General features: G+C 37.3%; 4 protein-coding genes and 1 pseudogene across 9 annotated transcripts; 3 read left to right on the top strand and 2 right to left on the bottom strand.

Annotated features, from left to right (window-relative positions):
• The first annotated feature begins 20285 nt into the window (after positions 1 to 20285).
• On the top strand, positions 20286 to 26051 carry LOC126794343 (uncharacterized). Of its 6 annotated transcripts, none has more exons than XM_050521033.1 (5): positions 20286 to 20514; positions 21003 to 21036; positions 21727 to 22748; positions 23536 to 24421; positions 25639 to 26051. In XM_050521033.1, exons 3-5 carry the CDS (start codon positions 21780 to 21782, stop codon positions 25650 to 25652), a joined length of 1869 nt encoding a protein of 622 aa, XP_050376990.1. In that variant the 5' UTR covers positions 20286 to 20514; positions 21003 to 21036; positions 21727 to 21779; the 3' UTR covers positions 25653 to 26051. The 6 variants fall into 6 exon arrangements, with proteins under 6 accessions (XP_050376990.1, XP_050376985.1, XP_050376988.1 ...); XM_050521028.1 differs by having other exon boundaries at positions 25613 to 26051; XM_050521031.1 differs by lacking the exon at positions 20286 to 20514 and having other exon boundaries at positions 21003 to 21041; positions 25613 to 26051.
• Positions 26052 to 31927: 5876 nt separating this feature from the next.
• On the top strand, positions 31928 to 52137 carry LOC126795648 (mitotic spindle checkpoint protein MAD1). The gene is given in 16 exon segments (XM_050522445.1): positions 31928 to 32044; positions 33958 to 34041; positions 34439 to 34561; positions 34563 to 34637; positions 34728 to 34820; positions 40027 to 40143; positions 42877 to 43100; positions 43824 to 43986; positions 44840 to 44950; positions 45037 to 45240; positions 46361 to 46523; positions 46910 to 47001; positions 47371 to 47438; positions 51370 to 51498; positions 51632 to 51670; positions 52002 to 52137. Coding segments are annotated over 12 exon segments (1560 nt in total). The 3' UTR covers positions 46996 to 47001; positions 47371 to 47438; positions 51370 to 51498; positions 51632 to 51670; positions 52002 to 52137.
• A 4838-nt stretch (positions 52138 to 56975) lies between these two features.
• On the top strand, positions 56976 to 58326 carry LOC126795647 (amino acid permease 3-like; annotated as a pseudogene).
• Positions 58327 to 62987: 4661 nt separating this feature from the next.
• Positions 62988 to 64664, bottom strand: LOC126794352 (reticulon-like protein B12). The gene is made up of 4 exons (XM_050521046.1): positions 64245 to 64664; positions 63820 to 64000; positions 63280 to 63491; positions 62988 to 63186 (listed from the first exon to the last, which is right to left on the bottom strand). The coding sequence occupies exons 1-4, from the start codon at positions 64417 to 64419 to the stop codon at positions 63017 to 63019; spliced, it is 738 nt and encodes a 245-aa protein (XP_050377003.1). The 5' UTR covers positions 64420 to 64664; the 3' UTR covers positions 62988 to 63016.
• A 158-nt stretch (positions 64665 to 64822) lies between these two features.
• On the bottom strand, positions 64823 to 69820 carry LOC126794348 (26S proteasome non-ATPase regulatory subunit 12 homolog A-like). Its single transcript, XM_050521041.1, has 11 exons — positions 69696 to 69820; positions 69408 to 69602; positions 68774 to 68881; positions 68567 to 68671; positions 68399 to 68455; positions 68078 to 68274; positions 66515 to 66614; positions 66317 to 66429; positions 66072 to 66225; positions 65894 to 65971; positions 64823 to 65339 (listed from the first exon to the last, which is right to left on the bottom strand). Exons 1-11 carry the CDS (start codon positions 69696 to 69698, stop codon positions 65121 to 65123), a joined length of 1329 nt encoding a protein of 442 aa, XP_050376998.1. The 5' UTR covers positions 69699 to 69820; the 3' UTR covers positions 64823 to 65120.
• Between the last annotated feature and the right edge of the window lie 2269 nt (positions 69821 to 72089).

The raw sequence follows: 72089 nt of genomic DNA, 5'->3' as shown, positions 1-72089 counted from the left end.
AAAATAGACGTGTAAAGTTAGTAGGAGAAAGGGTGTGAGGGATGTGTATAGGGCTTACCATGTTGTGGAGAAGAGAAACATATTTATAGAGTCAAATAGTGTGTAACCAGTAAGATTATCAAACTATCTGTATGGGCTAATAATAGGTTTTTGGGCCAATTGGACCCTAAAGTGGTGAGCAATCATGATGTTTATCCCTTTATAGAGCGTGGTGTTAACAAGTCCCCAAATTCCCGATCAATAGACTCTTGGGTGGGGATTTTATCAGATAAAACATCAAAAATGAGAGTTTGAACGAGTGTTGGAGCACCAGTGGCAACACTACCAGTCCACATGCAAGAGAGGGACGGACCATACATAAAGAAATGTGCACAATGATGTGAGGTCCCGGGAGAGATCGTATGATGTGAGCCATGTCTGTGGGATATGTGATTGCGATGCACGATGAGCATGCAATGCATGACATGTATGCACGTGGTACAACATGAGTATGCATGTAGTGCACGATAAATATGCACGTGATGTATGATGAGCAAGGATGTGATGCCGGGTGATTATATGCGGCGGGTATGATGTATAAGTCACTTGGTCTCCATCTGATAAGGACGAACCGGGTGTAAAAGATGTCAGGTCTCAGAGAGACCGGGTGAGGAGATAAGTATGGTGTCGGGAGAACTGAAATCAAGACGGGCGAATGTTACAATCTAGAAGAGCATGTGGTGGTGTATACGATGCACCGACATGATCCGGGGGATCATATGCCGATAATGTGAGACGAGATCCGAGTGATCATATGGTGATACATGTGACATGCGGTCATGATACGGGGGATCACATGGCTATATGTGCGACAAGATCCGGGGGATCATATAGTGATACCTGTGACATGCGGTTGTGATCCGGGGGATCACATGGCAATGTGTTCGACATATGGTCGTGTTCCGGGGGATCATATGGCAATATGTGGGACATATGTGTGACCTGAGGGATCATATGACAATGCGTGTGAGAGATGGTTACTTCTAGGTGAGTGCTAGAGTGCCAACGTACCCATGCATAGGATCAAACCAAACGTAGTTCCTTTGGAGCCAAGTCGGGCCATGCTGTGCAGGGGAGTGCTAGGGACTCGCCTCGGTTGGTGTGATGGATAAGATGGTTAAGTTCCCCGGTATTTGGGTCATGGCAGGGCGGATGTCGGATGCACAAATCCCCCGGTTTCCGGAGATGTAGAAGCCGGGCCGAGGACTGTCTAAATGCGCGCTCGGATCAGGTATGGGAGCACACGTAATCGCCCGTAGGAGAGAAGCGGAGCCGAGACGGGGAGTGTACCTACTCGCCCATGGGTATGGCAAGTGACCTAGGATCTCGGGGCTAGGCACGTGGGTTAACTAATCTCTAGAACATCCATGGATCTAATGAGTGGTCGAGGATCTGATATGAGCACTTTGTGCGACGTTCTTGACATGTTTTTACCTCCATTTGTATTTTGCTTAGCCCTTATTGTTGTAATTTCGAGTCATTGAGTCGTAGTAGGAGTCTTCGGTGGCATTGATGGCATTTTTGTGCTTAAACGAGTTGAAAGCGCAGAAATGGTCTAGAATCCTAGTTGGATTAGGCGTCTTCATCTTTCGACGTTTCTGTTGCATTGGTGATATATTGAGAATCCTACTTGCATTAGGAATCCTTTTTAGACTAGAAAACGTACCATTTAGGAAACATACTTTCTTATTCTAGTAACTTACTTGATCGAGAAAGTTCCCTGTTGTGAAATGGAAACTTTCCTAATCTAATTGAGATTATCTATCGCATATGTTTTTTTAAGACAATATTTGTCTAGATTAGGACAAGTTTATATGAATTATCATGACTTTATTCTTGTCTTTTATTATTTTCATATTTTAAAGATGAAATTGTATAGTTAGAATGAATGGAAAAATATAGGAAAAGTCACATAAGGAGGCAACCAAATTAAAGGAGAAAAAGAATGAATTGATCAAAGGAGATTGCACCCACCAATGACAAAAATAAATGAAAGAAAAAAAGAGAAAAAATAAGAAGAGATAAATGAGGGATTAAGTAAACAAAAAGAGATAATGTAAGAGAGAAAGAATGAGACAACCAAATTAAAGGAGAAAATGAAGTAATTGATCAAAGGAGATTACACCCACCAATGACAAAAATAAGTGAAAAAAAATGATAAAAAAAAAGAAAAATGAAGAGATAAATGAGAGATTAAGTAAATAAAAAGTGATAATGCAAGAGAGCACGAATGAGACAACCCATAAATTGAAGAGAAAAAGTCCAAGTTATAATAATTAAGGAACCAAAACTCTTCTATAAATAGCACATCATTCACAATTCTTTATCATCACTTCTCCTTAGCATTCAAGAGTTAAAACTCTACCAAAACACCACCATAAAATTTCTCTAAAAAATCAGGCAAGCCGTTCACCCCAAAACCATCATCATCTCCACCGAGTTTCACATATTGCAGTCGTACCTCTAAAGTTCCTACAACGTGTGATTCTCGCAACTCATCTCCATGGCTTCATTTATTTGTGTTAATTTATAATTCTTTGTCTATGTGATTCTCGCAATTCCTATTTAAGTATCTTTTCAATCCCGTTTGAGTATCTTTCTGTGATGCTCTCTTATGCGAGTTTCTTTTTAATTCTGAGAGTGTTTCCAGTGTAGGGGTGTATTATTTCAATGTGAGTATGTTTCTATCCTGAGTATCTTTCCAATTCCTATTTGAGTATCTTTTCAATCCCGTTTTAGTATCTTTCTCTGATGCGAGTTTGTTTTGAATTCTGAGAGTGTTTCTAGTGTGGGGGTGTGTTATTTCAAATGGAGTATTTTCTATCGTGAGTATCATTCCATTTCCTATTTGAGTATCTTTTCAATCCCGTTTGAGTATCTTTTTGTGATGCTCTCTGATGTGAGTTTCTTTCGAACTCTGATAGTGTTTCAAGTGTGGGGGTGTGTTATTTCAAAATGAGTATGTTTCTATCGTGAGTATCATTCCAATTCCTATTTGAGTATCTTTTCAATCCCGTTTGAGTATCTTTCTGTGATGCTCTCTGATGCGAGTTTCTTTTGAATTATGAGAGTGTTTCCTATGTGGGGGGGTGTTATTTCAAACGGAATATCTTTCTATCGTGAGTATCATTCCAATTCCTATTTGAGTATCTTTTCAATCCCGTTTGAGTATCTTTCTGTGATGCTCTCTGATGCGAGTTTGTTTTGAATTCTGAAAGTGTTTGCAGTGTGGGGGTGTGTTATTTCAAACGGGGTATTTTCTATCGTGAGTATCATTCCAATTCATATTTGAGTATCTTTTTAATCCCGTTTGAGTATCTTTCCGTGATGCTCTCTGATGTGAGATTCTTTCGAATTCTGAGAGTGTTTCCAGTGTGGGGTGTGTTATTCCAATGTGAGTATGTTTCTATCGAGAGTATCATTCCAATTTCTATTTGAGTATCTTTTTAATTTCGTTTGAGTATCTTTCCATGATACTCTCTGATGCGAGTTTTTTTTTAATTCTGAGAGTGTTTCCTGTGTGGGGGTGTGTTATTTCAAACAGAGTATCTTTCTATCGTGAGTATCATTCCAGTTCCTATTTGAGTATCTTTTCAATCCCGTTTGAGTATCTTTCTGTGATGCTCTCTGATGCGAGTTTCTTTCGAACTCTCAGAGTGTTTCCAAGGTAGGGGTGTGTTATTTCAAACGGAGTATTTTCTATCGTGAGTATCATTCCAATTCCTATTTGAGTTTTTTTTTTCAATTCCGTTTGAGTATCTTTATGTGATGCTTTCTGATGCGAGTTTCTTTCGAATTCTGATAGTGTTTCTAGTGTGGGGGTGTGTTATTTCAAAGTGAGTATGTTTCTATCGTGAGTATCATTTCAATTCCTATTTGAGTATCTTTTCAATCCCGTTTGAGTATCTTTCTGTGATGCTCTCTGATGCGAGTTTCTTTTGAATTATGAGAGTGTTTCCTATGTGGGGGGGGGTGTTATTTCAAACGGAATATCTTTCTATCGTGAGTATCATTCCAATTCCTATTTGAGTTTTTTTTCAATCCCGTTTGAGTATCTTTCCGTGATGCTCTCTGATGCGAGTTTGTTTTGAATTCTGAGAGTGTTTCGAGTGTGGGGGTGTCTTATTTCAAACGGAGTATTTTCTATCGTGAGTATCATTCCAATTCTTATTCGAGTATGAATATTATTCCCGACGTTGCATATTTGGCATAACGACATGCGTACCAAATGAAACACATAATTAAATATGCAAAAATTATCAAAACTCTCATTATTACTATAAAGATCAAGAGGATGTGCATACATCAGGGGGAATCTAGCACATATATATTATTCTCAAATATAAAAGGTGTGTTGTGGTTTTCCCCTTCGACCAGAGTTTTATTTTCTCCCACTGTGTTCTTGTTACTTGGTAAACTTTAATGAGCCAACACGCTATGCATCATTTTATCTTTAACTCGGTACAAAGGGGAGTGTTGAAGGAAAAACAACATTAGTGTGTCCTCGTTAAAGTAAATGATGAAACGAGTTAATGACGTTTTCGGTCAACGGGTGTAACGGGTCAATCAACAATTATGTAGCCTTAATTATCAGTGTAATTACCATTTACTTTTATTGTAATCATGACCCCTGTATAAAGTGGATTATTAATAAAATGAGTATACCAATTCATGTTGAAGGAAAAACACCATTAGTGTGTCTTCGTTAAAGTAAATGACGGAACAAGTTAATGACATTTACGGTCAACAAGCGTAACGGGTCAATCAGCAATTATGTAGCCTTAATTATCATTGTAATTACCATTTACTTTTATTGTAATCATGACCCTTATATAAAGGAGGTTATCAATGAAATGAGGAGATCAATTATATTTTTCCTACAACACGTTATCAACACTTTTACTTTAGATCTGAGCTCATAAGCTAAAGAACAAAGAAACCCTAGAATTTCTTACTGCCGCTCGCTCCTTTACTCCAACAAAAGAAGTCAAAGAACATGTGGTTATCTACTTTGGGCACCAAAACCAGCCGACGTTTTTGAGTGCTGATAGAAGCATTTTATGCTATATTTATATTGTCTAATTCTTATATTTTATGTGTTATTCTCTTAAGTATCATCATTATAACTTACTTTTATTATTTTAGGTGTTTTTGGAAGCAAATGAGATGATCATGAAGAAAAGATGCATTTAAAGCCAAATCAGGATTCTGTCTTTGCCGAACAGTCAACTTCGACGGACCATAGGGGGAAAGCTACACGGTGGAAAATTATGAATCATATATCAATGAAAAGCTCTTTTGAGTATTTATAAAACCGTTGGGATCACATCAATACCATTTTTCTACAGGAAGTTATACTTAATTTAGTGAGCAAATGTTTTTCTGTTCGAGAATTACGTTGTGGTTTGAAAGTTATATTTCAAGGCCCGGACCACTCCAAGCAGCCCATGGACGAGTTTTGCAGTATCATTCTTATTTATTGGAGGTTATGGAGTCAATTTATGAGACAAGTAAGAGAAATCCTATAAGGAAATAAAGAAGGCAATCCTAATTTGAGAATGAAGTTTGTAACTTTATAAAAATGAGACTTCTTCTTGTGGCACTCTCTCTCTCTCTCTCTCTCTCTCTCTCTCTCTCTCTCTCTCTCTCTCTCTCTCTCTCTCTCTCTCTCTCTCTCTCTCTCTTCTTCTTCTTCTTCTTCTTCTTCTTCTTCTTCTTCTTCTTCTTCTTCTTCTTCTTCTTCTTCTTTTCTTCTCCTCTTTGCCCTATGGGACAATAACCTCTATGTTTTTGTGTAACTAAATTCTTCTAGTTAGGGGCTGCCCTTGTAGCCCCATTTATGTAAAACTCTTGATTATGTTTGCTTAGTTTGATATCTTATTGTTATGTGATTGGTATGCCTTGATTTGTGCTATTAATAACTTTTGCTTGTTTGTTTTCTTTGGTACGCAACTTAGATTATATGTATGTGATCACATTTAGAGTTTAAAGATTGTTTCACATAATAGTTATGATTCTTTCTCTCACCATGTAGTGACTACCTCACTCACGGAGGTAAATCAATGTATGCTTATTGATTTGGGTAGAGCGAGAGTGCATTTCACGCTACCTAGACTTTAATCAACAAACAAACTTTCATAGATTTTAATGATTTCTGGTTGAGTTACTATACTATTGTGTTTCAGAGTTAGTAAACCTGTTAGAGAATGTTTTTAATGAATGACCACTATCGACACAGGGTTTAACAAGAAACTCATACGTTGGCATACTTCAATTTAAAAACCCTATCAATGTACAATTATCCACACAATTACAATTTACAAAACTCAAGGGGATTTAGAGTTGTGAACTAACAAAACTACTCTTAACTAACAAACATATACATATTTACAACTGATCGGATCAAAGACATTAGAACAAGGGTGGATGGATGGGAATGTAGAGACAATAGAGTTATGATCAATCATGAACACAAGAGGGCAGAGCAAAATAACCAACTCCCTAGCACATTAAATTAGAAGAGAACGACATAAGAACTAAGAAAGAACCTTTCATGATTTTTAGCCTTATTTCTACCTTCCTCAACTTGATTGACAATCCTATTAGAACATGCAATACTACGAGGTGCTTAATCTCCTAGCAATCATAAACTAATGCAGTAAGATCAATGACAATCTGTCATTCTAAGCTACAACATGCAACTCATTGATAATCTACTCATGCACTAGGAATGAGTCTACCAATACATAAGTTTTCTACCTTCAAATTATAAATACCAAGCAAGTAATTCAATCTAGATGCAGTCATATATAAATCCTAAATGTTTCAAACCACCTAAAATGCATACATGAAAGATGCTAACTCATCCGTGAATGAGCTATGGTGAATGCAAAGTTATCAACTCGAAATCTAATCACATACTAAGATTGAATTATCAAACTACTCTTCATTATGCTTCATAATCATAAACTACTATCAAAACATAAACGTAAATGATTGTACAACAGGAATTAGATAAATAACCATTGCAACACAAAGAAGATAATCATTATATGACGGATCGCAGAATCAAACAATCTAAGTGTCATACAATCAAGAAAACCGAAATACATAGATGGAGGGTGAAACAATTACAGTATTGAAGGGTTGTCAAGTCTTCAATAAGGAATGATGAACTTTCGATGGAGGTGACGAAGGGTGAGTATCCTGATTGTGAACTTCAAGATTGCGCAAAGGCTATAATCATACTACAAGAAATTGAGGTGGAGACAGAATAGTTGTGGCCTTGTCTAAGGGTCTAAATCGATGTGAGTTGTCCTGAGGAGTCTGTCGAAGTTGGATGACGTGCACAGACATATTTCTTTTTTCTTCTAGGATTTGACTTTCCTTGCATATCTTCTTCCTCTTTTCCTTCCCCTTCTAGGATTCGGCCTTTGATGAGGTTTCCTAGTCCAAATAGGACTCTTCTTCTCCTTTGATGATTTGAAACCTTCATGGTTTTCCTGGTCACAACATGAATCCTAGCTAGTCTTTTCAGCATTTGCATTCCTTTTTTCCTTATGTGGTTCCATTTATGCATTTTAAGCTACTTTTTATTCTTCTTGCATATTTTGACCATTAATAGTAAATGAGTTATAATCAATATTATTAAGAAATTAGCAAAACAAAATATAGGGAATAATACACCAAAAACATGTACATTTATACTCTCATGACATACAATCAAGCTCCTATTATGAATTTTCAATATAAGCTTATATATAATAAAACTCATGTCCCCTGTATATTTTTTTTTTGTTGATTGGAACTGTTCCTCAATATTCGAAAGGACTCCTCAACATATGGGTTTCTTTTACAATCTTACATCTACGATAAATAATATAATTTATTTTTTCAAAAAAAAAATAAAGAGAAAATATCTAGTGTTGAAATGGAAAATAATATAATTAATTAATTATAGAGTTAACCATGGCTAGAATTATTGAGTTAGAAAGACACATGACATTGTTATAGGTGGGTGCGGATGAAAGTGAGAAATTAAGGGTGGGGAGCAATTTTACTTTCGGAGTTGGATGGGGGAAATCATGATATGGAATGTGAATTTATTTCATTTTTTTCTTCAAATTGTCGTGTTTCGTTATGTCATAAACATAAAAAGGAAATTAAATTAAATGAGTTGATCGGAATCCAATTTCGTAAAAGAGGTGGAATAGAAATATTATCTAGCTAGGGATGGCATTTCATTTCCTTCATTTGATGGAATTGAAAAATTACTAATATTGTCCCTCATCTAGTCAATTTATGGTAGTTTTGAATGACACATATTATTTTCTAATTTTTGTATTTAATATGATTGGGTATTATTCTAAAGTCCTAATTTGTTGATTTAACTCAAATAATTTCCTAATCTCATGTCTTAAATTCTTCCAAAGACCACAAGTGGAAATGCTAAATACATTTCATTATATCATTGAAAGGGAAATGTGTACAATTCACTTTCTCATCACTATGTGTATGTACATGGTGTGACTTATTGTTGGTAGTTTTGCAAATGTACTATGTACGAGGGGAATCCTTAAAAACCACACGGTTAAATATATCAAAAATTCTGATATCGACATGGACCTATATTTTTCGGCTAAATACGCCGAACTTAGATGCCAACACCAGTCAAGTTCATTTCATCTCATTTATGCGAGCCTCCTTGTTGATAGCTTGTAGTATGCGATTATGACTTAAATTTAGTTTTTAGTTAATTTTGACAGTGACAATGTGTAACTGTGCAAGTATGTACCCTTTTCTTAAAGTCCTCATTTTCCTGATCACAACCATGCAACCTTGAAGCCCAATTCGAAGTGAGTTCAAACTCTTCCCTTGATCACAACTTTACCAGAGGCAATTTAGATGTATTGAATGATGTTTCTCTTGCTTGTGACTTTGTCTCGATTAGAGTTGATAGTACCAATTAAAAAGTTTTTTAGCAATATATGGAAGAAGACGTGCCCTTTAGAGCTGGAATTATGAGCTAGTGGTGCAAAAAGTTGCACTGAGTTGCAAAAGCATAATGGTCCCACAACAATGTCACATGCTGGGACTCCACATGATCAAGCCCTTAATTAGATTTTTGCAAGGCTAATGAACCCCACAAGTGTACCAGCATGCCATGCTAGGTAGGTATTAGTGAATATGAGCTTGAGAAATAGTGGAAAGAGGATTGTCCAGGGGAGTGGGAAGACATCGAACAAAGAGTGATCCTCTAATGAGAGTAGCAAGATAAAGAAGTGATGTTGGAGATTTATCTTTTAGTGTTTCTTTTTTATTTTGTTTGCAATAGTGGTAGTGTTGTTCATATCACAAACATATTATATTTGCACCGTTAAGTTGTTGACTTCTGTGGTGGATAAGAATAGACACTTAGAATGAGATTTAACAGAATGACCTAATTATTTAAATTTGAATAGTATAAAGAGTTATCAGTTAAAACTTATCTCGAGCACTAACATGTCGAGTAAGTGAATGGTTGAAAGTGACCAATATTTCGTTCTAATTTTAGTATATGTGATTTTCTTAGGAGTCCAAGTTTCTTTATGTTCGGTGAATTTGGTAGTGTTTATTGTCATTCATGGTGCATTTTCATGTATCTTGTCACATGTTTAATTCGGTATTTTGGTGAATAATGTAGGGGTAGGTGTAGATGTAGATGATGGTCCACATCAGCAATCAAAACAAACAACCTGGTGTGGATGTAGATGATGATCGGCTCACTAGGCCAAAATGTTAAATAGACAATACTTGATAGACAATGCACGGCCAAAAAAACCATTGTCTGATTTTTCAGACAATGCTTTCAAAATAACCATTGTCTAAAGTTTTGAGCTGGACAATGGTTTTATAAGTACCATTGTCAGATCTCATGTAAGATAATATTTAATATCTTGCGACAAATTACATTGTCCTTATTTCCGCTAGAGACAATGGTATTGTAACCGTATATTGTCCATACTCATATTGAGGACAATGGTTTTTCTTCTTTTCCGAAGCATTGTCTGAATTGCCTCAAACAATATTTGTTTCACAATGGTTGATTGAGAGGTTTAGATGCATTGTCTCAAGGAATGATTAACAATGGTTTTTGAAAATAATTAAATTGTCTTAGAAACCCAAACTATTTCCTTCATTTAAGATTTTAATATAATTATTTTTTCACACTTCAAATATTTTTTCTAAATCTCTCATCATGAACTTTTCTTTCTATCTCCATCCTCTGATCCTCTTATAGTGGTGTCAAAAACACCAACTCCGGCCACCATCTCAGCTCGCCACCACAATTGGTTAACTCATATTTTCTTTGCGACCAAAATCAATGTGTCACTATATGTCTAACTACCTTATTAAAGAATGTTAACAATTTAGATATAGATATTATCGATAAAGTTTGATGAACACATTTAATCGTAATGAAAATTGGAACTTATGATTATACTAAAAGTGTGAAGGATTATTTCCCGACCATGAAGGATTCATCGAAGTGAGTTTGTCGATTTGAAGTTGTCGAATAGAAGAAAATCGTTGAAATAATAAGTTTGGACCCATTTGCCTATAATCAACAAAAATTAGAAAGTTATTCTAAAATTGGTCGCAAGGGTAATTTCGTCTTTGCATTTTAGTGGTATAAATAGTAAAGAAATGAAACCCTTCAACCTTCATTTTTTCTTCTCTCCCTCTCGACCACACTTCTCCCTTTTCTTCCCAGAGCTCTCTTTCTTCCTCTCTCTACCAACGTTGATTGCGCTGTCTCCGGCCACCGATCGAGCTTGCCATCACTACCTATCTACTTAGCTTATATTTCCGATGATCAAAATACCTAGAGTTGAAGACAAATGCCATCGTTTCTTCCTTTGTCAATTACCACATGTAGCTACCGCATTCCATTGGCCTCATTTTGATCTCCAATCCCTCGGCTCATTATCTGCTCCGTTTGGTTTAAACCAAGCTAGGGGAAAGAACCATTTTCAGAATCTGGCATCAAGAGCACCGGTGACGGAGCTGCAATCTTTGTGTTCTTTGACCTCCATCTTCTAGCAATATCTGGCCACACAACCACCAGAATTAGAGTCAGTGTCTCTCGGGTACCAAAACTCCTATCACAACCTCAGTTTCAGAGCAGCACCGCCATAGCTTCACCACCCACAACGGCTAGGGTTTACTGAACTTGTTTATGTCAGGTAATTTCTTGTTCACTCTTTAATTTGGAGCTTCTGATTCTTATGGAAATGAATAATGATACTATCATATTCTTATGGAGAATTTGAGTAAAATTTAGAGATTTTAGGAGTATAGGATTCATGTTACAAAGCAGAAGGATTGCTGAATTACTTTCCATTAAATATGGAAGAGAGGTAAAATATGTACAAACCCCTCAGACCTATATTATAATTGGTGTTTGTGTTTCTGTGGAAGTTAGTGAAACTTTGTTGTTGATATATTTTTTTTAAATTAGGGGCTGGGTTTGTGATCTTGTTCATAAGTGTGGTACAAGTCTTCTTATAAGATGTGTTCTTAGTTTCACCTTGATGCCTTGTTTTATTTGCATATGGTTTATACTAAAGAGTTGGGTGCTCTAGTCTTCCTTCATAGTCAAAGTTCTAGTGTTGTACTTGCTTTCCTTGAAGTCTATTATATGTGCAACTTAGTTTTATTATATAATATAATTCACATCATTAGCTTCCATGTTTGGTTCATCACGTCTACCAATAGAATTAATTACTCAATATATGTTTGAACTGATGTGATCACATGCATTCATCTGATCCAATTTATGTATATAACTAATAATGTTTCTTCCCTTAAGGTTTAGGCTCATAGTAAATATTACTATAAGTTTCGTGTTCACTGATCTAATATAAAGGTGTCAAGGTTCTTGTGTTTTATCAGTCTTGCAGATGCATATTGCTTTAGTTCCTTAACATTGTAAATGTAACTATTTATTTGTGTGAGATTCCATTTAGATGTTATTTCAGTTTTCATGTTATTTTAAATATCTATTTGAGCTTGTAGTAATATTTTTGCTTTAGAATTAGCTTTTTACCTACCTTATATGATTGCTTATTGCCTTACAATTTGAACTTGCAATAATATATTTGCTCTAGCTTTAGTTTTTTTTCACATCTTATATGATTGTTTCTGAATATGTGCCATTTTTTGCTGGTCATGGCTAAGTTATTAGAAAAGATGATTGATAGAGCAGTTAGAGCTAGATCTGCAGCAGTGCCAGAGGGACCCCTTATGGTCTTGTTTAACAAGAATGAAACCCCTTATGGCAAGGCATCAGAGGAAATGCAGTCGTATATTGGAGTGCTTGCACGAAAAGGCGTCAATTTGGAAACCCACCTAGAAGCAAGTTCCAATAGAGCAAAAAAACAAAATTTGGAATTGTGTTAAGGTAAATCTCTTAGAGTTTTGATTTTTTATTCATCAAGTGTGAAGTGTATTCATAAAGCGTGAAGTCTTTGGACTAAGTATTGAACTACAAAATTTTTAGCTGGCTTTTGTGGTGCCTCATACTGCAAAGAAGTTGGTTCTAGCTTCAACTTGCCAAAAATGAAAGGAGTTTAAGAGCAAGCTGACCCAAAAGGTAAAGTTTATTTTTTTGGTTAATTAATGTTTTGGAGCATGCATGTATCATATAAAACATTGTAACCATTTACTTGGTTTTTTTTTCCAGTTGAGATACAAGAACACCCCAGCCCAGGAGTACACCCAGAAGCAGATTGATAAAGTGAGGACAAAGTGGTCTAGGTACCTCATGACGTATCATATTAGTTAGTTGTTGGGCAGTAGAATAGGGTTTGAAGCTTTGTTGGTAGTTTGCTGATTTTGTACCCTGCATGTGTCAAAGAACAAACTATAATATCTTTTGGTCAAGTATGTAGGCTAACTATGGTCAAGTATATTATTGCAAAACATCTAGCTAGTTAGGAATGATGGATGTAATGTTATGATTATATATGTTATGGTGAATTATTAGATCTCATGCGTTTTAATTTTTGTGATTGAATGTGTGTTTATGTTTATGTTTGATCGGTTGAATTGACGTGATTGAAGAATTCAAAACTGGATGAAACCCAGAAACACAATGTTTCTCACCAAATATATGGCTAAAACCCATTGTCTAGAAGAGTTTTAGTCAATAGGCTCTGGAAAGAAAGCATTGTCTTATTTTATAATAACAATGTCAAACTAGACTAACACCATTGTCTTTGTGACCTTAATCAATATGCGTTGTAAATGAAAACATTGTCTCACTCTAAAATAACAATGTTAAACTAGAAACCCAACATTGTCTTTGTAAATCTTATTCAATGTACATTTAAGAAAAAACATCGTCTTCACAGGCATTCAGACAATTAGGGGTGGGCATAAAAAATGGAAATCCTGATCCCGTCCCGTTTCATAATAGTGAGATGGGAAGTGGGACGAATAATTTCTATCCCGCTTCGTTCCGTCTCGTCCCACCTTTAATGAAAGCTTAAAAATTCTTATATATTTGTATCAAAATGAAACTAATTTATGTTCTTAATAACTCTAAAATTATATCAACTCAAATAAGAATGGTAAATTATAATTTTTTGAATATAATATGCATTTTTTATATTAAAATTTCATTACTGAATGTTATTTTGTTAATGAAAAAGTAAAAATATAAGTTTTTATTTAACTTCATAGGAATGTGGGATTTGTCCCTCCCGTCCCAACCGGGATTAATCCCGAATGGGATGCATTCTTAAAACCCCTCGTCCCGTCCCGATCTCATCCCGATTCAAAAGAGTGGGATGAGACATGGGATGAGCCTCATCCCGTCCCGTGCCCACCCCTACAGACAATGGTAGTTTAAACCCAATCAGTTGTCTGAACTTATTATAGACAATGCTTTTCGTGCATTGTCTAAACTCTATATCAGACAATTGTTTAATAGACAATGATACAACCCTATATCAGACAATGGGCAAAAACCATTATCAACCTTGATTTTTGGCCAAGTGGTTATCTATTATAAACTTCTTTGTGCAAACAATATTGTACATAAAAGAAATGAATTCAAAAGAGTCATTTTAGGGCTAGTTTGACACAGCTTTTGTATCTGCTTTTGGGACTGCTTTAGCTTTTAGGAGTAATTTTCGATGTTTTGTAAACTTCTCTAGAGTTTTTTTTACTCAAATTGATTTTGGCCACAGCTGAAATTGAAAATCTAGGTGTTGGTAGCTTTTGAAAGTGGCTTTTGACAAAAACACTTTTAATGAAATTTTATAGGCAACTCATTTTGTTATGAGTCTTTCCTAAATATTACATGCCCATAAAACCATACCTCAATATTTACAAGCGTCACACTTTTTTTCTTCTTAATTCCAACTCGTTGTTCTCCACATATCACCAGATCCAATTCATCTATTCCTTCTCTGTTTAACATTCCCAGAGACAAGAACCAGTTCGAAGCTTCTTATTCTCCAAGAAGTTTTCGCGCAAGTAGTGTATAATTCATATAATTAATACATAAATTAAAGGTGAATAAATTATTTTGTCCATTTTAATAACACTTTAAACATTTATTAACATTTTGGTAATTATACATTCCAAAAGCCTTTTTTGTTTACAACTTACCAAACACAAATAATAGCTTTTTGCTCTCACAACACTTTCTAAACACAGTTTACCAAACACTTTAACAATTTTCTCTCACAGTAGCTTCAAAAGTCATTTTGCTCACAACAACTTTAAAAGTCATTTTGCTCACAACAACTTTAAAAGTCATTTTGCTCACAACAACTTTAAAAGTCATTTTGCTCACATCACAACTGTACCAAACTGAGCCTTAGTTTCATTACTATTGCATGTTATTGTGAAGTAAAAACTATATATTTAGTGATAGAACGTGTCGATGGCAAGAGGCAAACACGCATGGCATATTAAACTTCTCAATATATAAACACTATCAATTGTAGTAAGAATAAGTAAGGTATCATTCTGAACTAGAGATTGGAGAATCAATCATGTAAGTGACTAATTAATAAAAGAATAGAAAGGAAATTTGGATTTAGGTTTCTACACTAACACTTATAATGACTCACCATAACTCATAATCAATAGTAAAGATGAATGAAGAATGTAGAGGTATAATTAACTATACACTAACACTATACCAATTGAAAGCTAGCTAAGATATATTTCAATCTTTAGTAGTTCATCATCAATTTAAGCCATTGTTATGAGCTTGCCACTTGTATATTAAAACCAGACCACATGAATCTTAGACCTAGCAATGTTTACACACAAACACATAGATAAGCGTGCACTTCTAATCACGTACCAATACTTGACATGTATAAACTAGAGTCTCTTAATGCTCATGGATTTGTGATATGATAAACACACAAATCCTTATTTATTAAACGTACTTCATGATATATGGAAAATCAATCATCTAATATGCTTTTATTTAATAAGTAATTAAAAGATCCAAATATTAGAGATGAAAATCAAAATATTCATATCGCAAATATTATAGAATAGAAAACCAAATGTGCAAGTCCACTGTTACACTTTTATCTCAAAATGATGGATGATAAAAAAAAGGTGGAGATGGAAGAGGGTTTGCCTTAGACTTCTTCTTAGCTTGAAGGTATTCGTGCTTTTAGAGAGTAATGGGCGTGTACGTGTATATCATGGATTCAGAGGTGGTTTGACACGTCACACGGCTTTCTATATAGTGGCACGACTAGAGTTTTAGAGTAGTTTCCAAGGAATTCTCAATTAATCAAAAGAGAGGAAGATAAACTACATAAAAGACAATTTATGATTCCTTTGCTGTTTTGATTTTGTATGAACACTCAATGTGGTCTTAATTCACTTCTTGTACAATAAGAACTTATATTCCAATAGATATACACATTAATTAAATTCCTTATGTTGATTATATCATCATAATCTCTCAAAAATATCTTTAAAGTTTTATCTTTTCATTGCTTAAAAATTAATAAAACTGACTTTTTTGCATTGATACATATCACAATTCCTATAAAATAGTTCTTGATGTGATTATAATTGAATTATAAACTAGACTCACGCTCACATAACACTACCAAAAAATAGCATTTAGATGACAACAACAAAAATCCGTCGGCACCTAAGCAATTATAAGACGACGAAAACAAAGCCGTCATTTCAGTGAACACTTTCGTCACCTAGGTGCCACTTAAATGAAAAAATATAGTGTTGTCATCTTAGTTGGGTATTTTAGACGACGAAATGTAATCTTGTCGCCTAAGATGGTGACCTAGTTAGCAAGCCGCTCCATTGTCATCTCAGCATAAAACTTAGATGACACATTTATATTTTGTCGTCTAAGAATTTGTAAGGTGATGAACAAATCTACTTAGATGACAAAAATGTTTGTCGTCTAAGTTAAAGCTTGACTTTATAATGTAGATATATTTCCAAATCAACAGAAACGAAGGAAAAACAAAAAACTATGGTCTTTCTATATATTCCTTATTTTGACGATACATCGAGATTTCAGCCATAAAACCCAAAACTATGGTGTCATGGTGCACAAGAATGAATTTCCTTACTATGGAGTGCTACTCGCTGTTGTTGAACTAATCTACGGGGATGGTATATCAATTGTTCTATTCAAGTGCAAATGGTTCAATACTGACCCTAGTGTGCGGAGGAGTACAAAGATGGATTATAGCTTGTTATCAGTAAATACATACACAAGTTGGTATGACAATGAGCCTTTTGTTCTTGCTATACATGCAAAACAGGTGTTCTATCTTGATGATCCAAAGGCTGGTGGAGGTTGGAAAGTGGTTAACATAATGTCACATAGAAATATATGCAGTGCAACTACTGTTGAAGGGGTGAAGATGATGATGATGAAGATGACGTGGTTGTTGAACCATATCAAGAGCCTTCAACTTCTCAAATTCCTGATACTGGGGCTATTCGCATAAACAATGCTTTCAACCCTACCACACTAGATCAGTACAACAATATTGAATATGAGGATTCTGCCGAGGAGTCAGAAGAGGCAAATGATACAGAGGATGAAGATTATGTAATGATGCATGATTGAGTGACTTATGTTGTTTAAATTAATTTGACGAAATTAGTTGTGGTGTATTAAATATTTATTATTATTACTAATGATTAATGTAGTGGAACTAATCCATTAGAATCAACTACCGACACATGATTAGGATTTCTCTAGGGCGCTAACAAAAGTCTAATCAAGTGCGCTCATGGGTTAAAATAAAATAAAATCCAAAACAAACAAAATCTGAAATAATTTTAGAAAACACTAAAACCTATTTTTGAGGGCCTAAACGATCTCGGATGCTCGTCATTTAAGTATTAAAATTTCGTCATCTTAGTAATAACGTGACAGGCGTAGTTTTGTCATCTTACCTGTGAGCTTAGGCGATGAAATACCTAATATCGTCATCTAAGTACTTGGGTGACAACGTTTACTTGACGAAAATAAGATCTTATGCGACGAAATGTCGTTGTCATCTAAGTAATTAATTCTGGTAGTGTAACTTTCCATCCATAATCATTATGAGCTGACATGTGGAGTTAGTAGAAATTAGGTGACGTGCCTTGACAAATTTATTGTTTTGTAATGAAAGAATTTTTTTTGCATATACCATATACTCCGATTAATTTTCCATCATAATTCCAAGATTTGAATGAGTTTCGTAATCCATAGAATAGAACTCTTGTTATTCATTAATGCTCCAAGAATATATATTTAGTTTTCTAATAGAGTGTTTCTAAATGTACTCAGCAAATGTCTATATTGACCCAGCACTAAAACAATTATCATATAATTCCAATTTTACCCCTAATTTCTATTCGTTGGACTACGCTTGGATTTTCCAACAGCCATTTTCTTACATTTTTCTATCAATATTGGCTTATAGTAGATGAAGATTACCGCTCATGAGTACAATCAAATGGAGATTGGTGCATCTATTGATCAATAGTCACCTACTTGGGTTAGTACTTGAAATGAAGATGTTTCGACTTCTCGGAGCTCTTCATTATTGTTGCAATTACTTGATTTGGATTGATTGGCCGATAATTGTATTTTTCTTCTTAACATGGAGTTCTCATCTCTAATAGCTCTTGATTTGCTACCACCAAAGTAACAGAAAAGTTGCATCTCACTACAACATGTTTAATCGCAAGAAACAGAGTCTCAATTGTCTCAATTAATCTCAACAACTCTAAGCTTTTGAAACATGAGTTTTTTAGAAGAAGAAAAGAAAAACTTAGTCGCAAATTTTTCTACAAATGGACTAGAGCAGAGTGGCAAGATTTGCTACACAACCCAATCTGAGTGTGGAGACGATGCCATAGGAAGATGACGCTGGTGTTGTTGGAGGCAGTTGACAAACTTAAGATTAAAAGGGAAATGTATGGCAAATAATTGTGTTGCTGCGTCTATTTAGATATTTATTAGGTATATTTAGCAACACCCTTTCTGCTAGAGAAGTTTTAAATACACACCTATAAACTCTTGATACACACCCCTATCATTCAATAATTCAAATAACATTTTGCATGTATGTTGAATGACCAAAATAGGTACATGTAATAATTTAGAAAATTAAAAACAAATTAAATTATCAAAACTAAGAATTTATTTTTAGAAACAATCAAAATAAGAAAATTTACAAGGAGATTTAAATTAATATATATATATATATATTGATAGAAAATTAAGTGCGAGATTCAAACAATCAATTCATTTCTTAATTTTCACCGAAAAATATTATTTCTATTTTTAGAGTCCTAAACAAGGTAATTCATGAAAAAAATTATGATTTTTCATCCTTCATTAAATTTCATCTTCATACATTCTTAACAAATAAATGTTCATCTTCTTCAAACAATCAATTCATCTATTTTTCTTATATATGTATATATATATTCTTCATGTTGTTTATCTTTTTTATGGTTAAAGAATTTAAAAAATAATTGTAATCTATAATGATTCGTAAGAACAAACAAGAATCGATATGAACATGTATACGATGTTAATATATATATATATATATTAATATAATAATCACTGTAAAAAGTAACTTTGTATATCCATAATGACATATTTTGTGATTTTTTTAATTCAAGGGTATTTTAGGTTTTTTATGTGGTGTATTTAGTAAAAATATTGGAATGAGAATTGAAATAGGTGGTGTATTAAGTATGGGTGTGTATTTAAAATCTCTTTTTCTACTATTGTAAGAAAATGTCCTTATTCAACTAAAAAGCTTCAATTTCATTCATTTAAAACGTCCTAATTCAACTAAAAAATCTTCAATTTCAATTCATTTACATGTAATTTTTTCAAGTGCTCCCATCTCATGACACCTATAACATGAAACTAAAAATAAGATAATCCAGAGAATAACATAGTTAACATAGGATATGATAGCCTATGTTTGCACATACATTTTTATGCTGATCGGTCATTTGCACATTAGCAAACCCTAAACTCTCCGAGAGAGTGGGCTTCTTGATCCAATTTTTATTCCACTCTTAAACCCTACTTGCCAAATTCATCAATCTCTCATTATCTTGGTTCTTACCAAGAATTTCTCGCAAGCTTTGCCTGAAATATCTCTGCCTGAAATATAACTTATGTAATTATGGTACAAAATTCTAGCAAAACTAGGAAGACGGTAATTAACAACAAAAAAAATCAACAAACCAAGTTTGTCACATAAAAAAATTAACAAAATCGACAAAAAGAAATTCTGGGATTCAAAAACAAAAGGGACAAGGACGGATTCGTCTATAGTGCAGCGCTGCATACTATATATACCGAATCAGACGGTGGATAGAGGGTATCTTGAAATACACGTGAAGTATGTGGGGTGTATGAACGGTAGATTAGAAACGCTGCACGCATACATACAGCACTGCACCATAGAATTTTCCGTCCAAGACAAAAGAGACCGTTGAACCGCAACCACAATTGCGATTGCCAGCCTTTGCCTCTGGGGCGCAAATCTACTCGATTATAGTTCAGTCTGTACACCACGCGCTCTTTTCTACCGTTTCCTCTCTCTAACAACCGGGCCCATTTCAGTATTTTCACCGAAAGAGCGCGTGGAGAAGACTAGATAGATAATAAAATTCGATTTAGGAATTAAAACTATTGGGTGTAAATTGGGTCATTGAATTTAGTTTGAAACCAGTATGCCAATTCTTCATCTGGTCTTCCCTGTCAGTATCACAAACCCTTGAAAAGTGAAAACACACTCTTCCTGTCTACTTCTTTTGTTGTTGGGAAGCAGGAACATAGCTAAAGGAAGCAGCTTTTGGGGAACCCAGAAAGCACTTTTGTCATTTTGGGTTCAATATTCTCTCTCACAACTGCAGTGAATTCTCATCTCCTGTTTCTGCTTTCAGGTTCGTGTTTTGGTTCTCTGAGCCTTTTTTTTGTTTTTTTTGTTTGGGTTCTAAATGTTGCTTTTGCGCAAGTGATTGGGTTGGATCTCACTTGATTAGTTGGAAATGGTTTTAGTTCTTCTTTGGTTTGGATCTAATTGTTTGGAGTAAATGTTGTAGCTTTGGTGATTCTGAACTTGGGTGTTGATAAACATCCAAACTTTTAGTGAAGTAGAAAGTATTGGACTTCTGCAAATAAAGCTTTTACAGTTATGTTTACAATTACAGTTATGTTTTTAGGACTTATCACTGAGTATACCAAAATTCTGGGTTCCTCTCTCTCTCTCTCTCTCTCAAGATTTTACAGTTGGTGTATCCTGTTATTTGTTTTGGTTAAGTGCCTTCTGTTCTGTTTCTTTTATTTCTATAGGTTTGTTCTTTTTCTCTAGGTATCTGGTATTGTTTGGATGATTTGGTCTTTCATTTGTTTTGCATTTGCTTGGATGCAGGTGAATTTTGGAACGGTACTGTGGTTGCTTCAAGGTAAGGTCTTAATTTCTAATCCTCCTTTTATTATTAAGCTAAATTTGTTATCTTTTTTCTGATGCTTTGGTAATTTTCTTTACTTATGTATAGTGAAGTCTCCATGCAGACCTGTACTATACCTGTAATGAAGTCCACCTATTAATCATTAATTATATATGTTTATATATGTTTATCTGGTATTGTTTGGATGATTTGGTCTTTCATTTGTTTTGCATTTGCTTGGATGCAGGTGAATTTTGGAACGGTACTGTGGTTGCTTCAAGGTAAGGTCTTAATTTCTAATCCTCCTTTTATTATTAAGCTAAATTTGTTATCTTTTTTCTGATGCTTTGGTAATTTTCTTTACTTATGTATAGTGAAGTCTCCATGCAGACCTGTACTATACCTGTAATGAAGTCCACCTATTAATCATTAATTATATATGTTTATATGATGAATTGCCTACTATCTTCTGATCCTGACTAAAAAAGAAAGAATCGCATTGCCAATGTCACACCTAGAGCACTGCTTTTTACCTTATCTTTGTCAAGGACTACATCATTTGATCAAAATTCAGGATTGCAAGTTTTGCTTATAAGAAGTTAAATGAAATCCTTGTATTCCTTGCCTTATGATGAGCCTTTATTAATTCTGTGATTTCCGATAGATCCTAAGCTGCCATGTTAATGATATGGTGTGGTGATGCAGTGTTATTTGATGAATAGTTGAACTGCCCTGAGATTAAGTTGCAGCATCTGGACATGGATAAAGCATCTTCGGAATGTCCCTACCCAGGATGCTTTTTTTGTGTGATGAAGGAAGGGAATCCAAGTAAACGAAGAGCGAGTATCCTGAACTTTTTTAGAGACCTTCCTACACAGGATGATGATGGTCAGGTTCTTCCTATTAGCGGCCTTTGGAATACGGCCATGGCACATCCAAATGATCCTGAGTTCATTCAGCTTGGTATCTTTGACTGTATGGCTTCACTCATATGCAAGGGTCTCAAGAATCGTCGGTGGCTTTCTCATGACCAAAATATATACATTCCTTACTATGCGGCTCACATCATTGGCTCATACACAATGAACATGGAAGAATTTGCAGAAACCGCTGTTCATGCTGGTGTAATTCCGCCCTTAGTTGAACTTTTGAGAGGAAGGTTGACCTGGGTTGAACAGAGAGTCGCTGTCCGAGCTTTAGGCCACCTGGCTACCTATGCCACCACTTTTCCTGCCGTAGCAAGTCATGGTGAAATTCTTGAGCTCTCTATTCAACTGGCAATCAGCTCACTTGAGATTGTTTATTCACATTTCTACCAGTATGTAGACAGAAGGTTAAGCTATCACTGTGATCTCCTCACTCGTGGCATGGGAGGTGTTGAAATGGAGTCCAGAAAGGCTGAAGAATGGGCAAGTCAGTTGCAATGCTGGTCTCTCCAGCTTATCAACTGTTTTGCCTTCAAACCTGAGTTTCTTCCAACCATATGCAAGTCTGAATTCTTAACAAAACTACCTGGCATGTGGGGTGGCCTTGTCAATGAAAACTCTCCGGCTGGTATTGGTTTACTAAGAACAATTTGTCATCATAAGCTAGGTAGAGGACCTGTAGCTAGCTGTCCTGGTATTATTGAAGCATTGTGTAATATTGCTCGCTCATCAGATGATTGGCAGTATATGGCTATTGATTGTCTTCTCTGGTTACTTCAAGACCCTAGTACATGTCATAAGGTATCTGTCACTTTATTGTTTCTGCATTTGTTTGTGCATACTACATATTACTGTTTCTTTTAGTTTTCCAACCATATGTTCCATGATCCCTGGTATGAGCCCTTAATGTTCCTTTCTTACAAGCTTGAATTTTATGGTTCCCATTCCTTCCACTATGTAAGATTCAATTTATTTTCTTTGTTTCATATGGGTTTTGCTTTCCTTGATGATACATCATATGTGTTATGACCAAGGTTCTAAAACTCGCTAGGCGCTAGGGCAGAGGGAAGGCTTGGAGCGCCTAGATGGCTAGGTGTGCTTTTAGGGGCCTTGTAGGCATATTTTTATCTCAAAATAGTCCTAACAAATAAAAATATGGTTAAAATGTTTAGCACACAATAATACTAGATTAATACTTCTGTTTCAGCCTAAAAATAATAATAATAATTATTATTGTTATTATTAAAACACCTAGACTGCCTAGGTGCACTAGGGCGGACGACAGCCTTGAGTGCCTAGGCAGAGCAAACGTGTTGGAGCATTATATTTTATTATCTTAAAAAACCTTTTCAAAGGGAAGATATGTCATAAGTATTCTCAAATCTCAACGATACCTTAAGGGGATTGTAAACACTGTCCCAAGTGAAAAGCTATCAAAAGTCTGAATATAATTAATACTTGATTGTATTTTAAATGCCAAGTTTTAGTTTGCACATCATAACTTCATTAACTCCTTTTTATCATCAAGTATGTGTGCATCATAATATATAATACATTAATACCTAATTTTCCTGAAACCATCATCCAGATTATTGATAAGGCTGTACCTGCACTTGTTGACCTTGCGGAGATTACAACTCTGTGTGATAACAAGAAATTCGGCGATTCCATTGTCAATGTTCTTCAGGAATGTATTCAGTCACAAGGGACTGGACGTAACTCTTTTAGTAGCAGAACGAAAGAAATGATTGAGGAACTGTTGAATTCCAGACAGAGATTGAAATGGGAAAAGAATATGCCAAAAGAGGATCTCCATATTAAACAGGCAGCAGCACTTGTGGTCAAGCTTGAAGGAAATTCCCTGTTCTCATCAGGAAATATATCTGGAGCTGCATCAAAATACTCGGAAGCATTGGCGTTGTGTCCGATGAGATCCAAAAAGGAAAGAGTTGTTCTTTACAGTAATCGGGCTCAGTGTTATCTTCTGTTGCAACAGCCCTTGGCTGCCATTAGTGATGCTACACGTGCACTTTGTCTTCACAGCCCACTAAATCGTCATGCCAAAAGTCTCTGGAGAAGAGCTCAGGCTTACGACATGCTTGGATTTGCAAAAGAGAGTTTGTTAGATGCCATTCTGTTCATAAATGAGTGCTCTCAGTCAAATGATCCTGATCTTTCATTGCGGCAAAATAAGGTACCTGATTATGCTGAACGATTGGTTAAAAAGCAGATGCGTGCAGCTTGGTTATTCAGAGAGGCAGCTATCAAACATGGGGGTGTGCATTGTGAGGGTGATGCTGGTGACATATATGGCCGAGAGAGTGATGATTCTGAATGGGAGACAGCAAGTGAGAGTGATATAGGAAATGATGGAAGGGATGCAATGGGCAATGATGACGATGACGATGATGATGATAGCGAGTGGAAGAATGAGGATGAGAGGAAAGACAAATATGATAAATCTTCAGTTAAAGGTAACGCTAAAGTATGCAATACTGTTTAGATTTGGAAAATAAACTATTTTGAGATAGAACTTAAAGATAACTCCTGTGTATATTTTTGGTTGACTTACTGTTGCTTTCAATATTGAGTCATGTTATTAGAACTGGAAAATGCATAATAAATTGTCTAGGTAAGTTTTGTAATTTCATTATAGTTCTCTCAGTTAATATACGTGTGTATTAAGAGGATATATAATTTTGAATATCAATACTAAACGGCATAAAAACAAAGAAAAGAAGTTAATATCTAGATCTATGTGTACTAGTACAAAGATTAGTTGCATACTCTTTCAATTCCTATATTTTTAATGTACATTAGTGCTTTCTGAGAAGATGGAGGGCGAGTTCCTTGTGTATCTCTCGGTGTACATAGTGTAAGGGCCCTTGCCAAGAAACTTAGTTCTGTATTATTTCTTTATAGATCATTAAACATCTTATTTCTAATTAGCTGAACTTCATAATTCTAGGTTGTGGTATTCTCTGTAATGTGGTTTCATTTTTTTTCTCTGATGGCACTTGCCTGGAATGTAAGTATGTAACTGGTTCAAGGGAAACATAATTCATTCTGTGTCTTGAATGTGGTAAAGATCCTTCAAATGAAAGGGCATTGCTTTCAGAATTTTAATTATCTTGTTACTCCCATAATCAAAAACTTTATTTTAAAACTTTTTATCTGCCTATAAATCTCTTTTCAACATGAAAAAAAAAAAAACCTTGCCATACCATGCGTATACCAATGTTATGCTAAATTCAACATGCATGTAGAGTAGTAGGTGGCCCTTTGGTGACACTTTTATCTGTAATTTAAGTAGGAAGCTTCGGTATCTGTCTATTACACAATTTAGCACGGGAAGATTTATGATGTTGGGTTTTCATCCTTATTAATAAAACCATTATGCAATCATATAGATTCATAAGTTAATGATTAGTGAGTTATGTGTTCTCAAGCGTCTTTGCCACCTGACGCTTGCTGCCCGATCATGTCTATCATCTATTATCTGTTGTCAACTTTTTCTTTTCCTTTTTTTCTTTTTGCGTCTGAAGTTCAGTAGTTAAACATGTGCAAATGATCTGATCTAAACCGATCCTTGTCCTTTATTGGGAGCATATTAGATCATCATTGAACATCTAGACATTTTACGTTGGAACCTTGATTTGTGACAGACCTAAAGCATGGATACAATGTGCAGCTTGCGGAAGATGAACCATGAATTTGGATGCAGAGGGACCCTATCAAATTATGAGCATTCAATAAAGAATCAACAATGGATGAAGCTTTTGAATCCAGTCAAATCAATGGAGATTCAACAGCAATGTCTTTGCCTCCCCAATATGCAAATCGAGAAAGGGAACTATTTGAGTCAATTGTGTGAAATATTCAATTATATTGGTTTGCGTGTGAATTCTTACAATTGTGTAGAAGGGAACTTTTTCTCTCCTTTTCATTTACTTTTGTTTTATTGTGTAAAAGTTAAACCGCGTAGAGCGCGATTATTAAGTGTAGAGAATACAATTGAGTTTAGATAGTGTGAAGCTTGAGTTACGAGTGATTTGAGAGGGGTGTGTTGCGACCTGTGAATATAAACCTATCCGGTTTTGTGGATTTTGGACTTACTATTCGTCAAAAATTCAATGGTGATTGCAGTTTTCTTCGTCTACTCTCTGCTTCAGAAACATTGCTGGCTTTGGCTAGAATGTTTTAACAAAGCTAGTCGTTCTGGTTCACTTTAGTCCCGTGATTCCTGTAAGAGAGATGACAGTATTGGAAGGAATACTAGAATTCGTATTATTTCAACTCAAGGAACTTGTATGTCTCGGACAGCCTTTTGTTCTCAATGACTGTACGTTGTGTTCCACTTCAAATACATTATCTGTGTATCCGCTCCACAATAACAGCCCTATTTCTAAGCAAGTCCTCATCTTGTAATTCAGTTAAATGCAAGACTTAGTGAGAGGTACTAATTTTGTTTGTTCATAGCTCAGTATTTAGTATTATTTCGTATATAGACTCGCACTAGATAATGGCGCAGTCCACATTCAGAAAACAAGAGTGTACGTGCTCCTATTCTTTCATTAACTGGTATTGAAGACAATCGAAATTCCCAGAACCAAGTAATTTAGTCCAGGAATATAACGGAAATAAAGGTTTACGTAAAATTAGTTACACACGTACGTACTGTGATCAGTGATGTGATGATCGAAACAAAAAAGAATAGATCGACCCATCCAAACTAGGGGTGGACAAACTGACCCGAAAACCGAAAAAAACTGGACCCGAACCCAAACCGAATCCGAAAAAACCGAAATCCGAATCAAACCAAACCGAAAATAAAAAAACCGAACCGAATCGATTCTATTTGGGTTGGGTTTTGGGTTCAGTCCTTTAGAAACCGAACCGACCCGAACAACCCGAAGTCAATGGTCAACGTTACAAAACGACATCATTTTGTCATATTTAGAATTTTACATTATTATTATTTTTTAATAAAAAAAATAGTGTAGTCGGCCTCACAGCCGCACCTAATTTTTAACCTAATTGACCTAATGTATAAGAGACGCATTATTTAGCCATCTTGCTTCTTTCATAATGCGATAGTTTTATTTTAAACCTAATATAAAGGTTATGATACATTAGTTGACACTTAGGTGATCGTCAACTCTAATTCGAAATATGGTCGATCGACACCAGCAGATGTGATTGGTATATTTATTTAGGGACCCCGTAAAAATTTCGTCCATTTTGGACATGGTTTGACCGTTCGTACCTACGGTTAACAAAAAAAGAGGCGTTTTGACATATTGAAACCCCATTGACCGAGGCTTTGCCAAATAGATTTCTTTAGTGCGACCGCACATGATAGGTAACAAGAATTAAGTGATTTCAGATATGCAAACGGCTTTTGGCGTTCGCATATTTGTAATATGCCCTCCCTTATAGCATAATAGTGGTGTTTTCGATGTACCGAAAATTCCGACGGTCAAATGAGGTCAGAATTGGATGAAATTTTTATAGGGTTACTAAATATATATACCGATCACATCGGCTAGTGTTGATCGATCCCTATAAGTTTTCTTCATATAGTCGCTTCATAATGCGATAGTTTTATTTTAAACCTAATATAAAGGTTATGATACATTAGTTGACACTTAGGTGATCGTCAACTCTAATTCGAAATATGGTCGATCAACACCAGCAGATGTGATTGGTATATTTATTTAGGGACCCCGTAAAAATTTCGTCCATTTTGGACATGGTTTGACCGTTCGTACCTACGGTCAACAAAAAAAGAGGCGTTTTGACATATTGAAACCCCATTGACCGGGGCTTTGCCAAATAGATTTCTTTAGTGCGACCGCGCATGATAGGTAACAAAAATTAGGTGATTTCAGATATGCAAACGGCTTTCGGCGTTCACATATTTGTAATAGGTCCTCCCTTATAGCATAATAGTGCTGTTTTCGATGTACCGAAAATTCCGACGGTCAAATGAGGTCCGAATTGGATGAAATTTTTATAGGGTTACTAAATATATATACCGATCACATCGGATGGTGTCGATCGATCCCTATAAGTTTCCTTCATATAGTCGCTTCATAATGCGATAGTTTTATTTTAAACCTAATATAAATGTATGATACATTAGTGGACACTTCGGCAATCGATAACTTCAGTTTGAAATATGGTCGATCGACACCAGCAGATGTGATCAGTATATATATTTTGGGAACCCGTAAAAATTTCGTCCGATTTGGATATTGATTGACCGTCCATACTTATGGTAAAAAAAAAGCGTTTTGTCATATTAAAATCCTCATTGACCGGGGCTTTGCCAAATGAGTTTTTTTTGTGCGACTGCACACAATCGGTGACAAAAATTAGGTGATTTCATATACGCAAACGGCTTTTAGTGTTCGCATTTTGGTAATGGGTATTCCCTTATGACATATTAGTGTTGTTTTCGGGTAAAAGCCCATCGGGCTTGCGGGCCTCGGCGAGCTTTTCAGATCCACGAGCTAAATGATGAGGCATAAGTCAATTAGGTATGAAATAATCATTAGAATATTAGTTTTTCATCTTTATGTTAAATTTTGTACTTTTAAAATTAATATATAATATTACGTATTTTACATACGGGTAAAACCGAAAAAGAACCCGAACTGAACCGAACCGTACGAGTTGGGTTAGGTTGTGGGTCACAGTCTCTAAAATAGAAAAACTGAACCGAACCAAACCGAATTTAAAATTTGGGTTGGGTTATGGGTTTTGTCCAAAACCGAACCGGATGGACCCGTATCCACCCCTAATCCAAACGGGCTCTTTTCACTTTATCTTAGAGAACAACTTTCATTCGGGTTGTGCGGCGCCGATCTTCATCCATGGCCGCTTCAGTTGCATCAATGGCTGCTAGACTCGCATCCAAGCTCTCTCTCACCAACCATGATGAGCCAGTGGACTTGGGTAATCTCAAGTGTCTGTCATAGGGTTTTGTTGCTCCTAGGCTTACCTAGTTGGAAAATTGAACACAGTTCGACCGGTTCAATTTGATTCTTTTCTCAGCGCTGTTCATTTGATGTGGAGCCTTCATGCTCCAGTTGAGATCAGTGCACGGGGGTGATAGGTTTCTCTTCACCTTCACCAATGAGCGCAACGTCGCTCGTGTTAAGAATGGAGGTCCATGGGGCTTCCAACGTGCCATAATTTTGCTAAATGATTATGATGGTTTCTCCGATATCATGGCGGTGCCTTTGGACTTTGTCTAGATCTCGGTTGAAATTAAACACCTCCCAGCGGCACTGATGACGCCGGCGACGGCAAGGCTGGTTGGGGAGACGATCGGACTGGTTCTGAAAGTGGATTTCCACAGTTTTCCTTATGGGATTGCTAGGGTTCATATCATCCCCCCTCTCAATGATCCAGTGAGGATAGATCGTAGGCTTCGTATCTCTCTGGAGGATATGGTTCATGTAGAGTACAAGTATGAGGGTTTATTGGGAGATGCTGGATCTGCATGATGATTAATCATGGGGGTATGGTTTTCCCTAAAGAAGCTGAAGACGAGGAAGAGGTCGAGGAGGTGGCGCCTCAGCCGGTCCTGGCGATCAGTGGCGGATCCAGGATTTGAACATGAGGTGGGCTTTAAGTTTGGCCGAATGAAATTTTTTTTTACCGCTACAACCATGTAAACTGTAAATGTTAATGAGTTTTTAAATTAAAAATGGATGTGAATGCAAATAGAAGAATATTATGAAAATCAAAGACATTAGAAAACACACTAATTTTTTCTTTTCAAATTGATTAGATTGAACCTCAATAACTCGTACTTACAATTTCAAACTCAATAGATAGATTGAAGATAATTAAAAGAGTTTTTACTTAAGAAATTTTGATTCTTTAAGAAGAAAAAAAATATTTTACAATATATATATATATATATATATATATATCAATCAGAAACTAGAAGACATAATAGAACCAAAACAACGCTGGGAATATCACTTTCTCTTCACGTTCAATAACGATGTGAACTGTGTCAAGAAGGGAGAGTTGTGGGAAATAACAAAAGCCAGAGGTGTTTTGGAAAAAATTAGATAAAAATTGGCAGAGAACAAATATAAATACCACAAAAATAATAATATATACCTAGTTTTTTTTTAAACCCAAAAAAAAATTGGGTGGGCTTGAGCCCCACTAGGCAATGCCTTGGATCCGTCCCTACTTGCGATAGTGTTTCGGGCTAACACCCTACAAAGTACAAACCCTAATCTCTCTGACCCTTGTTCCCTCGCTGTCGCCAAAGGAGAAGCGCCCAGTTCAAGTGGGGGAGGTTCTTGTTCCCTCTACCCTTAAACAGATCTCAGGCGGTGGGCGTCGTAGGGAGGAGGTGGGTGAACCCTCGAGGAAGAAAGGTAGACATACTTACCTCTGGCTATTGCTTATCTCTCTCTCCAACCAAACTTGGTCTGCAGGTGAAAACAGCTGGTGCATTGGGTATTTGGCTTTCGGGGGTGTCGCGACTGAAGCCGGGGAGGCCATGGGGTCGTCAGAATAAGAGCAAGGACGCTAAATGAAGCCTAGACACAACCCTTGAAGCTGGGATGCAGCCGACTTTGGCCGAGTTTGTGACAAGCACTAGTAAGGCAGCGGAGGTGGCTAGCTCGGAGAGGTGGACGGAGCTAGCGTGGTGGGCCTCAATGGGGCAGTGGAGGACTGATTTCCTTGTCCAACTAGGAAAGACCCTCCTTTTTCCTTAGTTTTCATCGTTGACTTCTAGGTTCAAGTACACAGCTGGTGTTCGGCTAGGAAGAGGGGTAACTGGTCATGCACTTGTGTGTCCACCGATAAATAAGCAGAGCGTGATGGTATATGTGCACGTAACCGGAGAAGCTGGATCGCTGTATTGATGTATTGTTGGGGTTGGGTACTCGTAAGGTAATTAGAAAAAAAATATATTTTCTTTCCTGTGAGTACAACTTTCTGAATCTCCGAAACTCAATAAAATAAATGAGAATAATCGTAGATAGTAGACAACATTTTTGTTTGTTGATCATGCCCCCTTTATATAGCTAAAGGAGAGGATACAAGATAGAATGAAATATAATTCTGTTGATCGTGCCCCTTTTTATGATTACAGGAGAGGTTACCGAAATAAAAATAGGAAATCATTCTTTATAAATATAACTAATTTATTTATGCTAAAACTTAATAAACTCTATTAGGAATAGCTTGAATAATAAGGAACATCAATAAAGCAAAGGAAATTTATTTGCTTTTGAAATATAAATAACTTTACTTTGTGCATATAAGACCCTCATGCAAATGAAATAATTAAGTCAAAAAATTTAAAGCTAAATAATTAATTACATGCATTTCTTTAGAAAACAAAGTCCAACTCACTGTTTAAGGCATAAGCCTGACGATGCTCTAAATATTTCCTCGTACGCCGAGAGTCAAAAACCCTCTGTTCCTTGGTAACTGGAGTCTCATCTCATTCTTTCCCAATCAGAGACAATTGGTCATTACTGCATTTATCGTTCTCAGCTCCTTAGAGTTTCCAAAACTTGATTCCACATTCAAGAGATGATAACTCAATAGTTCCTCCTCTTCCAAAATGTGATTCCAATGCTCCAAGATTCACAAACCTTCCTCAAACCCACTGAATTTAACTTGCAGTCCATCATAACTAAGGATGTCGCATAAGGAAACCTAATCGCCGTTCACGGCAGAGTTGCCCTTAAATGGAGATTGGGAATAGGGTTTTTGCAAGTGTTGACTTCGAATTTGGTACTAGCTAGGCCAGATGGTCATTGGAACTTGGAGATCGTAGAGCCATCAAATTGAACTTCATCGGTGTAGATGCGTGGCTTCCCGACCTCGATAGATCCCTAGAATTTTGGGTGTTGCTATCCTCCATCTCCTAGGCTAGTTTGTGGAGGTGCAATGGCGAAAGATCGTTGGATTTAGAGAAGCAGAGACTGAGGATGGCGGAGAGGGAAGATGATGGTGCAGCCTTTAGATTAGTTAGGATTATAAAGAGGCACTTAGTCGATTGGTGGTGCCAGCGAGCTGAGTTGGTGGCCGAAGCTAGCGTTCTTAGCGTTGGCAAAGAGATGGGAGATTAAAGGGAGCTCGGGGAGAAAGAAGGAAGAAGAAGAAGGAGAAGAAAAATGATGCGGCTTGAGGGAGAAGGGAAAAAATTAGGGATATTAGGGTGTCTAATGTGAAAATACATTATTGCCCTTGCCAAAACTTTAATCCAATTTCGACGCTTAAACTTTGATAGATCATAACTTCCACATATGTCGCCCAAACTAAGTGCGTCACATGTCTACGAACTCCTTTCAAAGTCCTCTCTAACGTTCATAAAGGACAATTTCTCGGAACCTTGACGAATTAAAAGTCAATCTTTGTCGACATGAAGTCAAGAAGTCAATATAAAATGTTGCTTTAAATGATGTGAAGAATTAAAATACTAATGCCCAACGTCTTAAATTAAGGAATATATCTCGGGGGTACATGGCGTTACATCGACAGCAACGACTTCATCACTGAAGCCAAGATGACGGAGGTGAAACTATGACAACACCTTTTGAAGCCTCGGCGACCGGCAGTTACCAGAGCGGCTGTATTTTCGTTTAGATTCGTGAACACTTTTCTTCTAGTTCGGCGATTCACAGCAGTGACGGAGGCCTGAAGCCTAGACGACAAATGCCTCATCTATATTTGATGGATCTCGGTTTGTTTTGGAGAAATCAATCTTCATTCTCTAGATGGTGAACCAACCTCGAACCACTGCAACTGGCGCGAGGGCCCGGCTTGAACGAGGTAAGTGAGCCAAGGCTCTTGAACACTGACTATTAATTAGGTTGGATAGTAGCTTTGTTTTTTGTTGGTAGTATCTTTGTATGTTGTTGATAATAGTTTTGTTTGACAATTGTAGTAGCTTTGGATGATGGTGATAATACCTATGACTTTATACGGTAATGGTTTTCTTTGCTTTTGGGTAGTAGTTTTTGATGATGGTGATATATAGTAACTATAACTGTATACGATAGTGGCTTTCTTTGCCTTTGGTAGTAGCTTTTGATGATGGTGATAATAACTATAGCTTTATACGGTAGTGACTTTCTTTGCTTTTGGTGGTAACTTTTCTTTTGCACGATAATATCTTTCGTTCGCTTAGACAGCTTGGTAGTAGCTTTATTTCTCACATATAGTATCTTTAGTAGGTAGTAATAGTAGCTTTTGCTTGACACGGTAATAGTATTTGAGATCCCATCGGAGATTGCTGGAAATCTCATTGTAGTAGCTTCTATTGCTGGCGACGGTAGCTTTTCATACCTGTGACAGTATCTTTTTTGACATCATAAGAGCTTGTCGGAAATCTTGATGGAATCACTCGAAAATCGCCGGGACCTTGTCGGAGTCGTCCAGAAATCGCCGGGATATTGCAAGAGCTGGCGGAAAGTCGTCGGAGACCTAGCTAGGGAGAAGAGAATATTTGAGTATTTTTAGAAGTATAATGACAGTCTGTAATGTCATTAAACTTTAATAGCTAATAGCCTTGCGTGGGAAAAAAAAAGTTTGAGTATCCTTATTTAAAAATATGAGTGGCCAATGCTCAAAACCGAACTGTTAAAGTAATCCAGTTTGGTTCACCGTTCCAGTTATATTTGGTGATTTAGGAACGGTTTACAGCCCTAGGTAAAAAACATAAAACTCGCAAAACCCCGTCGCCCAGAGGCAATATTGTCGTGCCTTGGCATTCAACCACCCTTCTCCTTCCCCTCTTCAACCTACCGACCACATGCTCTGCACCTACCAATGCCGCCAAATGGTTCCCCTCCTCTCCTCTCCTCTCTCAATCGAATCTGTTGATTTTCCTTATTGAATCCTCTTTTGATTTTCAATTCGTTGATTTCCCTAGTGAGTCCTCTATTCACAGCCAAACCTGAATTAGAGCTAATCAGATTAGGGCGCACTTGTTGCTACTTGTTGTTATCATCCACAGGCTCTGCAGGAGCCACAGTTGAAGGAGGTCCATGATTTTCAGGAAAGATTCACCGAACAAATACAATCATACACTGAAATTGAGGTATAAACATATTTATTAAAGAGTTGACTCCCCTATCCATTTCGTATTGTGGCCAGGGAGAATGACTACTTTTCGTTGTTATGCTTTCACTAGTTTAAGCAGACCCCTTAGTGGAATTCATACCTTTAATACATTTGTCAAACAGAACAAAATTATGGTTTCCATTTTCTTAATGCCATACTGCCTGATATAATAAGTAACATCTATAATGCATGTAAACATACTAGCTGGTCCGATGATCCTGTGTTAGTAGGTGATGCATCATATACTCTGTGTGTTTGTTTCCCTTATGTAGTCAATTGTCATTTTGTGGCATCTTAAATTTAGATATTGTTCTTGCCCATCCGCAGTTGTAGGATTTGAAAATGTCCTTGTCCTCATCTTCGTATTGTTCCAGGTTAAGCTCCAAAGTGAAATCAACCTCCGCACAAAAGCTGAGACTTCCACTGCTTCAGCTGAGGAGAAAGCAAGTGTTTTAGAGGGAAAGCTAAGCCATCTTTCTGAAAGCATAGAGAGGGAGAAAAGGGAATCTCAACAACGATCTTGCACATATCAGGAGGGAATCTAATCTCTCGGCTGCTAGAATAACTGCTGATGTGAGTTCATAATTCTGAGTTAAGTTTAGTTGTCTTTATAGTTTAGACAATCATCCACCATACTAACTTTGGCAATTGTCTTGTTCCCAGCTTGAACGAATGGAATGTAGAGCTCAGAATGCTGAGAAAGAATCACAACTACTGAAAGGGCAGTTGGATAATCTTAAAAATAAACTTAATGAGGTACATTTCTCTTACCTTTATATATAAATGAATGTATTATTTTTCTTTGGCTCTCTCAAATCTGCTTGTCATTTTGTTTATCTTCATGCAAAACACCATAATTTGTGAATGCATTGTGCTGAATAATTATCTTGAATAATTGTGTGATAGTACATTATTGTTAGTGCTGTCTACTTAGTGCTATTGTTAGTGTTATTGTTAGTGTTATCTTTTCTTTGTGCTTACTTAGTGCAGCAGCTTCTTTTCTTAGTGCTATTGTTAGTGCTATTGTTAGTGCTATCTTTTCTTAGTTAGTGCTTACTTAGTGTAGTTTCTTTTCTTAGTGCTGTTTGCTTTACTAGTCTATATATAGTTGTTTCCATTGTAGCTACAAACATAATTCAGTTGTAAAAACTAGCAGTTCAATACATCATTCATATTCAAACTATTTCCTTGTGTTACCTTCTTCATGGTATCAGAGTAGTGATCCTCATAGGACCTGCTGCTGTTTCTGATTTTTATTTCATCTTCATTATCATTTCATCATGGCCGGAGGGGATAAGCTTGTAGGAAACTCTTCATCTGATTCCAAAGATGTCATTGACTCCAACACATCATCTCGTCTCACCTCCACCTTGCTCAATGAGTTCAATTACATTCAATGGGCCAATGCCATGACTTTGGCTATAGGAGGAAGGCAGAGGACAAATTACATTAACGAGGAAGCAAAGAAGCCCATTACTTCCGATGCTGAGTATGATGCTTGGCTTTCTCAAGATCAACTGGTCAGGTCATGGATCATCAACTCCATGGAACCAAGGCTGCAATCAATCTTTCAATACTCAGAAAGTGCTCTTGACATGTGGAATGCAATCAATGGCATGCATGGAGATCTAAACAACAGTGCTAGAGTGTTCCAAACAAGAGGGAGCTGGCTGATCTTCGACAAGGTAATCTAACCTTCACTGAACATCTTGGCAAATTAACTGCAAAATGGAATGAGCTCGAGATCTACAGGCCCTTTACCACTGAGAGAGCTATACTTTTGAAGAGACAAGAGGAAGATAAAATATTTGAGCTTCTTGCTAGCCTTGGAGCTGAATATGAGGATATCAAGAGTCATCTTCTCATGTCACCAGAGCTGCATACTCTTCTCAATGTGAGAACCACCATTCAAAGAGAAGAGACAAGAAGGAAGGTGATGAAAAATGCTGAAGTTGCTGTTGTTGAAAGAGAGGAGAGGGCTGCTGATGCTAGAGCTTTTGCTAGCAACAACAGACCATATCGAGGCAGACGCCCAGATCTGAAATGCACACACTGTGAAAAGATTGGAAGGACTGGAGTAGGTCATGTGAAGGAAACTTGCTGGATTCTTCATCCTGAGTTGAAGAACAAGTTTCATGAAAGCTCGAGGGGACAGTTTAGACCTGTCTATACTCCTAAGGCTAATCAAGCAAGTTGCAGCTCTTCTAACTCACAAGATCTCAACAACTTCACTGCAAATCCCATCAATCTCATCAATGAGTTTGCAGCTTTTATTCAACAGAGACAAGACAACTGTGACAGTGAGGGGGCTACTACCATGCTTGGCAAGTTTGCAGGCTATCTTGCTGATTCAAATATTGCAGGGCAAGAGGAGATTCCAGGTATCATTTGTGCAATTTCCACTGCCTTAGATTTGTGCAAGAATAATGACTTTTGGATTGTGGATTCTGGCGCATCAGATCATATGTCTAATGATGCATCCCATTTAGAAGATTTTCACACTTTCAAATCTCCATCACATGTGTCAGTTGCAAATGGAAAGAAAGTTCCAATCTTAGGAAAGGGTAGACTTAAGCTTTTCTCTAATCATAAGTACTCATATGTCATGATTGTTCCCTCATTCCCATTCAAACTACTCTCAGTTGGAAAAATCACTCATGCTCTTGATTGTCATGTTTTTTTTCTCAACTAATAGTGTTGTGTTTCAGGATCATATTTCAAAACAGAAGATTGGTGAAGGGTTTTTCCTAAATGGCATTTACTACATTTCAGCTTCTTCAAGTTTTCATCAAAGTCTTGCTGCAGATACAAGCCTCATTCCTCTTCCAAATCTGTGGCACATGAGATTAGCTCACCCTTCATCAAATGTCATGTCATTTATGTTTCCTAATTCTTATAAAATCACTCATGAATGTGAGACTTGTCATAAGTCCAAATCTACCAGATTGCCTTTTCCTAGTTCTAGTTCAAAAACATCTCGAGCTTTTGAGTTAGTTCATACGGATGTTTGGGGACCTGCAAGGGTAGAGTCTTTTGATGGCTATCGATTTTATATAACTTTTATCGATGATTTTACAAGAACTACGTTTTTGTATCTCCTAAAATCAAAGAGTGAAGTGTTTCAATCTTTCCAAGACTTTCATAATCTTGTCAAAACTCATTTTTCTTCAAATATTTGCATATTAAGATCCGACAATGGGACTGAATACACATCCAAAGTCATGCAAAATTACTTAAGTTCACAAGGCATTCTCCATCAAACAAGTTGTGTAGGTACACCTCAACAAAATGGTTTTTCAGAAAGAAAAAATCGAGATTTGTTGGAGAAGACTAGTGCTCTTATGCTTCATGCTCATGTTCCTAAGAAATAGTGGTCTCAAGCAATTCACACAGCTGCATATCTCATTAATCGACTTCCTAGTCGAGTTCTTAACTTCCAATCACCATTTGAGGTTCTCAAAGGAAGAAAAATAAACATTGATCATCTCAAAGTCTTTGGTTGTGTGTGTTATGTTCACACTCATGCCAAGAATCAAGACAAGCTAGATCCAAGAGCCATCAAGTGTGTTTTTCTTGGCTACTCCTCATCACAGAAGGGATACAAGTGTTATGATTCTCAATCAAGGAAGTTGTTTGTCTCCAGAGATGTGAGATTTGATGAAACACAACCATTCTTTCATGCTAAAGATAATGATCTTCAGGGGGAGCTATTTGAATCTGTAGCTCCTCAGCCAGTTATACATAGTGAGGTTCATGTCCCTCACACTGTAGCTCCAAATGATGATCACTGCATTGATCAACCCTCTTCAGCTGTTCATGATGTTGATGAGGTCATCGAGGATGTTGTAGTTAATCAACCTGAAGATGTTGAACCTGATCCAGTTGCAGTCACTGAGCCTGACATCGAGAACAATGTGGCAGATCCACTAGAAAGAAGGTATCCTAGTCGAATTAGGAAACCAAATGTGAGATTTGGTTTTGAAACTCCCACTTCTCTACATACTCTTGGTAATATTGCTACTCTAAACAATGTGTCAACTCACCATTCAGATTTTCTTAACAAGTTGTGTGACACCACTGAGCCTAGATCATTTGAAGAGACCAATCAGTCACCAGTGTGGAGAAAGGCTATGCAAGATGAACTTCGAGCACTCCATGAAAATAATACTTGGAGCATTGTTCAATTGCCAAAAGGCCACAAGGTAGTTGGAGCCAGATGGATCTACAAAATCAAGTTTCATTCAGATGGCAGAATTGAGAGACACAAGGCAAGGTTAGTAGCTCGTGGTTTTACTCAAACGTTTGGAGTTGATTATAAGGAAACATTTGAACCAGTTGCTAAAATGAACACTGTTCGTGTATTGTTATCTGTGGCTGTCAATTCTGGTTGGTCCTTGTTTCAAATGGATGTTAAGAATGTATTTTTGCATGGAGAATTAGAAGAAGATGTGTATATGCGCCTGCTTCCAGGGCATCATCAAGCAAATGAAGCTGGGGTTGTGTGCAAATTGCATAAGGCTATATATGGTCTTAAACAATCCCCAAGAGCTTGGTATTCTAAGCTCAGCTCTGTGCTTCTTGAATGTGGTTTTAAAAGGAGCATGACTGATTCATCTATGTTTGTCAGAACTGATACTTTTGGAAGACTCATTGTTCTCGTCTATGTGGATGATTTAATTATCACTTGTGACAGTAATGAAGAAATTCAGTCTTTTAAAGGTACCTTGCATACCAAGTCTGCCATTAAAGATCTTGGTGCACTGAGGTACTTTTTAGGAATTGAAATGGATCAATCACCATTTGGCTTGTTTCTCAATCAAAGGAAATATATTGTTGAGCTACTGGAAGAAGCTAACATGAAGGCTAGCAGTTCAACTCCTACCCCTCTTCCAAGCAAATTTGATATTGAAGCATCATGTGATCCTCTCCCTCACATCTCAGAATATCAAAGATTGGTTGGTAAACTCATATACCTCACAGTTACACGACCAGATATTTCATATGCTGTTAGCTTGGTGAGTCAGTTCATGCATGCTCCTACATCTACACACATGCATTTGGTCAAACGAATTCTAAGGTATCTCAAGGGCACAGTGACTAAGGGAGTGTTTATGAAAAATAATGGTCATTTTGTCTTGGAAGGTTTTTCTGACTCTGATTGGGCAGGCAACACCCTTGATCGAAAGTCTACGACTGGTTTTTGCACATTTGTAGGTAGAAACTTAGTCACATGGAAGAGTAAAAAACAGTCAGTGGTGGCAAGATCAAGTGCAGAAGCTGAGTATAGGGCAATGGCCTCTACTGCATGTGAATTGATATGGCTGAAGGCTCTTCTTCAAGATCTTGGTGTCAAGTGCAAGAATCCTATCACTTTACACTGTGACAATCAAGCAGCAATGCACATAGCTGCGAACCCTGTCTTTCACGAACGTACCAAGCATATCGAAGTGGATTGTCATTTCATTCGAAATCAAGTCCAAAACAAAATTCTGACCACTTTGTTTGTGCGTTCTTCTGATCAACTAGCCGATGTATTCACCAAAGTGTTGCCTACTGCTCAGTTCCATCGTCTATTGTTCAAGCTTGGTTCGAAAGATTCTCTCGATCCAACTTGAGGGGGAGTATTGTTAGTGCTGTCTACTTAGTGCTATTGTTAGTGTTATTGTTAGTGTTATCTTTTCTTAGTGCTTACTTAGTGCAGCAGCTTCTTTTCTTAGTGCTATTGTTAGTGCTATCTTTTCTTAGTTAGTGCTTACTTAGTGTAGTTTCTTTTCTTAGTGCTGTTTGCTTTATTAGTCTATATATAGTTGTTTCCATTGTAGCTACAAACATAATTCAGTTGAAAAACCTAGCAGTTCAATACATCATTCATATTCAAACTATTTCCTTGTGTTACCTTCTTCATACATTAACTTGAAAAATCATGTATTATTAATTACTACAATATTTTTTTTTAATCCAGTGCTTGCAACATAAGAGTGAAGCGGAGACTACATTATCCAGATTAACATTCCAAGAAGTAACGAATACAGACAATGATATATTGGTTAAACATCTGCAGGAAGAGCTTAGAAACTTTGTAAGTTTGCGTTCTTCATCTTTTATCTTTTATTAATTTTCTTTTTCTGTGACCGACATCTTATACTATCACATATATACTTATATATACACATTCATAGTATTTAATAGGGGAGCCATATTTTCTTAAGTGATCTCGATATATGCTATTTCTCAGATCTTATCCTGTTTAGGCAGGCAGATTAAGGTTTAATGTAAAGACGAAAAAGATAGTATCACACACCACAACACTTGGATGAATGTCTAGTTATATGACCTGGTCTTTATTTATTGAGTGGTTCATAATTGTGTTTCCAAGTGCTGAATATATGGTTATTTATCACTGGTACAAATGAATCAAGATGAATTAAACATCATGCTAAAATGAAGCTTGGTCCATGACTATGGTGTAGAGGAAGTAAGAAAAGGGAGAGATCAATGTCTCAACCCTCTAGATAACTGATAAAACAGAGAAAGAGGAGAGTGAGGCTGAACATTCGAATCAAGATAAATTAAACATCAAGCTACAAAGAAAGGGTTCAGTCCATGACTCTGGCATAGGAAGTAAGAAAAAGGGGCTATCAATGTCTCAACCCTCTAGGTATGAGAGAGAGAGAGAGAGAGAGAGAGAGAGAGAGAGAGAGAGGAGAGTTAGGGTAAACTTTTGATTGATCATGAACTGCCAGAAATTCAGTTTACAACTCTTATTTGTATACAACTCTTATTTGTAGGGGCTAATCTATAGATTCGGCCCGCTAAGTTATAATAAAACAAAGAATACCAACTCTTGATAAATAACTGATTCAATACTTAATTCTGGAACAATGCACACTGTTCCACTTATTACTAACACATTGTACAATGAATGATCATTATACAATAAATCAGAAGTGCTTTTGCTTAAGCTTCTGGCGGTCCCACTTCTCCATGAATAATGCAGCTGTGTGTTCTACATCAGTCTATGTCACCTTAGCATCAGGCCTTCTTGAAGGCATGTCTGTGTGAGGTTAGTGAATCTGTAGTTTAACAACAAGTTTCCAACCAGGAAATCTATGTAAGTCAGCACCTGGTGACTTGGGAACAGGGAAATACCACTATTCTGGGCCATTTAGCAGTGGAGTTTTTGCTTCAATCAGAACTCTTTTTTGCATTATCAAAATAATTAATACAGTACTCATTTTTTTTTCATGAAAACCATTTGGCTCCTTTGGGCCCGAAGTTTCTTAGAAGACTATATTTTGAGCTTATCACTCAAACCAGTTTGCCTATGCCACGCTGTTATTACTGACAGGAGTATATTTTGGGAGACCATTAGCAGAGTCATGATTTTTCTGTATTGTTTTCCCAGACTTTCATCTTTGTTCTGTCAAGAGAGAAGAAAACGAAGCAGTAATTCTTTTCACCATAGTGCCATTATGAGTTCTATTCAAATCTTCAGTTTCTTTTTCCAAACCGTTGGAATAGATGGATGGCTTCTCTTCCTTGATTGCAACAATATTCTTCTTTTTAACAGGCTATGTCTTTAAGGTTCTTGTTATGGTAATTCTCTGAGAAGTTTACTAATGACCGTGCTTCTTTTGGTACTTACGGAAAGTATCGCCTGCATCAAAAGTTAAATATATAGGCAAAGTGGTGGATGACTACTGTGTGGCTCTTCCATAGGTGGATGTCTGTTCTATTTTTGGACTTTGTCAAGTAATTACTTCAAAGTGGTGGCAAAATATTTCTTTGACATAATTATTTTGTCAATGGATAATCGTCTTTCGAATATGGTTTCGCTTTTTCGTTATGTTTATAACTCTATATTGCTAGGCCTTGGATGTCAAGTTGCTAGGCCGGTCACCATAGTTATTTGAGATTTCACAGATATGTTATCTCATCATCATTCTTTTTTATTTCGGTGTTAGCATTTGCTTATCAGATTTTGTAGCACAGAATTTCTTCTAAGAGTTTTACGAAAGAACTTCTAGAAGATTTCTTAAGGATGAGAGAATTCCCTTCCAGAAAACTAAGATCTGCTCCTTACCTTCTGTACGACTAGTGAACGGTGTAGTTGGGTTTTGACCAACAAGTAGCATGGGATTATTTCTCCTGGTTGATTCTTTTTTTGGCCAGGCATTATGGGTTTTTGGTTTGTTAATTGTTGTTGTCCTACTAGCATGGATGGGACTTTTGGTCTTCCTTAGTCCATTTCACATTTTGTGCTTTTCATAATAAACTTTTGTCTCATAAATTCTTGTAGGAAAAAAAACATAATGAAAACACGATATTGTTTCCATCTCTGTGAAATATTGACTTATATCATCAACCATAACCATAACTTAGGAAACTTCGTGCAATTGAATTTGATGTTTCAAATGCATAACAAGAGCTATGTTGTTTTTGTAAATTTACTAGTCTTTCAGATGCTATGTTATATGAGACGCAGAGCATAATTTTGTTGTTGAGGTGCAAATCAAAAGGTAGAAGAAGACTTTTCAAGGTCTCCTATTATGCTTAACCAAATCTATTCAGTTAGGTTTATTATGCTATATGAATTGTAATAATAATATGTCATTTGTTCTGTAGATACTAATAATTATAATTAGATTGACTAAGAGGGAGACATTCTTCCTCTGAATTCAATTGATCTAGGAAAATGTATATAGATTCTCAAACTGCTTGGAGACTGGAATGTGTTGTAGTTTGTAATATAAAATTAACTTAGTTCTATGATAATCCTCTGATCAAGTTAGATCCTCTTTAATTTCACTAGGAAACTGATGTGAGGGCAGCAAGAAAGCTGAAGTCTTCTCATGAAGATGTGAAGTTGTTGGAGGAAAAATTAAGGGAAGAAAAGGGCTGTAGAGAGAGAGAGCTGAGTCAGAGTTATTCAAAATTACAAGAATTTCAATTAAGCATGAAGAAGTTGATGACCAAAAACATTCCAGGTGTGTCACGTTGTGATGATATACCTGTGAAGTTTGGAGCCTTACAAAAGTATGTGAATAGCTCGGTTAGTTTTGTGCTGTTAATTGTACATTTAATGAGAAAGGTTGGCTCATTTATTCTTCATTTAGTGTTTTTTTTCTTTCAAAAAGTGGTGTCAGGCAGGGTTTACTTACCTTTACATTTTTTCAGTGAGTAGGTTGTGAGCGTGACTTAGCTGAAATTCAGTTACCAGTAATTTCATAAATATATTGCTGTTTGAGAACTCGCTCTTCTGGACTGCTTACAAGACTAATTTTATTTCTACCTTCTTTTTAGAGCTGAATAACTAGTTACATAATTACTTATTTATTTTTGTATTGTGTCACATGCTTAATATCAGTTATGGAACTATCAAAATCATTTTTTGGCCATTTTTTACACCATCTGTGTATTATGTTTGAAGATTGATCATGCTCAAGTCTAATATCTTTATTATTGCTTGGGTTTTGAGGACTCTGGGGTTTTCGATTTCTTTTGGGTTAAGAATCAATAAGAGACCTTGAAAATTATGAGGATTCGCAGTTTGTCCAACCGCTGCCCTACCTTATCCGTAACCTCTTGCAACTTGCCCTTTTTCCCCTCTATTTCTGCTTGTAATATGCTATTTTCTGAGAGTTGTATACATACTTTTTTGGTCTGTATAGTACGTTTTTTTTTTGGAGAAGAGTATAGTATATATTTGATTATGCATGTTTTCAGGATTTAGTTGTTGAGGTTTTCCCTCTAATGCAGAGAGGTAGTTGATAGCACTAAGAGGGAGGGGGAGGCAACTGCCCGCTTGAAACAGTTAGAGGTAGCTCTGGATGCTGCATTAAATGGTAAACAAACTGCTGAAAGTGAGGCTGAACTGATGAGAGCAAAGTTGGAGGTAACAAAATCAGAGGCTGACAAGATGGTAAGAAGGATAGTTTTATGCAGTCTTGTTTTTATAACTAAAACAGAACCTAGCATTCATGTGTCACCCTCTAATCTTTTCTCTAAAGCTGGATGTAACATGGCAGGATTTCACTATACTCTATTTAGAGCTCTTTTGTTTCTTGCTGGTTGGTTTTCTTCTTGTAGTTGTAGCGATTTCTCACAAAAGTTTGGACCTAGTAGTCTGTGGTGGCTTCCCCATGATGTTGTATAGAATTTAGTGATGCAGGTTAGTTTAACAAGAATAAGGAGTTATGGCCACTTTTTTTAAATCAATATTCATAAGTATTCACAATCAATATGCTATTCGCCAGTTTCAGCATGGAATGCTCAAAAATAATAACAATGATTGTAGCCTAAATTATCCCTAATAGAGCTAATGATGTATGCTTATGATAAAGTAGTCTGGAGTTCACATCTAAAATCAATTGGCAATGGATGGAGTGGCCTAAACCCTTATAAATCCACAGGCTAGGCCTCATTTCCCAATGTGGGATCATATCTCAACATCTTAAGACTAATTTCTTGTAGTGTTACAGTGCTATGACTTATTTTTATTATTTTTAATACAAATGCTGAAAATTGCCAGTTATCATAAGCTTATGCCATGATACTGGGTTCCTGTTTGGTATTTAAAGATGTGTGCTTATATCTTTCAGTTGATAGATGCTAGATGCATAGAAATGGCAGGAATATTGGTGGTTTTGACATTTTTTTTTCAATTTCAACTTGGAGTATGTCACCTACTTTGGTGCCATAGTTCCTCTATCTTCTTTTGATTTTTTTTGTTCCTTTTATTCCAACAATAGTTAATAAATAGAGTAAACTTGCAGCTTTCTAGGGTCACTGAGGAAAGAGATAAGTTGAGAAATGACATCAATGAATTTAAGCGGGTAAAGAGTGAAGGTGCCGGAGATGAAGCTAGCAGTCGAACTCTTCTCGAGGTTTTATATGTTCTCTATTCTGTATTATAAATAATTGTTGAAATCTCCTTTTAAATTTTGGTTGGTTTCCTGTTTTGCTCATGCAGAAGCTTGAATCATCTCTCGAGAAGAAGGAAGGCTATATTAAAGAATTAGATTCTGCTTTATATGAACAAAAGCAAGTTATTAGTTGTCAACACGAAGAAATAAAGTTGCTCAATGATAGATTAAAAACTGAAGCAAGAAAAGTGAAGTCATTGGAGAGGGAGGGTGATCAACTTCGTTCAGAGATCTCTCTGCTGGAGTCGAAGGTAGGTCTCAGAATTATGTCGATGATTATTGATGTGAATTGGTTCGTTTTCTGGACCAGAAAGGTACATTCCCCTGTACCTTGGATTTTTCATAAAAGAATGAGATCACTACCCATATTAGGTTTTTCCGCTTACATTGAGAGTTATCAAAGATGTTATGGTTTTCCTTTGCCTGTATGCTCATTGTTATAAGGCCAGGCTAATTATAAGCTTATTGGTTCTTGCCTTCTCCGTTTATGGAATGACAAGTGTCACTGTGTGTAAGCACAGACTACTTGAGAGTCATAGGCCTGAGCTACCATTTCTCCTTATGTCCACCCAGCTAAGGACTTCAAGTTCTCAATGACTTGTATTTAGAGCATATAATGGAAGTTAATAAGGGCTGTAACATCTATTGTCAGTACAACGCTACTGTTTGGCAACTATATTTTGTTATTTACATTGGGGGGTTACCACATACCATATATTAGTCCAAACACCTGTAGTACATGCATTCAATACTTTTATATGAAAACAACAGATTCTTAAATTTTTGTCCATGTATCCACGCCTTTTTATGTTTCCACTGATGGATACTTAATGCGTTGTAGTTGGTAAGTTTCATCATTTACTAGTTATTCTAAATTACCACTGTTCATAACATATAACAGAGGTCAGATTGTCCACTGTCATTTTACAGTGCACCTATTTTTATTATGGCTTTTGGCTTTTGTTTTTTCTTTCCAGTTGTTCTTTGGTGGGATTTTTGTTTGCTGTTTGCATAGAAATATAAGAACTTGTTGGCCACTTGGCCCTATGCTGTAGCACCAGTTTCGAGGCTTTCCTCTGTATTTCTGTACATGTTTTAATATTTTATCTGATAAAATGTTATGTTCATATTGGGTGAATGTTGTGATCTCATTGCGTCCTCATCTGTTCGAGTAACTGAAGCTCACAATTATTCATCTGAATAAGTCACTTGAATATCCTCTTTTGTTTTGTTTTGCTTTGTTGTTTTATCATTGACATGTAAATTGATCAGTGGAGAGAGATTATCTTGCAGTCTTTTGCATCTTAAACTCAGAAATTGGTTTGCTGCAAAAATGGATTACGTAATCAACTGCTTCTTTCGTGTCTACAGTTGGGCCATGGTGATTTCTCTGCTGCAAATACAAAAGTTTTACGTATGGTGAATACTCTTATAGTTGATAATGAAGCAAAACAAACTATAGAGGCATTAAGAACCGAACGGCAGAAGACTAAGGAGAGGTTACAAGCTGTTGAAGAATTGAAAAGCCAGTCAGGTCAGAACACAGTTCTACCCTTCTTTGTATGATAACGTTTTGTAAAATACTACAATTCCTTTTCCTTTTAAGATGATGACAAAATTGCATTATTTACTGGCGCTTTAGCAGCCTTTACCCTGACCACCACCGTGGCTGCCATCCCCATCACTGCCGCTACTGCTCATGTTCTACATCTTGATGCATCCAAACATAGAAATTGGATATTCCAAATTGGGTATCTATACTGAACAGATTCTCCCAACAGAAAATCTAAAAATCCTGGCCCCATAAATCTTTGCTTTTGAATATTCATTATATTAGTAACTTGAAGTGATTGAATTAATATGTTTGGTGTGTTTTATACTAAATGTAGGTCACATGCCTGTTTCTCTTTTATGATTCAGGTGAATCTGGGAAATGGGTGGATTCAGACATTTCTGGAAAGATAGTACAGTTGAAAGAACAAATTGCGACTCTTGAAAAAACGTGAGGAAAGGTGAGTAACCATCTGGGCTATGAATATATTTAGTTTTTGTGAAGCTTGATTAGTCCCTACTGTCTTTAGCTTGTGCTTTTAGGGGAAATGCTACATATAACAATATGATAGCTTTTAAAGCCAATTTTTTTTTCTATCATTTGATTCTTCAAAATTTAGATGAAAGCTTTTCATTCCGGTACTGGGGCCTACTGGGAGGAGGGAGGACAGCATAGCATCTATTTGTAAACTTTGATATATGTTTTTAAACATACCCCAAGTACCCAACAGCTTAAGATTTTGGTAGATGGAATGTTTTCGTATACTTTGCATTGTTTGTTCTGGTTTTACTTTCAATTGGGTTGAACATGTGAATATACCATGGAACAGGTACAAGACTGTTTGCTGACAGAATTTCAGTGTTCAGGAGAGCATGTTGTGAGCTTTTTGGTTACAAGGTACAAGATATAGTTGTTGTCTTCTTATTATTCATGAATCGTTACTTAATAGAATAAATTTGCTTCACTCTAGGGTATACTAATTTCTCTACACTTGACTAATAGTTATACTGAGAAGTTATGAAAATATTACAGTGTACGATGACAGACTTCCATATGACCTTCATGTCATTTCGGTAACTAAACTTATCTGATGTAGCACAACGCAAAAATTGGTGGGAGTATGATTAGGGTAGGTTGGGGATTTTTGAGAGACTAAGAAAGCAGACTGAATTTAGAAGATACATGTAGAAGGAAGAAATTGAACGAGAAAGGTTAGGGGAGAGAGAACAGACAATAGGCTAGGAGAAGAGAACCAAAGGCACCGAGCATTTAATATAAGTTGATTTTGATTTCTTTCCAGTTTGCAAACAGTAGCTACATTTATAGGCTTAAATTGCATATCCCATGGACAACTAGAACAACATAGGAAGACTGAATATTGGCCAACTCTTCCGAACCCTCAGCCGCACCTAGAAACACTAGATGGAGTTGTCAACTGTCAGATCATGACAGCGCTGGATGCTGGCTGTATCATTTTTTATCTGTTTGGCGTAGTCATGGTAAGTTCAGGGAAGATCCATGTGGTGGTGATGGCTGCGTTGCCTCGGTGGTCCATGGGGAATGCTAGGTAGCTTGACAATGAGGGATTTGGTCTGCTTTTGGTGGCGACGTGTCTTGGTGGGTTCGGTGTTTTGCGGCGGCGGCTATGGAATCGAGCAGATCAGAGACAATAGGGGTGGTGATGGGCTCGGGCCTTTTCTGTTGGGCTTTGCACTAGGCCTCTCTTGGAGGCTGCCTTGACCTAGTTGGGCTAGGGTGTGCTGAAAATGGGCCTTAACCCTCTCTACCCTGTATGGGATTCTAGGGGTTTTTGGCCCAATTTAGTGCTCTAGTTTTCCTTCTTGGGTTGAAGTGCCACCTTCTTGGGTTTCAGCCTGAACAATGAAGGGAAGCGATTATGCTTGGTTTTTAGTTTACTAGGTGTCTCCATTGAGGCCGTTGTCAGCTGATAATGGGCCTTAACCCTCTCTACCCTGTATGGGATTCCAGGGGGCAGGGGTTTTTTCCCCAATTTAGTACTCGTCTTTCGTTCTTGGGTTGAAGCTTCTTGGGGGTCAGCCTGAACAACAGAGAGAAGCGATTATGCTTGGTTTTTTGTTTACTAGGTGTCACAATTGAGGCCGTTGTCAGCTGATAATCTTGCCAAAGGAATTAGGTTAGATCGTTTCTTGTTTCTTGTTTGAGGCTTCTTGCATGAGCCCATGAGTTTACTAGTGAGGGTGTTGGTCTTATTACTTCTTGTGGTCTATCGGATTGTGATAGACGAGGTATTCTGACGTAATTTGCCCTTTGACTATTGACAAGCAATATAATCTAATTTTTTTCCAAAAAAAAAAACCTTGAACAGAGGACCGAATTAAATACTAATCAATAATAAGACCCTTGAGTAGTTACCCTGAGACCTAAATAGCTAGACTGTAATTACATTGTAAAACTGAAATCTGACCCTTGTACGACCCTGAAACTACACCAGAGAATTTGACCAAAAGTGTTAGGTTTATGTTTAGGCTTCCAAGTGGATACTTCTTTCCCAACCAAGTGTTGGCCACTATCTTTGCTCCAGTCCACAACTGGAAGTTAAAATGTATGGGATGTAGTAAAGTAATTTCGTCAACAAAAAACAAATATACCCATGTCCTTACGTATGTCTGTTTCGAATGGGTTGAGATCGTGGCATTAGTACAGAACTACGGATAGATAAAGGTTATTATCACTCTGTAAATTGTCATTTTTTTCGTGCTTGTTACTAACATGACTTGCAGCTCATTTTCCTAAGATTTCCCATCCTGAGAAAGTTTGGTGGTAGTGCATTAATAATCTTAGTTGTGAGTTGGATGTTAGCACCTTGGGATTAGCACAACCAGGGGGAGGACAACCAATCGTAGTCATTAACTCATTATACTCTACCTGTGCTCTATGTCAGATTGTTTGGTGGAAGGAAGTCATGCTCTGACCTGCCTTCATTTATTTGGGGCTGTATAGTTTTCTCTGTCATTTGGGTGCTCTGGATGGAAACAAACAAAAGGACACTTATAGAATACGTAGGTGTAGGGATAAGGGATCTTCGGAAGATGCTTTAAAAAAAAAGGATCTTTGGAAGAGGGTAAGATAGTGGGCGCTTTCAAAGACTGGTCTTTCTTCCATTCTGTTTCGTTGAAAGGCAACGACCTCATAGGGAGTTCAGTGTGTTGTCCTGGTCCTGTTGTTGCTGTTGGTTGTTTCTGTTTTGTAGAAGTGCCCCTTGTTGACTCTAGGCCACCCTCGTTTTTTTTTACTCTTGGTTGTCTGATAGAATTCCATTTCTAATCATACAATTGAAAAATTATATATAAATATACAAGTAGGTATAACTAACAAGGAGTGTATATGTACAATCCTCTCCTCTGTGTGTGTGTGTGTGGTTTCTTTTACTTTTCTCCTTGGTTGTGAGTTTCAGATGTAGGCTCTCATCATTTCGATGTACAACTTCATCAAGTGTTGCATCAGGAATCTAGGGTCTAAGAATGTGTATGGTGAATGTGTACGGTACTCTTACATCAAATTCCTCTTTCGATCTAGCCTACTTTAATGGAATAATACAAGAAAAGTGACATAATGTCAAAGAAGAGTTAATGAGTAGTCACTTTGCTTGTAGAAAACAGAGTCAAGATGTGTATGTATGATAATATGCCATATAGCATAGATACGGCAAAAAATGGGTATGTCCGTATTGTACCCGTGTCGGATACGGGTACGGTTCGGATACGCTGCATATACGTATCCATGGATGAAAAATCGTATCCTAACTATGTAGTACAAAGTCAACCCAAAAAATACGGTCAGGATACGATTCTAGATACGTCTTTAGGGTAAAATTGTCATTTTCACGTTAAAAATGAGATAAAACCTAAAATCTAGAGTTAGTCACACAGTGTTTCGTTCTCTTGGAAGAGAGACCGAGGGAGGTGAACCGTGAACCCAGAAAAAACTGAAAAAGCCCTCGCCAGAAGGCCACAACGACGGACTAACGCAAGTGACCTCTTTTCCGGTAAGTTTTGTTGATTCATTCAACTCCATCGTTATGTTTATGTAGACAAAGTATAAAATCTGGGTTCTTTCAATCTTCCTATCTGTTATGACTCACAACTGCAATAACATATTTCAAAGAATGATATAAAATGCATATACTAACTCATGTCATACCTGACCAACTGATAGAATTGCATAAATAAGAACGTAGAACCCAGGTGCATAACTCTTTGATGTGCTTTGGTCTGTCCAAAAACTTAACCACGTGCTGCTTGAAACTCGAAGAACTTCTATTAGTGTATAACATGTAAATAGAACCATAACCACCCATAGGCCTTCTAATGCGTGTTTATACCTGCCAACAATGAAGAAGAGATATTCATCGATTCATTATGATCATATAAGTAGAATTTTCATGTTTGATCAAAATCTAGAATAATAATAATAATAATAATAATAATAATAATATTTTACAAAACGTATCCAAAACGCTACATATTAGAAGAAACAAATCCCCGTGTCATGCCGTACCCGTATCCGTGTCCCGTACCCGTACTAGTGCATCATAGATAATATGTTAGGGGCATAGGGGACTAAAATGCCCATCATTGCTCTAATTCTTTGTCCATGCTAGCTTCCATTATTTCACTTTTATTTTTTTCTCTGTCTCGAGAAGTATTATTGTAGAAGTTGGCATATAATCTCACATGATTGATAAGCAATGGAACTATGTCACCTTATCATGAAATGCACTTTAAATGACTATCAGTGCTGTAGATAAAAATGTAATGTTTATTCTTCCTATATAATATTTTGGCAGATTGTAATGGATGAACACCAGCGACCAAATGGAATCCCTGTTACACGTTTTACCCTTCAATCAATATATGCTCAAGGCGATGATGAGAAGCTTGAATTTGAATACGAATAAGGGACTACAAACATTATGGTAAGGTGGTGCCTAAATGTTATGAGGTCCTATATGCTTGGAGGATGCAAAGATTGTTCTTTTGTATGCATCCGATTTTGTAATATAGCAGATGTAAGAATATTTGTACTAACTTTCTGTTTATATTAATCAGGCAAATGCTTATACCTCTCAGCGTGAGATATCTCAACAGGTATAGAGCATAATGTTTTCATTTTTCAACAATTATTACTACCTGCGACTGTGCGCGCGTGCCTGCGTTCCAATTCAATTCAGTGCTAGTCTTATTTTTCTTGCATGTCCAACTCTCTAGCTAAATGAATTTAAAATTAGCATTGATGGAAGTTTGTCACTAGGTTATCAATCTGTTGAGATATTTATGGTACACGGAGAGTCCAATGCTTGTCTAAGACCTTGTTTTATCAATCTTTTGCTAATTTAATGGTGGTTTCAACCTGGTGTTATGTCAAAACTCAAAACAGAAAAGTTTGTTCATCAGCTCATCTAAGAATATTGTCTTACAGGTTGAGATATTTATTCGAAAGATGAATTCAATCCCAGCTTTCACCGCTAATTTAACAGTGGAATCGTTCAACGGGCGAACCCTGAGCTAAATGATGAAGAATTGTTTTCTTTGTTTGTATTTTTTGATTTTTTTTTTCTACCTAAAACCAAACATCGTTGTAGCTTGCCATATATTGTTGTGCCGCGCTACAAAGTCGGTTGTTTTGCTGGAAATTGTGTGGTTTTGCATTTTTATTAGTCTTGTATCTACCGTTGCTATTGGTAATTGAAATGTGCATTTGTCTCATGTTCACGTAGTGGTGTGATCGTCACTGTATGTATATACCGTTGCTTGTTTTCTTAACCTTAATCGAGGGCAAGATTCCACCAACAATGAGCCTTTTTAGTTGTGTCTGGAAAGTGTAACTTATGCCCAATTTCGTTTTGTAATCCACACTTAGAGAGAACTTCCAATTTACCTGTTATTTTATCTTTTTGTTGGCACAGCTTCCCTTTTGGTCTTCATCTGTTATCTGCTCACCGTCTGTGATTACGGATCTTCCAATTGACACCTTTTGCTCCCTTTCAGCTTAGCTAAAAGAATTTATAATGGTATTCTGAGGTCAATAACTCATTCTGATCAACCATCTTTGGATGTAATTCTTAATTACTTCTAAATGCGGCGATTTAAAAATTAGAATTTTGAGGCGAAACACGTTTGGCAATTCAAGTTAGTACTCTGTACATTGCGTTTTTCAAAGTACTGTGGTAATGTAGTATTAACGTATTATGTGTGTGACGGGAAGTAATTTTTACGAATCAGTACAAAGGGTTTTGGATGATAGAAATAATTTCCCAATTTAGAAGAAATTGTTCGAAGGTAATTGCCCATAATAATATGATCGGGCGCAATCACCTAAATCGAAAACATCATTCCTTCCTGTGAAATTGGGTGATTAGTCCATTTTGAAGTTGGGTGACAAAGGGAAGATTGTCCATTGCAAATGAACAAATCTTGGCTAATCTCTTAACAAACAATTTTTTGTTTTGTTTTTTGAAAGGCTTAACAAACAAATTTATTTTAAGACTATTTTGCCTCTACTTAATCTCCTTAATCACATGCATAGTCGACATCATACGCATAGAATTGCTGGTCAGGTTCTATTTTAATGGACTGAGCTTCACTAGCAGCCTAGCGCAGGGACTCCATCTTCATTGCATTATTTCCTTGCTCAGGTGGCCGTGATGCCTATGCGTTATGGTAACACAACTAAATGCATAAGATGCATCCAAAAGAATAAGGGCACTCATTATCAACTTCATTGCTTTCACAACAAGAATCACACACACACACACACACACATATATATATATATACGGTATCTATCCACAGTGAAGTTTCATTCTGAAATTACAGAGTAAAGTTTCAATTTTGGCAAATTTTTCGGTCAAATTTTTTCATCATAAGCGATTCAATATTTAGTTATGTTATTCAAGATCATTTCTACAAAGTTTCATCCAATTCAATAATGGTTTAAGCTTTCAAAATTGAGAGAGATATATATATATATATATATATATATATATATATATATATATAAGAACTCAGAGTTCAATTTCACGTTTTAAGAACACATATCAGATCACATCTGATAGATAGTAGGCAACAACAATGACAATCAATTTCAGTCCAGTTCTCCAACACCAAAAACAGATTCATTAACAAGTCTGCATAACCACATCTGCCATTTTACTCTTAAAATACATTGTTAGATACATGGCCAATGCTTTCCCGGCCTTCAACTGAATTTTACATTATTTACATAAAACAACAAATACAGATAAAAACAACAACGTACATCACCGGTTGAACAAGAAGACTTGCCCTAATCACCAAATCTCTTTCCTTGATTTAGAAAATGCAAATTAATAATGGAACCGGTCAACGTACTCTTGATGAATCAATAGCTGCTTGTGAAGGGTTTATATGTCTTGAGGTCTGAAATCACCCCAGCTATTGAGCCAGCAGCAGCAGCTATTGATACAATGAGACAAGCGACACTTAAGAGTTTGGAGGAAAAGCCATTTTGTGCTCCACTTTGGTATCTTCTTCTGCGCAATGTACATTGTTAATGTTGTGATTTCCAGATGGGTGGCTGATCGCACAGTTAGCTATTAGTGAGTGTTAATTTGACACGAGAAGTATAGTGGTTCACCTCCCTCTCTTGGGGTAGGCTACGTCCATTTGAATCCACTTGTCCCACTTGTCCCATGATTGCTATCGTAGTCCCACGACTGCTATCGTAGTCCCATGACTGCTAGCACGGTGCACGGCTACTCCCGTAATCCCATGACTGCTATCGTAGTCCCACGACTGCTATCGTAGTCCCATGACTGCTAGCATAGTACGCGACTGCTAGTATGGTGCACGGCTACTCCCGTAGTCCCACGACTGCTAGCACTATGTACGACTGCTAGCACAGTCCATGGTCTTGCTCCCGCAATCCTACAACTGCTATCGTAGTCCCATGACTGCTAGTACGGTGCACGGCTGCTGCCGTAGTTACATGATTGTTATCAGTCCCATGACTGATGCTCCCATAGTTCCACGGTGGAACTCCACAGTTGACCTCCACGGTCCTACTCCACAATCGACTTTCACAGTCCTGCTCCACGGTTGACCTTCGCAGCCCTTTGTAGTTGCCAGAGAAAAGAAATCATTGCACAATGAACTACGGGACTTGCTTGCAAACCCAACCAACCCGCAACAAAGCACTACCATGACACAGAGAATTGAAAGGAAAATCTCTTCAAACCGGACATCTCCTCACGCAAAGCCAAAGCGGCTACTTGCAATCATTCCCCGCGCAAGGGAGCATCATGCTTGGACACCTCCAACATGATTTTGGTACTCTCATAGAGCGCAACTCCACTCCACATTGGCATAAGATAAGTAAAATGCTATGCCTCCCTACTCCTACTATAGAGATAATTATTACCATGTCTTAGCATGATTTTATTACGCTATGAAGCATGCCTACAACATACCGCACTTGATATGCATGCCCACATGGCTTTCACGCATTGCCTACAACACTTTTCAGAGTTAGCTAGCAAGGACACTTAGCCCATATCTTATATGCTTAGAGAATGTGTGACGCACACACTTGAATGTCAAACTTGATTGTGCTAATGAAACTAGGAATTTTTCTAACCATTATTCAAGAGAACAATTAAATTCCTTATGCAGACTGTTTCATCACACAACACTCAGACATTACAGAGTCAGAAATTCTTTCCTTGCCAAAAAGTGAGAGACTACGCCCAAGAGGGCTCAAGCCGTGTAAATATGCGCACTACGCCCAAGAGAGCTCAAGACGTCCTACGCGTAATGCTTATCTACGCTACGATGGATGCACTACGCCCAAGAGGGCTCAAGCCGCGTAAATACGCGCACCACGCCCAAGAGGGCTCAAGACGTCCTACGCGTAATATTTATCTACGCTACGATGGATGCACTACGCCCAAGAGGGCTCAAGCCGCGTAAGTACGCGCACTACGCCCAATAGGGCTCAAGACGTCCTACGCGTAACGCTTATCTACGCTACGATGGATGCGCTACGCCCAAGAGGGCTCAAGCCGCGTAAATACGCGCACTACGCCCAAGAGGGCTCAAGACGTCCTACGCATAACACTTATCTATGCTACGATGGATGCACTACGCCCAAGATGGCTCAAGCCGCGTAAATACGTGCACTACGTCCAAGAGGGCTCAAGACGTCATACGCGTAACGCTTATCTATGCTACGATGGATGCACTACGACCAAGAGGGCTCAAGCCGCGTAAATACGCGCACTACGCCCAAGAGAGCTCAAGACGTCCTACGCGTAACTCTTTTCTATGATACGATGGGTGCACTACGACCAAGAGGGCTCAAGCCGCGTAAATACGCGCACTACGCCCAAGAGAGCTCAAGACGTCCTATGTGTAACACTTATCTACGCTACGATGGATGCACTACGCCCAAGAGGGCTCAAGCCGCGTAAATACGCGCACTACGCCTAAATGAGCTCAAGAAGTCCTACGCGTAAAGCTCACTACGCTACGATGGACACATTACGCTCAATGTCAGCATCCAAAAGACGTCCTACGCGTAGCCTACTACGCTACGATGGACACACCACGCCCTAATTCAGCGTCCAAAAGATGTCCTACGAGTAGGTCACTACGCTAAGATGGACACACTATGCCCGCAGTGGCTCAAAGCCATCCTACGCGCACTGCGATATAGGACGCACCAGCCTTCAGTGGCCGCACTAGCCTTCAAAGGCCATATTGGCATATATAAGCCACACTCACCCGTAGTGGCCATATAAGTCCAAAGCGTCATCACGGAAGACTACTTCGCCTAAGCACACCGCACAAATAGGCTATATCACTCGAAACTGCCTCGCTTACTAGGGGTTTCGGGGACTTACGCACACTGGCGTACTAGATCATATTCGGGACCATACATATATACACACGCATCATCATGTGTCAAACACACATCGCGCCCGTACATTCTTATGTTATCCATGACAACAGACATACTTCGTGCACATATGTTTTTATCTTTGTTTTGCAGGTTTGAGAGTCTCTTCTTGCTTAAGGAGTTCGGGGACTGGTAGGGGTATGCCACCGTCCGAACACTTATGCTCGGTGACATGTTGATTGATAAACTCCCTAAGCAAGAAGTTCCTCTTACTTAGGGACTGCGGGGGGACATGTTGACAACCCTACTAGCATAGAGCTAGTATGGCATGTCACCGAGCATAAGCATCACTCTCTAGGCGGATCTACAAGTCACTATGTGGCTCAACCATGATATTCATAGCGTACCTCGTCATACAAGCTTTCCAATAATAGTCGGAACTCACCAAGACACCACCGGGAAGTCATTTTTCCGACCTCATCAAGATGGTTCCATAATAAGCCTAAAGTCTCAATCAATATGCCGACACAGGGAGGCTCCAACTGCTTAGAGTCCTTTGATGATGACGGTCATCTCAAAAGAACCGGAACGATTTGGACTGCCAGTGCTCACATTTTTACTGTTGTAGTTGGCTCTGGGGGTTCTATCCTTAGCTTGGGCGATAGCTCAGCTTGGATGGGTCGCTGGCCCTGTTGTCATGGTCTTGTTCTCTTTGGTGATTCACTACACTTCAACCTGCTATCTGAGTGCTACCTCTCTGGTGATTCTGACACTGGAAAAAGAAACTACACTTACATGGATGTTGTTCGATCCAACCTAGGTGGAGTCCAAGTCAAGATTTGTGGATATGTTCAGTACTTAAACATCGTTGGAGTTGCCATTGGATACACTATAGCATCATCCATTAGCATGATGTCAATCAAGAGGTCTAACTGCTTCCACAAAAGTGGTGGAAATGATCCATGCCATACCAATAGCAACTCCTACATGATCGCGTTCGACATAACACAAATCAAATTCTCTCAGATTTCAGACTTTGATCAGTTGTGGTGGATTTCTGTTGTTGCTTCAATCATGTCCTTTACTTACTCGACGATTGTACTTGGCCTTGGAATTGCTAAAGTTGCAGAAACTAGAACAATCATGGGAAGTATGACTGGAATAAACATTAGAACTGTGACTGAAACCGATAAGATATGGAGGAGCTTCCAAGCTCTTGGTAATGTAGCTCTGGCCTACTCTTCCTCTCTTATTTTGATTGAAATTCAAGACACAGTTAGATCTCCACCATCTGAAGCCAAAACAATGAAGAAGGCCACTATAATTAGTGTTGCAACAACCCTTTTCTACATGCTATGTGGCTGCATGGGCTATGCTGCTTTTGGAGACTTTTCCCCTGGAAACTTGCTCACTGGTTTTGGGTTCTATAACCCATTTTGGCTCTTAGACATTGCCAACGTTGCTGTAGTAGTCCACCTTGTTGGTGCATACCAAGTCTACTGCCAACCCTTATTTGCTTTTGTTGAGAAAATAGCAGCAAGAAAGTACCCAGAGAGCGAGTTTATCTCTAAGAGAAATCAAAATCCGAGTTCCCGGTCTTGGCCGTTGCAACCGTAATTACTTTAGATTGGTGTGGAGGACTGCCTTTGTGATTGTGACCACTGTAATCTCTATGCTCCTTCCATTCTTTAACGATGTTGTCAGACTTCTCGGGGCTTTCGGATTCTGGCCATTGACTGTTTACTTCCCAGTTGAGATGTATGTTGACATCCCTACTAGCATAGAGCTAGTATGGCATGCCACCGAGCATAAACATCACTCTCTAGGCGGATCTACAAGTCACTATGTGACTCAACCATGGTATTCATAGCGTATCTCGTCATACAAGCTTTCCAATGATAGTCGGAACTCACCAAGACACCACCGGGAAGTCACATTTCTGACCTCATCAAGATGGTTCCATAGTAAGCCTAGAGAGACATTTGTCCCACATTGAAAAATATGTAAATGAGAGGGGTTCCCTCACCTATAAAAGGACCCCTCATCCCACTTAGAAATGGGATCACTACATGTATAACTTAAGGCTATTTGCCTATACTAGTGGATTCAAGTGGACGTAGCCTACCCCAAGAGAGGGAGGTGAACCAATATACTTCTCATGTCAAATTAACACTCACTAATAGATAACTGTGCGATCAGCCACCCATCTGGTAATCACAACGTTAACATTGGCTCCGTCTGTGGGAAGCTGACAATTAGCTTCGTCCTTCACCACCAAAAGACCTCCCACGGTCCCCCACACCTGTTGGTTGAATCACTTAAGTATGATTATGTGTATTTATGTGTGAAACTACCTACTCCCAAGTATAGGAGGTCAAGTTTTAGTAAGGGAAAGTGTAGAGTATCGTATCCAAAGGATTGGGAGAAACTCAACTCTAACTAGATTTCCGCAAGAAAAACTAGAAAAACATGCATTCTAACTTTTTACAAGTTCACAACATTAGCCCTTTGGAAGCTAAAAATCATGAAGATGGTATTAACAAGTAGTAGTGAATCGACTTGGTTGATTTTAGAATTAAGCTAAGCAAACTAATTATTGCACAAAAATAACAAGGAAATGTAAATGTAAAGATAAAATCAAAAGAGGAGTAGAGACTTAGGCATTGCACTTAGCCTTACTCATGCACAAATGTAACTCGAAATTAATGCATAACATGTTTGACAAACTTCCCCCTAGTGCTTTGGTGAAGCTACCAAAAAACCAAAACTAATCATGCAATTTAACAAAGTCTTTTGGAGCCAAATTAAATCACAAAACCTTAGTCCCAATTATATTACCTTATAATACAAGTGGGCTATGTACCACAAGCATAACACCCCCTTAGAGTAATTACACTCATGGCACAAGCATTAAGTTCAAGGTAAGAAATTCAAGCAACTTAATATTTCCCGTAAGAAACACTAAGCCACCACCTAAAGGCTACCCATGCTCACGGATTCAAGAAGTTGTCAAGTTCAAGTTCCGATTCATTAATTACCTAAACATGTTTCTAGGTGACAAAACTAGCAACGCATTTAGTAAGCATTTTAAGTGTAGAAGCCCATAGATTCAACATGCATCAACATCAATTCAAAGTAAAATGAATTCATTAGCACATGAGTTTGGCTAGGGCTAGCCTGGCCTCAAATCCAACTACTCACAACCCATTAAATACAATCATTTGGTTCAATGATCATACAACCAAACTTATATCTTGCTGGTGGAAGGTTGAATCCTCCTAGTAGCAAACATCAATTTTTTCTCATTGTACATGTACACTTTGTTTCCTTGCAATTTTCTACACCTTTCTTCATCTTCCTCTTTTGGTTAAAGTATTTTTTTTCTCATTTTTGTTCTAAATTTCCACTTTTTATTAGCATTTAGTTGAGCAAAAAAACTAAAACATTTCCTTATAATATAGTTATACACTTCAATTCCTCTCATGATCATTCCATTAGGTTCTAGGCCTTAAAAAATATATATGTATAGAAGAATTTTTTTTTTGGCACTTATCATTAGCCTGGACATGTACGAGATCCTGAATCTGCTACTGCGTACAAAGAGACACCAACACATAACACAAGCATTCTTTTTATATGTGTAATAATATGCAGGAGCTAAATGAAGTATTTGCTTCGGCAAAATGGGAATGGGAGAGTTAACTGAGTGGTTTGCTTAGTGAGTTGAATAAGGAAACCATAAGATGACAATATATAAGCAGAATCATGAATAAAACTAATTTGGATTGACTTCCTCTACGACTTGGATTGGTAAGGAGAGCTCAAAATGAAGTTACGTTAAGAAAACCCTAAAACTAAAATGTCAAGGCTTCTTCAAATCCAATACGAACTAGGCTTTCTTCCTCGAAAATGACTACACCCAATTAGATTAGGAAAAGGATGTGTGGCGCAAAACAGTAAATTTCCGTACTTATTTGACATTCTTTCTTTATTAAAAAAATAAAGGAAACATTTTTACTACCGTGCAATTTACCTGTTACCGTACAACTTGGATAGATAGGATGAATTTCATATATTTCAGTTTTCATTTCTACTCTGTACACTTTGAGCTTTCACACAGTGAGAAAACTACAAAGAAGATGCCAATAGGGACAACGGCGATCGGAGCCCTATTATACTGTCAAGTGTGTTAATGAGCCCAGGAAGGAAAGATCCACAAACGAGGAAATAAAGTATAGCATGAGCCCGGAGAAAGTAAAAAAAAACCAAGGTCAAGAGGGATAAAGAACAAATAGAAACCAGTAATCAATACGAACAGCACAACTCTAACTTGTTGTAAACCTGTCCTGTGACACATCAACAAAATCAACAAAATGAATAGCACAAACCCCCATCAGGAGCTAAAAGAATCAAGACAAGGCTGGGAACCCAGATGTACTCCAAGTCTCCAACGCCCTCTGCAAGCTTCCCTAGCCTACATGCGCCGTAAATATATAATGTGTAAAAAACTGGAAAAAAAAAACGCAGAAAGAAGTATATGTTGAACCCTGGTGGCTTTATTGCAAGCGTGTTGCCCAACCAACTCAGCTGCAATATAGTAGTTAAGTTTTTTTTTTGTTACTTATCTAGTTTTGTGTCTGTGTGTGTGCAAGTCGCCGGTAGGCGGATTCCGCTGGTAACCCGTAGAATTAAATTGCTCAACATTGCCGGAATTTTACCGGGACACACACACGCGCACACGCGCGCGCGCACACACACACATATATATACCCTCAAAAATCTTTTAGTTTGCTGGAGAACTAATTACTGAATATCTCTTTACAATTCCGGCTCCAAATGAGTACTGCAAGGCAGAGAGCCGATTTCTGTTGGCACATGTGCTCTGTTTTAAGACGATCTGAGGTATAACCGGCTTCATTTCTCACACATAATGCCTATGATGATCATGTCAGCTTTTGTTGGCATTTTCTATACTGAGTTTGTTTATGCACAGGTTCTATTCGATCTTTATGCGGTTGTGGAAAGCATATAGCAATCACCCTACAAGTAATGTCTTTTACCACACATTACCGTCAGGAAGGAAAGTAAGCGTAGTTGATCATTACACCATCAGACATTGGGTAAAGCAATTTTAAAGTATTGTCATTGAATTTAGCCTAGGGTGTGTTTGTTACAGCTGTGATTATAAAAAAAGTCGGCTTATGCTGATTTCTGAAAATAAGTGGCTGATAAATAAAGTTGCAGACTGTTTGATAAACTGGCTTATATAAGTAGCTGTTAGTGACAGAAGTAATGGCAAAGCGTTTGGTAAACTCAAACTAGTTTATGCTTTTAATTTGTCAAATGACCAATTTAGACATGTACGATAATTTTTAGTTAATTTTAGTTTAAAACAATGCCTAAAAATATATGGCATATTAATATTTGATAATTTTAAAATTATCTTAAACCAATATACTCTGATATTGATAATTTGGTTTTGATTAGGATCATGTCAATACATAAATACTCAATCACGTGCATTCATCAAACTTTGAGCAATCATGTCTCTTAATATATCAATTTCTTGTGCGCCATGATGATTTTGTTCATCATCATCTTCTTCTTCTTCTTCTTCCTCATCTCACCACCTTCCCTTTCTTCGCCTCGGACAAAATGTCTATCACGATGTGCATATCTTCGGATATAATTATGAAATGTCATAGTAGCGATGACAATCTTCACTTGTTTCTCGAATGAATATCCTTGCATGTCTTTTAAAATCTTCCATTTTTTTTTCCAAACTCCAAATGAGCGTTCTATAACTCCTCTAAGTGAAGAGTGTGCTTGGTTAAATAGTTCTCTTTTATTTCTTGGTTCTCGGCCACGATATTGTTGGAAGTGTTGTGGTGGCCCTTTTTAAGGTCTCAAATACCCTGGCAGAGTGGGATATTCTGAATCCACAACATAATATTTTCCTACCTCTAGTAAACTTTAGTAAATTTTTACTACCCCCAATAAACTTTATTTTTTTGCATCTAAGTTGATTTTTCTCCGTTTTAAGGTGTGTTATGGCCTTTAGAAATACTGTTTTTCAAGTTTAATACCCCCAGTAGAAGTTTACTACCTCTAGTAAACTTTAGTAAATTTTTACTACCCCCAGTAAACTTTATTTTTTTGCATCTAAGTTGATTTTTCTCCGTTTTAAGGTGTGTTATGGCCTTTAGAAATACTGTTTTTCAAGTTTAATATTGCAAACCAAACTAACAACCAACAATAACAGATGAACCCGAAATCCCAAAGCAATCTAACCAAAACAAAACTTTCTCTAGCTTCTAACTCTGACTAATTTCGTGTTTCATTGATAAATGAGGGTTATGAAAGCTCCACTTTTGAAGTTTAAGATAGAGCATGTACAGAACCAACTTTTTCTATTATCATTATGTGGCTTAGATTGCAACATTTATAACACTCTTGACATGATATCTCTGCAATTTGAAAAACCAAAAAGACTTTAAAGGGGAGTAAAAGGATGAAACCGCACTCATACACATCGCCTCATCAATCACATGAACTTAGTATCAACTAAGTTTCTTCTTCTCCAATATCAAGTGTTGAAATCTGTTTACATATTCTTCATCTAGTTTAGCATACAATTTCAGCAATTTCCTGTAACCCATTATGACATACTTGTCCGCATAATCCTCACATCTGTCATAGGATGCTGGAATTTTCAAAACAATGACAAGGCCTGCAACAGAGGATTTGAAAATTATAAGAACCAATTTCCACATTTGGATTCTCATTTCCGAATTAGGCAAATCTCATTGAAACTGAAGCTTACTGGTGTAGCTCAAAGTCAGGAAATCAGTCAAGCCACCAATAAAGTAGATCAGAAGCAGGAAAGCCGCTATTTTGAAGAACAACCTCGAATCCTTACCGAGAGAAATATCTTGTGAAACCAAAAGCAAAGCGTTTACACGAGTGCGGATGACAGCTGCAGCTTCATTCCCCATTTCTTCTGATAACTGAAATTCAGGCAGGGGTGGAGCTGGTCTGTTCTAAATGAAATTTATCATTATAGTCATGTGCAGCACGAAAATTTAAGTTTGCAACTGAAAATGTATTTCATCAATCATCCTAGCCATGTCTTCAGAAGTTTGACATTATTTGGGATGAAAACAAACGTAAGACAGTTGATCAAGGTCTAAGAACTCTCTTATAAATTATAATGTCAAACAGGTTTGCATAATGAAGCTAAACATGTGTAGTTTTATTCAATTTTAAATGAATGATAAGAGTTTGCATCAACTGAACAAAACATTGAATTGAACTATAAGGAACCAAATGTCAGTCAAGAAGCACAACTTGCACTACATATTACCGGTTCAGAATGGCAACCGCTGTTGCCCAGAGAAACAGAATGACAAAGAGAAGGAGAAGAACACTAGAGACCAGTGATAGCAATGTATAACCAGACTTCTCAAACACCACCCAAGCAGCTAAAGCTACTAACAGTATCCCCATTGTCACATCTTTCTGCCTCCACAAGATCACATCTGCAACTATATCAGTAAAATATCACCCAAAAAAGAAAGGCTCATTAGACCCGTAATATCTTAAATCCAAAGCAACCAACCAAACTTCTGCATTTGATCAAAGAACAAAGTTTACGTTTACCCAAATTAAATCTCAACATTGAAGTAACTCCAATACTGAATGACAACTCTTTTATAGCAATCTGAAGTAATTAAGAATTGTAAAGAGGAGAATGTGATGCAGAATAATCAACAAAGATGAAGGACTCACCAAGACCTCCTCCAAGGATCTCATGAAGGCTTCTCTGCCGGCCAAACAATCTTTCTGGTGAACCCATTTGGACTTTAAACCCAAAAACACAATCTAAATCCAATCCAGATCTCCAAGAGCCAAAAAGGATGCAGCTTTGGGGAACTGAGATGATTCCACAGTGAAAGAGAAACATTAGGGGTGTACTGCCCGGAGAGAGGGAGGTCGCCCTTGGCAGTGGGTTTGGCCTAGTTGATGGTATTTCTGTTTGATATGTGATGGGTCGTAATTAGTTGAAACCACCAAGGGTACCCATTGGTATTTTGGAATGTTCATTAATTCGCCGCTACAGTGCGCGCGTTAAGAAGTAGAAGCGGCTTCTAAAAAGAGGGTAAGAGCTACTTCTCCTTTTGGCTTGAAAAAGCCCCAGCTTTTGGAAGTTGGAAGAGCAGAAGCCAGTTTACCAAATGAGTTGCTGGGCTTCACTTATAATCACCAGAGCTCATAAGCTCTACCAAACACAGCCCTAGTTTGCGCAAATGGTCATTTCCCGTAAAGAAAATTAACAAAAGCGCAAGAACAAGCTACAGAAGATAAAAGGCAGGAAACATGTCATCTTGAATCAGGCACCAAAGAACATAAGAACCAAGTGAAACACCATTGGCAAGTTATGTGCCAGTAGTACACAGCAGTCTTTTAGTTATAAAAGCCTTATCTAGCGAACAAATATTTTGGGGGATACATGTGTGATCGACCCTTCATATTTAATTTAAATGCTGGAATTGAAAACTCAGTTTATGGAACAGTTCCAGCCTGCATGGCTTATCCAGAAGGAAACATAAGTTCAGTTAACCCTCGCACTTTCGAAACCCCAAAATAAGCATGCCACACCGCTCCTTAAGCCTTCAAGGCAGCCTTGTGAACCATGGTTTCTTTGTGAATCTGATGACAGCTTTTCTCAACAAGATCAAGTAGTTTCTCCAAGCTCATAGCCCATGAATTAAGAACATTGTTGCTATCCTTTGAAGTTTGGAAACAGACAATCCCTATCGGTCTGTCAATCTTGGCAACAAGTGCCTTGGACACAACCATATCTGAGAGATGCTTCTCAGCTTCCTGAACACAAAGGAACCGAAAGTACAGATTAAACAACAGTGGGAACAAGACTAGATTTTCCTATATGAAATACTAACTTTGACTCGGTCCATGAAGCATGAATGAATCGGAATTTAAAGTAAAATTTGAATTCCAGCTCTCTGGAAAGTGGTATTTTGAAATCCTAAGTGCATGTACCATATGAATAGAAAGTACAATTTGAATTCCAGAGAGTTAGAAACCAGAATATAAGTTCAATTTGTAATTTGGAATCCCAAGCTCCTTCTATATCAAGTTTCATACGTGTTGGGACATTTATCAAAAGAAGTGAAAAATAAATGAAGACAATGAGATGTGAGTTTCCTATGGAAATGAACTACTGGTCTTGGCCTCAACAGTTCAAAACTATCTCTTTCCACTACCATGTTACATACAATTTAGAGCAAGAGGACAAACTATCTGAATACAAACACATCATTGCACAACAACATAAATTATGGAAATGCACATGTATAACAAACACACATTTCACTGCAATTAAAATGTTCAAATGAATAAAAATAACATCAACAGACCTGGATACTAAGACACAGTAGCTCTGCGAGTCTCTTCAAGGTAATTCTTGAGTAATACTTTGAAACAACAAGAATGTTCTGCAAAAGCACCACATGTCAGCAAAAGTATCTGCTAAATAAATAGAGAAATGAATAGCAGAACCCAGATGTTAAGATATTACAACTAATTGAAACCTACATGTTCAATAATTCTTTGCTTCAGATCATCAGCTGCTTTGTCACCCAAAGAGCCTCCTGGCATACTCTTCTCATTCTCAAACTCAGCCTTGTATGTATTCCAAAGAGTTGTCCACTGTATGACCTCCATGGTTACCACCTGTTTCAACAGCAACCTACAACAAAATAACAGAGGCAGGCCTTCTTTATCAAACTGAAATTTAAATATAAGGGAGATGTCTAACAAATACTAAAAGTTGAATTTACCTAAAATAAGGAATTTCGGAAAGATTCTTATCTTCCAGGGTGGAATTAAGAAGGCTGGACTGCAATGGATCATGTGGAGACAGAACCAAGTACCAACAGATTTTCCTCAAGACCTATATGAAGAGAAATATCAGAGAAGATCAACAGAGTCAAGGAGATTTAAATCATTTAATACACGATTACAAACAAGAGCTGTACCGGTATCCACTGGGTTGGATTCTCTCTAACAGAAGGAATCTCGTATATAGCCTTATAGCAACGGCTAATCTCAAGGTAATCATTATTATGAATATAATACCTACAGAAATCAGAAAACCAGTATCAATATCACCATATAGCAACAGCTATCAGTAATCTATTCTGTACATTAACCAAGCAAAAAGGAGCTGTGAAACCATTTCAAAGTTCAGCTGGTCTATTTTTAGTCAATGGTTAAGACCACTCTGTAAATAAACACAAAAATGTAGGGTTCTGCAAGTGATTGTGAGCAATACAGTAAGCAAAACAATGTTGAGCGAGTGACTAGGACAGCAGGAGCCCAAGGAAGAAGCTCTTCCGAATCCAATAAGCTTGCAATTTTAAAAAGACAGCGAGAAATAAAATATGCACTGTTCATTTTGCAAACCGTCTACTTTCACTTTGCCATCCACATTTTCCCAATTCACCCTTATACTTTTCTCATCTTTTGTCATCCCCCTTTATTCGCCATTATGTTCCGGTGAATATGAATGAACAATTAAATTGAAGCTGGCAATACAGTTTGCAAACAGGGATTGCACATATCACATCCTTATACTTTGAAGAATGAATATGTAACGTTGCAAGTGTTCAACATACATTGTTGCCTCTCAATTCACTATAATTCAAATTCTAGCATCTGGACATTTAAAAAAGATGATTTCATGGATAAAATACCCAATTTCAGACATAAAATTTCAAGAGGTTGTACTTTATTTTTCAACGCTAATGATTTGTCTGAGGGGTCTCCCTTTGAAAAAAAAAAACAACAAAAAAACTGGGGTCTCCCTTCAAACAAAAGAACTCCAGAATAAAGATAGGTAGTAACTTTGAGGGTTTACATCATTCAGGATCAAACAATGGGCCAGACCGCTCAACTAAATCTTCATTTCTCCCAAGTTTTTTTGGTAAAAAAATCTAACTAACAGACCTGGCTGAACATTGCCAGATCAAAGCAGTTATCAGTACTTATCTTCGCATCATCAGATTTTAATTTACCCAGTTTACCAAACAGTCCCACCCCACAGGAGGACAAGCTGGAATGGAAATGCTTTAGAAAAATAATATTCTAATCCCAAAGCACAAATGTTTCAGTGACATCCTCATAATTAAAAAGGATTGGAGTTGGGCATTCACTTATTCTTTAGGAATGCTAAACATCTATAAATCTTTATTTTTAATTTCTGAATACCCATGATACAGGTAAACCTTGGTTTTAATTAAATGATCAGGTAAAACCTCACCTTTGCTCTTATAAAAATTAGGAAAAAAAATCCCTTCCAGTGCTTATTTTGCAAAACCACAAAACAAACAGTAGCTCAGGACATTGAGAGAAATCAAGACATCATTTCCACAAGTACAAATTTGCAAATCAAATAACCATGAAATTTCAAGGACAGCACATAAAGATATAAGAATTTCATGGCTCATGAAACCCCAATCAAAACCAGATAAATACCCATGCTTGGTTAAGCATTTAAAAAATAGAAACAGAGATCAGCAAATGATCTAACACCCACATACCTTATCATTAATTCATAGTAGATCCTCTTCAACTCTAGGAGCGATGGTATATCAGCCGGAGCTTCTTCAACAACACCATCACCTTCTTTAGGTTTTTTCTTTTCTTTTGAAGCATCAATATCAAAAACTCTTGGACTAATTTTCCTTGATAGTATCTGGGCACGAACATAATCTTGTCGGTCCAAGCACAGACGGACCTGCAAAGTTTGATTATCCTCAGAGTTGTTGACAATGATAATCAAAATTAAAATCTAATAGTTGTACTTGCAATGAATGTGTACATAGTAAAAAAAAGTAATCAAAAGGAAACTAGACCCGTACTTGTTCAAGAATGAATGCAATCTTCTCAGTTTTTGCCATAGCACCAAAAGTTTCCACCTGTAAAGCATATTGCATAAAAATGAGTAACTGAAAATGTTTTTTCATATTTCTTTTTTATTCTAAGGTGCGGGTGGGGGGGTTAAGGGGGATAATGATTTTCATACTGACCGCAATTTCTTGCATCAGATCAGCGGCTTCAGCAATAAGGCCTTGCTCTTCCTTAATCTTTGCAAGTCTTTTGATCAACCGAGCTCTCTCAATTTCCACATATATCTAAAGAACAACCAATAGATATCATGAAAACTTTATCGAAACCACAAAACTACAATATATATTTTGAGAAGAGGCCGATGAAGCCCTCAAGCACATGTATACCTTTCCTGCAGAAACATTATTTAATGTTTTAATAAGCTCTATACGAGTTTCAATATCCGGTGTCTGATCAATGTATTGCATAGCTTGCTGGACCATTGCAGTAACAGCCTGCACACAAACCAACAGCTCATGATGAATAACAATCAAAGCTCCTAACTCTCATAGAAACTGGACGAATATATCTAAACTAAGTAGATCCCCACACAATCAGCAACGGACCACCTAGCAATACATTATCAAAGACGAACTGCACAGATATGATGCAAGCCATAATTCAAGAGCAGCATTTAGCTATAAGATCAGTACACAGAAGTAACTTTCTATTTTTCTTCATTTTTTTCAACAATTACAGAGCCCAAGTTGCTTCTCAGAAACATTAATAGAATCCACATGGCCGAACAAGAACTGCATGAATTTTGCGAAATTCACAATAAAATCCATTTTCTTTTCATACATATCTGGTAAGTAGTTTGCATCCACTACTGCACTACTAACAAAAACCAGTCTAAATGCATACAGACCTCATCCAACTCCAAATTCTTCCAACCAAATTAGCATTAAATTTTCGACTACAAAACTTGAAACCTTCAATTGAAGAAAAATGGCAGAGAATCTAAAAATGAGTACAGGCTACCTGCTTGAGCTGACCACGGCGTTTGGACAAGACAACGATCTGGTCATTGAGGGTCTTCCAAGCACCGGCTTTGAAGCAGAGCTCAAGAATGTCAGTGGCGGCCTTCTTGGTTCCGGCGACGTCGCCGGAGAGCCTCATCTGCTTCTCCAAGGTGAGCAATTGCTCTATCTGCGCGTCTAGATTGCCTCCTCCTTCCTGAAATGTTCCACAATTTCACAAAATCCATACAGCGAAAATAAGGAGGAACAGCGATAGCGAAAAGGCTAGGGTTTTAGAAGAAAAGCTTACCATAGTTGAAGATCGAAGCTAGCAGAGGTGTTTAGGGTAAAGCAAAGAAGAAGAAAGTGACGACCTTATGGCGTATTATACATCTCAAGAGCCTTTATATAGTTTGAAGGTTTGGGCTTCCAATTACAAGAATTTAAGTCCAATTTTCATCAGTGGTGCATGAAGTAGTAATTAGAGCCACTAAGAATTTCAAGACACCAAAGTTTCGAAATTATAAATTTTGGTACATCAAGTATCACATTTGCCCCAGTATGCATACATGGCGCTACGACCGCTGTTAAAATAGTAAGAACTCTCATAAAGGGGTAATTTTGGTCACATCGAGTTCACCCGATCTCATTTTGGCCACACCCAGTTCTCTTTCTCGCACATGATTGCACAGTGCAGACAACCAGGGGCGGATTTGATTCGGTGGGAGCTAAAGTGAGATTTCTGTCCAGAAAAAAAAAACTCTTTATTAAAAAAAAATTTAACTAATTGATTGTACGAGATCTCTCTGCTCTCATCTATACTTCTACCGTTCTACTGTATAACCCACAAATTTAGCTATTCTCCAGTTCTCTTCTAAGTTCTTTTAAAATTAAATCAGATACTGATTAGAATAATTAGATACTAATTAGAATAATTAGATTCTGAAATTTGGTGGTTTTATGAGTTTATTCACTTTGTTGGTTAAACAGATCTTATTGGAAATTTGGAATATGATTATATGAAATTAGGTGTTAATGTGTTAGTCTTGCTATTGTCTTACTGAATAGCTGAATAGATTATAATCAGAAATTGAGTATTTTATTTGCCTATTTGAATTTGGTAAGATTGTAGGGAATTAGTGTCATCGATTTGAAATGATTAGAAATTTGGTGGTATGTTAGAGAATGGCCGAATGAGAGTTTGAGTATTTGTCTATGCGGATTAGTTAAGAACTTAATATTATAGGGAATTGTAGGAATATTTAGGTTTAATTTACTTTTAATTATATGAACTTTATACATTGTATATTGTAAACCTGAAAAAAAAAATTTGTCCTTCGGCTAAAGTTGTAGTCCGCCCTATAAAATTTTAGGTATGTCCCTAAAATTAGCCAAGGTAATATTTTTATCCTAGATCCGCCACTGCAGACAACAATATACCATTGCTAGAGCTTCAATTTTTCCTTTATGTACATGCTTGCCTCTTCCTCCATATGGCTTCCTCCATATGGTACTACTCGTCGCTGGCTCTCTCTACCACTCAAACCCCAACATCGTGTTCTCCACTTGCTTACTACCACCACCCCGATCTGTTGTATCTAGGATCAACTGCACGAGAACGGAGTAAGACAATTATGCATCCGAAGTATTGTGATTAAGAGGAAAGATAATGGTCGCGTTTAAGATGTTGCGGGGGAGGAATATGACTTATGGCGTTTTAGATCATTATTTGTTTTGGTGGTGAGGAATTAGAATTATGGGCTAATTAGTTTGATGGTGTTGAAATGGAAGGTTGCGGCCATGGAGGTAGAGAAGGTTTGGAGAGAGGGTCAGAGGGAGAAGGAGGACGTGTGAGATGATGGGAAGTATCATATTACCTTTCAACAAATGTATAATAACTTTGGAGCTAACAGAACTATTATATATCGCGTACATATATTAGTTGAGGTTGTAAGTTGATATACAAAAAATTATGTTTTCAAAACTTGGTGTATTGAAATTCTTAGTGGCTCTAATTTCATGTACTATTATTAAAATTCTACCGATCTTGAATTACTTACTTCTATATTGACCAATGCATCTCTAGTTTCCCACTCATGTAACCGCGTTCAGTGGAAAATCTGATACGACTCAAACCTTGTATCATTCATTACCGTTTTAATTTTAATTTTTACTCGAATCGAGAGTCGTTTTTGGCATGCCTCCTTTGAAGGTGGTTCCCGCACGACTTACTTCAGGTATCAAGAAAATATTTAGGGTGGATCGTGTCAAAATCAACGTATTCTCTTACTAGTTGTCCAATAAACCGACCTAATTCTACTACCTTAGAATCTAGGGCAACATGTTGCCCTCTTGTATTAAGCAATAGAGTCATAACTATGTGCGTACACCAAACTTAAGCTTGTTTTGTGCTCAATTATTGCGTGCCTATCGCTTACTATTTCTAGTTTACTGTTCATTTCTCATTGACACTCATTCCTGCTTCAGCGACCACTTTATTGCGAACAGTAAGACTAGTGCATCTTGGGCAAATGTCTAACTCATGTTGATGGGTGAAGATGATTCAGGCCTCCCGATATTGGTTTTGCTTACACTACCCATATACATCATCCTGATGAATACATCATCACAATCATCACCATCATCCGGAACTTGAGATTGTGTACACATTCATGAGTCACATTCCCCATGCAAACAAGGGTCC

The sequence above is a fragment of the Argentina anserina genome, chromosome 5 (assembly GCF_933775445.1).
Source record: "Argentina anserina chromosome 5, drPotAnse1.1, whole genome shotgun sequence".
Lineage (NCBI taxonomy): Eukaryota > Viridiplantae > Streptophyta > Magnoliopsida > Rosales > Rosaceae > Argentina > Argentina anserina.
Note: the sequence above shows the minus strand (reverse complement) of the source record. Positions and strands in the feature narration are given on the sequence as shown.

Bases quoted from the DNA above. Each gene is read 5' to 3' on its own strand.
- LOC126794352 (XM_050521046.1), bottom strand. From the start codon at position 64,419: ATGTTTCTCTTTCACTGTGGAATCATCTCAGTTCCCCAAAGCTGCATC. The intron at 64,001-64,244 runs GTGAGTCCTTCA...TTACTGATATAG, and splicing joins GATCCTTGGAGGAGGTCTTG to TTGCAGATGTGATCTTGTGG. The intron at 63,492-63,819 runs GTAATATGTAGT...CATTTAGAACAG, and splicing joins GCGGTTGCCATTCTGAACCG to ACCAGCTCCACCCCTGCCTG.
- LOC126794348 (XM_050521041.1), bottom strand. The intron at 66,430-66,514 runs GTACAGCTCTTG...CTCTTCATATAG, and splicing joins ATCCAACCCAGTGGATACCG to GTCTTGAGGAAAATCTGTTG. The intron at 66,226-66,316 runs GTAAATTCAACT...ATTTTGTTGTAG, and splicing joins TCCGAAATTCCTTATTTTAG to GTTGCTGTTGAAACAGGTGG.
- LOC126794343 (XM_050521028.1), top strand. From the start codon at position 21,780: ATGGATAAAGCATCTTCGGAATGTCCCTACCCAGGATGCTTTTTTTGT. The intron at 22,749-23,535 runs GTATCTGTCACT...ACCATCATCCAG, and splicing joins ACCCTAGTACATGTCATAAG to ATTATTGATAAGGCTGTACC. The intron at 24,422-25,612 runs GTAACGCTAAAG...GATTTGTGACAG, and splicing joins TGATAAATCTTCAGTTAAAG to ACCTAAAGCATGGATACAAT.